The sequence below is a fragment of the Telopea speciosissima genome, chromosome 2 (genome assembly GCF_018873765.1).
Source record: "Telopea speciosissima isolate NSW1024214 ecotype Mountain lineage chromosome 2, Tspe_v1, whole genome shotgun sequence".
Taxonomy (NCBI): Eukaryota; Viridiplantae; Streptophyta; class Magnoliopsida; order Proteales; family Proteaceae; genus Telopea; species Telopea speciosissima.
This window is the reverse complement of record NC_057917.1, coordinates 49,124,527-49,196,615: the sequence shown is the minus strand read 5'-3', so window position 1 is coordinate 49,196,615 and position 72,089 is coordinate 49,124,527. Positions and strand designations below refer to the sequence as shown.

Here is a 72,089-nt window from a genome sequence, read left to right as displayed (position 1 = left end):
TTTAAATAGAAGTGATAATTAAACCTCTCTCATATACAATTAAAAGAGATCTAATAACTTTCTATGAATCATGGGTTCATCATCATGCCAAGGATGTTCCAGATGCCACGCCTTGCCCATCTCCTCCGCCCAATCAAGTCTTCAAAGTTGGTGATTTGCATCTCCATAAGCTTTGAACGCCACACGTAGATCAACATCAACATGCCTTGGGGGACCTAACTCCGGTAAAAATTAGAAACCTAGGAAAAATCTATACATTTTCTTTCCAACAATAAATAAACCCCCATGGAGAGACCAACCCACCATTTGGGCTACCCATGGGGTAGAGTACATTTGTTTATAAGAAAGATAGGGAGAGAAAAAGAGAGAAGTATCACATCCACCCATAATCCTTAAAGAAACCAACGCATCACATGCATAAACTCGACATCCATTTTATTAGGCAGTCGATCCCATAATCAAATAGCCAATGTAACTTTATGTATGGGTCCACAAAAACAAACCATATGGATTCCATAAAAAATTGAACCACCACATCACATGTGATAACATGTACCCAAGCCCATAACAATTAAAAAATCCAATTTTTAATTCCAAGTGGGTGGAGAGAAAAATCTCTTCACCCATCTTCTTCCTCCAACCACAATTTAACTTTTGTTTTGTAATTCCTTTATTTTTTTAATTCTGGAGGAAAAAACGTTGTAGTCAAAAGATCAACGAACCGCACACACATAAGAGTCGTGGCTTGCTACAGTCGTGCGTCATACGACGTGCGTGCCAAGCGTACATGCCACTACTTGCAGCCTGCGCATAGGCCGCGTGTGCAGCTTGTGCGTAGCCTGCAGGACGCACGACAGGCCCGACCGCGTGCTACACGCTGCCTGTGAGCTGTGTGTGCAGTGGGCAGGGGCAGGGACAAGGTGCGTGGTGCGCAGGGATGCTGGGCAGCGTGCATTCCATCCCCGAGTACCATGTTCTCATAATAAAAAATTTTCCCTTCTTCCCTTAATTTGGTACATTTTTTTAATAATTGAAAGAAAAAAAACTTGGTTTTAAAAACCATGGTTAACAATAACCAATTGCATGGGAAAGTTGTTACAAAAATAACAACCTAATCATTAGTATAGTAACCACCTATGTGCAAGCATCCATAATAGGAATCTTGTTTTCAAAAGAAAACAAGAAACCATAACCGTATTCAAAAAAGAATCTTAACAACTTGCATCACATACACAATAACTTTTTTTTTTTGGTTGATCATACACAATAATTACATCTAACAACTAGTTATGTGATATCCATGGGTGAGAAAAGTGGCTCTGATGATAAACTGTAGGAATAGTCATGAGATCATCTTGGGTTCATAACTATTGAAAATCTCTGGGTCACCCCATGGTCGCCCATGGGACCCTAGGACAATCGCATGGTTGCCCATGGGAACCTTAAATAATAATTGGGTCTCCCATGGTTGCCCATGGGAACCCTAGTGAGTCCAATTAGGGTTTGGTATAAAAAATTTACACCAAACCCTCTCTTTTCTTGTCCCATAAAAATTTGGGATACACAAGAATAGAGAAAGTCATCTGCTTTCCATCCCATGGGAAGAGGAATCCATCCCATACCCGAATGTGCAGCAAAAAATAGATTGATTTGGGTTTCTCTCACATCCCATGATTACCAAATAATTAAAACACTTAATGCATAATATAAACATTAAGATCTACTAAACTATTGAGCCTCAATTGTTGCTCCTCCTCCAGATAATGGTTTTTCCCCTAATGAACCGTTCTATAAAGCGCCAACTTGAATCTCCTTAATGCAATAGAAGATCCTCAAGCCAAACCAGAATTTCTTCTCCAAGAACTATATCTAATCCAAAAAACTTAGGGTCTCCAAAACCCTAACCAAACTCACAACTCTAGAGAGTAAGAGAGCAAGGGAGAAGAGAGAGGCAGGGGTGAATTTTCCAAAGTGGGGGGCACGAAAATTCGTCCAAGGCTGCTTGTTATATGCGCCCCCCCCCTTGGTGGTGTGTCTAAATAATAATCACTACCAATGAGAGTCTGACACTTTCTCTCCTATTGGACTTAAAACCCTGATGGGCTTCTGATTAGTGAAGAAGCAGAATCTAAAAGAGAATAATTATAATTAATAAATTTAAACATTAATTGGCCTTAAATAATTAGCATCAACCCATACTAGTTTAAATAAATTAATTATTAATTAGCAAATCCTAGAAATACCCCTGTATAATAAATATACACTAATCCTCCACTAAACAACAGCATCGTCATTGAATCTAGGACATGTACACTCATACTACCAAAACCCATTCCATGGTACATGTTCATATCAAAGTGTCTATGTACGTGATCGAAATCTGCAAAACATGATTAAACAATTTAATCAAAAAACATAATTATAATTTATCATTTTATGTGACAATATGTTTTACAAAACCATTTAACAAAATGGTACAAGATCCTAATTCAAAACTTGACCATCCACAGACTATCTCCCCTTGATGTTCCTCAATCAAGCAGTGGAGACCATGTTGAGTGACTCTTTCTCTCACATAATATTTACGCATTCCCAGAACACCGGCTTTAGTTCTCTTGAACCATAGTCATTGGTGAATTAAAGAATACGTTCACATCATGCAGTGACAAGGCCCTCTCAAATACTGGGTCTTGGTGACACATGTTTATCCCAAACTTACATATGGCAGTAATATATGAGGGAATCAACAAAATAAGATTCTTCGCCACTACACACATCTATGCGTACTCGCATTCGTACCCCAACATCAAACATGTGTAGGCATACCAATGCGACGACCATATGATAAGGGTTGCCCAACCCAAATCGTAGTCATGATTAACAATTTAAAGTAATACTTATGGATATACATTGCTCAAAAGTTTATATCGCATGTGATCATATTAAATAAAAATGTATGAAATATTTAATTCATAATAAATCGGGTTGAACCGATATGAACATGGTTTGATGGACACACATATCTAGCACTTTTAACCTTCAAATCTTGGACCATAATGAGTTCCTTTGTCGGTTTGTATGAGAATCAATAGCAAGTTATGCTACTGCATTTTTAGTGGAAAGAATACTTGGTTTTGTTATTGTGGTGAATAGTTTATTATCATGAGGGTGGTAGGATAGAGGGATGGATAGGATGTATTGGCTAACAGATGGGGGAAAAATAGAACAGATTAAAGGGGTGTTCCAAGATCTATTTATCATGAGTTCATTGACTGACTTATAATTCAGGTTTGGTTGGAAGGATGGTGCTAAGGAATTACCTTGTGGAAGGGGGATCCAAGGGTCAGACCAGACATTGACATTAGTTCCAGTTCCAATACACCGTTGAAGAATTTGTCTGAATATAAGGAGCACATATCTAGTACTGTTCTAGGTCCAGGAGTCAATGGTGAGTTTGGAAAGTAGCTTAAGAAGAAATGTGGATGAGAAATATTTAGTTTTGATAATTCTTGCCCAGAGACTATTTGGATTGTTGATTAGTCTCCAAGTAAGTTTCAAAATTGAAGCTCTATTATGGTCCCAATAAGTTCTAAGGCCAAGACCTCCTTCCCTTTTAGGTTTGCAAATTTTTTCCCAAAAGATTGGAGTATAGCCTTTGTGATTTAAGGGTTGGCCTTTCCAGAAAGACGAACTTAATGAATCTAATTTGGAGCAAAATGGATTTGGGGAAAAGAAAACAAGACATTTGGTATGTGGGGATGGAGTTAAGAATTGATTTGATCAAAACAGTTCTACCTGCTTGTGAGATTTTCAGTCGAAAAGTCATGTTTGGACTCGGTTAAGCAAAGAGGATAAGGTAATTCTCTTCGAACAATGTAGGAAGATGGTTATACCTAGATATTTGGAGTTTTCCCCCATATCTAGTAATTCAAGGGTTTTTCATATATGTGAGGACAATGACATGGTGGGGTTATCGCCACGTGTCGTCCACCTCATCCCTCTTTGGGGGAAAAAAAGAGGTGAAAATGTATGTAGGAGTGGCCACCTAGAGGAGAGTCTAGGACCCAAGATTGTAATGTAATGACTCACATGAAACGCCTTTCTGGGGACGGGTCAAGTTACAGTCCAAGGAAGGTATTAAGCATCCCAGTCCACCCGGATTCGCCGGTCTTTCTATTACTTGACAGAGTAGGGTTATAACATGCTTTTGGGTTATAATGTAAAATACATCAATAATGAAAATAATGGGATAAAATGCAAAAGAAAGTGAAGAGACATACTTGGAGGTTCAGCTACAAAACAAGGGTTAGTATATAAGAAAGTAAAATAAAGCTTATACTATGTGTGACATATTGGTAATGACAATGGAAAAATGAAACTAAACAAGGAGAAACATGAAACATACATGATGGAATGAAAGACGACAAAAGCACTACGGACGCTTAGGCTTAAATCATTAAATATGATGACAGCCACACACAAACAAAACCAAAAGATATATGGAGAATGCTTGGCACATGGAAGCATTCAAATTAATAAACTGAGTGAATGTAAGGGGAGTCTTAGACTACAGGGGATGGGGATAATGGATTGATCCATACATACGAGAGAGATACGAAAAGGAAAAAAAGAAGAGAAGAGGAAAGAAAGGATGTTTGATCACCATCTAAGGATATGGGATACACTCCTATAGGAGATGCAAAATAACAAAAAGTGATAAGAACTTGAAATAAACGAAAGGCAGCGAACTTACCTAGTTGGAGATAGATTCAAAACCAGAGATGTGGAGATTTCCCTTTGGTGACTCAGGGGGTTTGTACGCGGAGCAAGTATTGCCGCTTGTGGTGGCTTCTCTTATCTCTTTGTAAGCGACACTTCGTTGTCAAGCACCGAAATCACTGGGTAGATGACTCTAAGTTGTGATCTTGAAATCTCCAAGTGTGAATACTCAAGAGACTATGAGGGTAATAGGCTAAAGCTAAGTAGAGGATCAAGGGGTGATCAATCGAGTGGTGGACCAAGCATGGGCTAAGGATCCAAAGCCAACTAAGTAGGGACCCTCTTCAACGTGAGAGATGTTGTATCTATAAATGTAGAGGGGTGTGTGCACTCCCGAATTTGTGTATGGACCTTGGTGTAGGTACAACGGACGAAGATCGATCCGCGACCTCTTTCTGGCATGGTGCACCCGAGCATGGGAGCGACGCGGGGATTGTTGTTAATGGTGTAGGGAGTTGCCACCTAGATTAGGGTCTAGGACCCACAAATGGTGCCCATCCTTCGCAGAAAGGTGCTAAATCAACTCCAATGACTCAATGGATGGTCTGCTCTAGATTTCTGGGTAAGTGTCAAATTATGGGCTGGGAAGGTGTTAGGCACCCAGCAACCGCTCGACCGACGGCCGGTCTTCCTAGACCAAACTCTATTATATACTGTTGTGTTATACGTATTATGCACCTAATTAAACTTTTTTTTTTTTTTTTTTTTTTTTTTTGTGTTTTGATTATCTTTGTTGAAATTTATGGACCTAATTAGGCTAATTAAAATTAATGTTTTAATCCTAATTACTACCACTAAGTTAGGTGATAATGTACATTATACGCCCTAATTAATCTAGTTAATTTATTTTACCTAAGTTAGAAAATCTAACTCTATGGTCAAAAACATGGTCAATTGTGCAAATTTATTAAGATCCTAGGGCAATGGTAATATCATGGATAAGTTTGATAAACAAAATGGCTTAAGGATCAAAATGACCAAAATTACAAAAATGCTCCTAGAGGGCAAAATGCATGAAAAACTCATGAAAAAGAAAAATTATGCTTAAAACATGCTTATGAAAGTTAAAACACGCAAATAAAGTTATAGAAACCTTCCAGGCCCTTAAACATGATTTGGTCACAAAAAGGGGAAAATGGTAAAAATGCTAGAACAAGAACTTTTAAGTCATTTCAGGCATTTGATATGTCATTAAACATCCTAAAATCACTAAACATGTCGAGTAAGACTACTGGATGGCACAATGGGCTTGCATTTGGTAAATTACCAAATTGCCCCCGAGGGCAGAAGTGACTTTTTATGCATGGTTATGTTTCATGATGGGCATGTACGCATATGAAAACATTATAAAACAGCTTGATACAGACTTTAATGCTTATATATATATATATATATATATATATATATATATATATATATATATATATATATATATATATATATATATTTTTTGATTTTCTTGGATTTTCACAACAAATAGAAAAATGACATCTACATCCCTAACATGGTAGGGAACACCTATGAAAATGATCAAACATTTATGTCAGTGATTAATGATCCCATAAAATTAATCCTGATGAAATATGTATCCCATAATTTTTTTGTGAATTTTTATGCATTTATACTATTTTTAATATTTTCTGAAATGCTAAAAAGAAGGGAAAACAAAGAAAAATACAAACTCCCCATCACATATCCGAATTGGATCAAACCAGAGCCCATTCCCACTAATCAAAACATGATCTTTAACATGGTCATAATAATTTGGTCCAAATACCCACCCACATGTTCAGATTTTACATAATCCGAAATCCTTCACAGGGGAAAAAATGTCACAAAAACCATGATTTGGAGCTTGAGAAAATTAATGAATATCAAACATAGTGGTAAACATCATCCCTGAAAATTTCAGAATTTTATCACTCTTGTGTTATTTTTGAAGATTTTTTAACTGAATACAGCCTCTTTTAACTAAAGGAAATCAAAAGAAATACATAAAAAATAAATAAAAATATATAAAACTACCCTTGAAGCGTGAAAGTGTTTGGGCTCAGTTTACATATTCTTGGATGGCCGGAATTATCGCTGGAAAGCACCGAAAGCCACTCCAAGTGTGGTTGCCCGAATGGCAAGAGTGGTGGACAAGGGGTATTTGAGGAATTTTATATGTCTATGGGAGCATGATCTAGGGATGTCTCTGGCTGGACGGACAGAGGGGAGAACGAGCTTCACAATGATAATTTTTTCATGAATTTTCTGGATCTTTAAACCCTCCAAATGGCCTGCTATTTATAGGGAAAAATTTGTTCGAGGAAATGACTGAATGAGCCCTGGGGTATTGATGGCAGGGAACCAAAGGCTGATGGGCTGGCTGGGCTTGCGTGTGCCTAGGCCGGTGCAGCCTTATCTTGGGTCAGGCAAGTGGGCATGGGGCCATGTGTGGCTCAGCCTAAATGGTGGGGGTTTGTCCCCTGCCGACTGTTCAGCTGGGCTGGGTCAAACTGGGTTGACCCGGTTCGGGTCAACTCAGTTTGCCCCACTTTTTATTTTTTATATAAACCATTTAAAGATTCCATTTTAAAGGTCCACGTTCAAATGCTAATATCTCCAAAATCGAATGGCTGATTTTGACACGCCACATATCGCCGCGAAGGTCTCAACACGTACTTTCCATCCGTGTGGCAGATATGGCCGGATTTTGCCTAAAAGTAGCACAGATATCGAGGAAAACACATAAATGGTGTTTCACACCGATCAAGGTCCAAATGATACCGGAATTACATGAAATTTTATGTGTAAGTATAATATGACCAAATAAAGTTATCCAAATGGTTTCAAGTCACATCGGGTGGCTCGGGTACCAAGAACCATGCCAGGGGTAAAATAATCATTTTAACAAAATGTGTCAGATTGGAGTGAAATTTCACACGTGGGCTTAAAATGGTTAAATAAGGCTATCCTAGGGATTTGGGCTCTACTTGGGACAGTTTGGTTACAAAAAGTGGGGTAAGGGTAAATTGGTAATTTTCTATCATTTGGTCACCACGCAAGCCAGTCGAGCTTTGATCATCATCGCTGAGTCACACTTCCAAGGTGCCAAAATTCAGTGTCTACACTTGGGTTTGATCTGAATCGTCAGTAAAGCTTGTCTTTGCATCGACAGTGGGTGTTTGGTCAAGGTAATGGCCAATGGGGTGTGAGACATGTGGATTATTGTCAAAATGGAGGTTTATTGGAGCCTAAGGAAGCCAAAAATATGCATCCAAGTTGCCAAAATTGGGCTTAGTCACGCAAAAAATCGAGATCAGAGCTAAACATGACAAGTTTGGGTTTCTCGGATTTGTACAAAGTTGGCATTGAACTAAGGTCGAGTCGACATCGAAGAGGGTTTAGGTCGACATCGGGTGGTTGTCGATGAACAGTTCTTGACATCGATGGAAGGGTTTCGGATGTCGGTGTGAATTTTTTGAATGTTGAAGTGGAATAGACAATAGGAATGCTCTATTCGACATTGGGTGGAGATGGCTCAATGTCGATTGAAGGTTGGGTCGATGTCGACTCGGGGTCTTCAAGTGTCGACCTAGACTTTGGTGTTGACAAGAAGGGTTTGGGCTATTTGGGCCAGATTCTGTGTTGGGCCAGGTTGGTTCCAAGGGGTCTGGGTTAGGGCTAACCTTTCCAGGGGATCTTGGAGGGTTTGGAGCTATGGTTTTGGGCTTTGACAAAGGGGATCGATGATCGGTAAACAGATTCGGGTACTGCACACTGACGCTACATCTACGGATACATCGACTCTATGCCTTGGAGGATGCTCATCATTGTCACGGGAAACCTCCGGGGGAAAAGACAAAATGAGGTGTCTACAGTATCTCACTTTGTAGAGATGCAGAGGTGTTTTCTAAAGAAAATTCCTTTTTTAGACATATTCAATCAGATGTTAACACCATATAAATATGGTCATCCAAAATATGAAATCACAACATATGATGCTACAGAAATACCTTAAATTTTACATCATGAACATTTGTCTAAAACATGTAACATCATCCATATAAAATATAAAAAATCATAATGTAAATAACTTCATCAAGAAATCATCAAAACATCTGAAAATCAGATAAGAATGTTGATATTCTAATTGAACTTTTAAACTAGAGATTCTTCCCTACACTTGAAAACCTCTCAAAAGAATAAATACAACAACAACAACAATAAGCCTTGTCCCTTTAAACTCAAAAAGATAAATGCAACCCTTAATCACACCTGATATCATTCGAAACATCCTTAATTGTCCACCCACCAGGAATCACAATGTCCCTAGTATTCACCTCATTGACGACCATCAACCGTTCATCTGAATTCCCCTTAGCGAACTCCAACCTGAATGTAAGATTGAACCCCAACCCTATACCTTGATGATACAAGACCAAGATCATTTTTGGAGAGAGAGAGAGAGAGGAGGTCTAAGGGAAGATGTTGTGGCTCTCTGATTCGTGAGACCAAAGATTGTAAAAGAGAAGAAATGAGAATGAAAGAGAGGAGAAAATCTTTTTTATTATAACAAATTATTGCTTTGCCTATCAAAGAGCCATTATTTACCACATGCTCACTAAAGAGCAGCGCAAAATATAACGAACGCAATTTCAATTTTGGGCTTGTCACCTATTTCATAATTTCTCTTCCATTTGATTTTATTTCATTGAAATAAGGTGTCAAAATCAAACCAAATAAATTTTGAAATGGAAGTGCCGCTTAATAACCTTATGGGTGTTTTTGTTCTGGTTATGTGCTGAGAAACGGCAGGATAGTTTTTTCATTTTTTGTGCTGAGAAACTGTTTTTGACCCACTTGGTAAACCTATTCTGGAAACGTTTCCAGAAGACAATTGGAACACCATTGGTGCTTGATAAAATCTATTTCTGGGAACATGTAATGTGACCAATTTTAATAATATTTGTCTTGAATAATGTACTTTAGATAATAAAGGTTAAAATAAACATTGTAATTAAAAGTTTTATGTCCAATAAAAGTCTACAACAAAGCAAGATGCCAAATATGCTCAAATGGGGTTCTAATTTTCTCCTTTGTTTAAATCAAGCTTCTGAACAGCATCAAGGATATCTTTAAATATCCTTGACCTTTCCTCTGTGTCTTGAATTTCTTCAGTTAACATTCTTTTTTTTTCCTCATCGCCTTGGATTGCTTTTTGTATATATCCCTTGACATAATCTGATGAAGGGGAAGTGCCAGGCGAAGGAGCAGATGTGGACGGTCCCACAGAATCAGTTGTGAGTGGGTTAACTTTGGTAGTAGAGCAATTGATGTCATCATCCACTCATTTGAAAAATTTACAACCATGGTTTTCAACCTATATTCCAAATACATTATTCCATATTAAGATACCATTATTGGTTTAAAAAGGAAAGAATGGATTGAATTTCAATTGAATGTAGAAGTTGATAGTATCATACCCCTATAGATTGCAGGCAACACCAAAATTGTCGGTCTAGGTTTGCTTGTGATTTTGCTTCTCAAACTTTACCTTGTTCCAACCCACATTCAAATAATCGAAATTCGTCCACCCACATAAAAAATGTATTATGATTTGGACATTAAAACAAAAAAAAAAAGCATAATCCAAAACACAAGTAGCCTATTAAAGGCTATATATTTACAAAAGAGATTTTTAAATAGCAGCACAATCAGATCTAAAAAAAAAAAAAAATGCTCCAATCACTCCTCTCTCTTGCTTACACAACAAGACAATAAAACAAGGTGATACTACTCTATGTCGGATCGTACTGTATCACGGGGTTTTACTGCTCAAATCCCTGCCTCTTATAAAAAAAAAGTGATGCATTCCCTGCCATGCATCTATTGGCTCAAATCTTACCTTCTTCAATGTGCTTAGAACCCAAGCATATAAAAGTTTAAAACTATGCTTGAAGCCTAAAACCTAAGCTGCTTATAAGACTCTTGTTATAAAAGCCGAAAGCAAAGCCCAAATCTCATTTTGTTTGAGGGAGGGAGGGGTTGTGATAAATAAAGGTTTTATTAATGCATGTTGCCACTAACTAGCTAGAGATCCCAAATGTTGTTTATATATTGTGAGGCTTGCACCTATTTTCTGGAGATCTCTGGTTTACGGTAATGAAAGGATGTATTTAGTAAATTGGGGGAAAAACTGCATTTCCTTGAAAGCAACACTACTTTAGGTTTAGTTAAATAAAACTTTCCAAATCATAGATCAGGTAGCATTTGGGTTTGGGTTCCACGAGATCCAAATGGGTCTAGAGCTAGTCCTTGTGGTGAAGGTACTCCAAGCCAAATAATAGAAGTTGTCATTTATTATTATTAATATTGATAGCATTTAATTCAAAAGTTAGGGCTTTCAAGGTGGAGAGGTCATTATCAGGTCTGTAAGGTATTTTAACAGAAACCAGGGCAGAATAGGAGATTGTTAGTATCTCAATAACCAGGGGTAAGCTGGGCTGATTTCAAGGTCGAGCAGCCCTGTGGTTAGGACCAATCAGTGACTGGAATCTGAAAGAAACCTCAGAAGTCATTAGGATGTGATTGGCCTAGAAGAGGGTGTCAGCTAGAATAGGGTATGAGCTTTGGATTGGTATGAAACAATGTCTGGACACAGATTTCAATGGAGTTAAGCAGCAGGATAAATTTACAAGAAATGGTAGAAGAGATCTGAAGTGAATGGAGAAGAATACATATGAACTAAGGTCTAAAACGGAACTTCAAAACATAGCAATCACAGGCAACATAAATTACAATTGAATGACATTTTTAATGACTGGAATAAGATTAAAATAAAATATATGAAAGTAGGAACAGCAGCCAAAACAGGGTATGAGCTCTGGATTGGTATGAGCTCAGAAGTCATAGGGATTTTCTTTTTTTCTTTCCATCCAGCAAACTTTTGCTTGCATATGCCAGGTCTAACAAAAGTAGCTTTTTTTGCAAGAAGTGGAAAATAAAGCTTGTTATGAGAGAAACCTGAAGAAGATTTAGAAGGGTTGTTTCCATAGAAGTAAATTTAGAGCATTAAATATGGAAGCCATTATCAAAAGTAGTAGAGCATAAGGTGTTGGCAACCTTATAAGATAGCCAATGTTTTACCATCATATGTATACCACCCAAGGGCAGTAGTACTTGGATATTATTACTTCCCTTCTTGGCCTACTTCATCAAGGAAAACCTGTATATATCTGCTATAACTAATAAGATCACAGGATACTGTGGGTGGGTTGAAGAAGAAGGTTGAAACCTTGTGTCACTGTTTGCCTTGGAAATAAGGTGGTGTGTATTAAATGCAGAGCATGATCTGTAGAATAACTTTGTTGAATTGAAGGTAGAGAACACTACAATAATACAGATAAGCCCATGAAACATAGTATAGGAATGGGAAGTAGTATAGAATAGACTTGACATGAAGGTTGCACCTAGTTCTGTTGTAAGAGAGTTGTATTGATTGTAGCCAAGTCACAGGTACCATTGTCACCTTCATTTTCTCTACATGCACTCCCATGTGCCTCCCTCACACAACTCTCTCCAACAGGATAGTCCCACCTTTTGGGCTCCGTTTGGTTGCAAGGGAAACTAAAGGGAAGGGAAGGGAAGGGAAAAGAAAAAATTTCAAAACTAAAAAGCCAACTTTTGTAAACATTATTATCCAATATCATTGAATAAATTACTTGCCATATTTAGTAATGTTACATCTTCAGAAAGTTGCAAAATTAAATACAAGAAATGCCATGAAAATGCTCAAATGCAAGTGTCAATACAAGGGTTATGCAAGTGTAAATATGATGGAATGAGATATGCACCCTTACTGAAATGGGAAAAAAATAATTCTTAAATGCATCAGGTTGTGTATTGTGAATAACCAAGCACACACCCCCCTTGCTGCCCATTCTAATTGTTCCTTCTTGAATTAAAGCTTGTCTCAGGGAGAAGTAAGCATTAAAAAGTACAACATTACTTCCTATTGAAACCCTGGAATTGCTTACATACTCCTTGAGCCCTGTTTTATATATATTGTGATAACACTCTACATATAGTTCAGTATGATTTGCAGAGCTCCACTCATTAGACTTTCAGCAGAAGATACAAGTCTTACTACTATACTAGCTTAACAGATACAAGGTTATACATCATAATCTCAGATACATAAAAATAAAAAATCAATTCGAGTTTTAGCTTCAATGAATAACCAAGGGCTAAACAAACAAAACTCATACACAATATCCATTAATACATAGGTACAGAGACATAGATTAAACAAATTTAAAGAAGGAAAAAAACCGAAGCATACCTGCCAAGAGAGTTGAACCACTGGGCCACTGAAAATTGTGGGAAACCAAAGGGCTACTGAGAGATGCTCTCCCTCCTTGCGGTGAAGCTGTTGTATCCTCAATGCAGCGGCCTTCAGAGCTTGTGAACAGGGTATGTTCAATCTTAAAAAAAAACCCAGATCCAGTAAGACACAAAGCCAGAGAGAGCGAGAGAGCGACAGAGAAAGATATAGAGAGCAAGAGAGCGAGAGAGCGAGAGAGAGACAGAGAAAGTCAGGAGAGATAGAGGGTACCTGATAACCTTACGAATCTACCAAGCTTGTCGCTGTTAGGGTTTTTTTCTCAGACCCTGTGAAGAGGACGACCTTGTGAGAGAGTTGGAAGAGTGGTTAGGTATAGATTTCAATTTTATCGGGAACAAGTTTGCAATTTTGTGCTGAGAAACGACAGAACATGTTGGACATGTTCCGTCAAAAGTCTTCTAGGGAGCATAAATTTTGATTTTTGTTTCCAAAAACAGTCACAAAAAACACTTCATTATCAAGCGGTTTTTGGGTGTTTTTTCATTTCTCAGAATGGAAAAACACTAGAAACTGTTTCTCGTAAGGTTATCAAGCAGTCACGAAATTACCCAGAAATAGAAATCATACCAAAGCAGGCCTATGTTTTTACCAAAACACAAAAAAAAAAACCCCTATGTTGAGAGCCTGAACTTCAGTCTAATCGTACATAGGCAGCATAGGAGTTCTGCTCCTGCCACTTTCAAAGCTCCCCCGCAATTGCGTACTTCATATATAGAGTCGGTTCAGTTTTCTTTGTCAAGTTAACCAATGGAGAAGTCGAGCAACAGCAGCAGCAGCTCTAACAAAAAGGGTTTATCAATCCGAAATCTTCCAGGCATCTCGAGCAGCAGAATAGAGGAAGAAGCTGGTATCTCACGCCTCGTCGGAGGAATAGTGGAAAAGGGTTTCTCCTCTACTACCACCAGACCCAGTGACAAGAACCCTCCTGGCCCCTTCTCTCTCCCTCGCCCCACTGTTATTCCTTTCCCTGTTGCTCGCCACCGCTCACATGGTCCCGTAAGCACTCTCTCTCCTTCTTTGTCTCTCTTGCTCTTTTTGCTTCTGTCTTTTGTCTAACAATTCCCAATTAATCTCATTGAAAATTATAGTTCAATCGGAACTTAATTTCACAGTCAAAACATTTGGAATAATCTTTAACATATGATTTAATTACTGTTTTCGCAGCATTGGGCTCCGTTGGGTAGTCAAATGCAATACACTGGTGATGTAGATGGTGACAATGAAGATAAAGATGAGACTGATTTTGATCCTATATCGTCTTTTGCCAATCCAATACATAGGAAGCAAAAGAAAAGCTTGAATTTTAGCAGGTGGAGAGAACTAGTAAGGGAAACCAACGGATCTACTATTACCCAAATGAAGGGAATGGATAAACCTGCCATGGTAGAAGGTGGGAAACCAGATGGAGAAAGAGGAAACACCAAAATTATAGATAAAAGGGATAACTTGCTTCACCAATCTGCCCTTGCAATAGCGAATGGGGAACTTCCTGAAAACTCAAATAGGTCATCGCTTCTACCGGAAGATGATGATTCTACTGTCACCCAAGAAAAGAATATGGAGGGACCAACCCTTGTGGAAGTTGGAAACCAGAATGGGGGAACAGAAGAGACTGAAAGTGGAGAAAAGATTAGTATTGTGCTTGACACATCTACCAATAGAGAAATGGAGGAAGAACAGCACAACAATTCAATGAAGTCTCAGTTTAAAAGTGGGATTGCTATTAAAGCTGATTCTTTTTCAGGTTTTCGAGGATCAATGTCCAAAGTGGAACAAGATAATCTAAAATTTTCACCTAATCCAGAAGACATTCGATGTGAGGGACCCAAGTCCATTGATGGCAATCCTGAGCATGGCCAAGGATATATGTCTCTTGAGAATCAAATTGACGCTGAGAATCGTGTGAGGTTGCAGCAAATGTCAGCTGCTGAGATTGCTGAAGCACAGGCTGAGATAATGGAGAAAATGAAGCCTGGATTAGTAGGGGTCCTAAAAAAGCGTGGGCTGAACAAATTGCAGAAGCAAAAAACCATGACATCAGATCTGGATAGTAGTTGCCAGCTGGGAACTCCCAAAGACGAGAATCACGTGGACAAAGCCCCAAAAGGCGCTTCACAATCTGAAGTTGGTGAAAAGTTCCATATTGCGAAAGAAACAGCTGCCAAAGATAAACAGGAGGGACATGTTAATGGTGGTGTTTTGCAGATGTTAGGCACCCAAAACAGCTTGTGGAATGCGTGGAGTGAGAGAGTTGAATCAGTCAGGACATTGAGGTTTTCCTTGGATGGCACTATTTTGGAAAATGCTTTTATCCAAGTATCTAAGACTGGTAAGAACTAAATGTTTAAAATTTAATTGTGTAAGTCTTTTCTTTTCTTTTGGTACTTTACTGAGCCTGAGTTATAGGGTTGAACTTTAATTACTTTGGGAATGCAAATTTCTTGAATCTCTTCTGTCAGATGTTTCTTTTTTCTTTGTTAGTTCAAATCCTGTCTTGGTTTACATTTATGTTCTTTTATTTTCTCTGTGTTCCCTCTTGTGCTGAGCTCCTTCCTATGTTTTTAGTATTTGAGTTTTTTTTGCTCTCATCTATTCATTGTCCTGATCCATGTAACATTCTTCGATATTATTAATGAAAAAAATATAGATGTCCACAACTCAACTGTATGGGAATTTGCATTTTTTTTGGTGAGTAGGGGATTGTTGTCTTAGCTGATCTAGTGGTGATCGTTACCCTGCAACATTGTTAGGACATTTGAAGAAAATGCCTAGAAGGTTAAATAAACAAATATTAGAATCCCACATGGACAAAAAGGGAGGCCTATAAATTATTAGAATCTCCATGCACAAGATGCTGAAAGTTGAACTTAATTTCTGAACTTGAAAGTATCTGAATGGTGTTGAAATATAGGTTTCTGGGTTACAGTTGTGCCTCGAGTAACTTACATAGTGATTTGGCTATTGATTGTTGAATGCTAAAGCTTGATTGGCCAGAGAATGGTGAAAGGTTGGACCATAAATGTGTACGCACAATTGTTGCTCTGAAACCTGGACTAGACTGGATAGGTTTGGGTCAGGATGCTCTAATTACAAAAAGTGGTTTAAGTAGCAGAATAAGCCATTCAAATGATCAGGGTTGTCAGTTAAAACTGTCTGACTGAAATGATTAAAGCATCCAGCCAAGGTTACTGCATGTTACTTATAAGCTTATGTGATTGATTTCAAATATTTTTAAGGAGAAGGATAATATTGATGACACATTGACTAATAGGTGTTTTAGTTGGCCCCTTGATTGACGAGCTGATTGGTAATGGGCCCAAAACAAACTCGGATGGATCCTATGCTAGGGTTTCAGAGATTTATATTGGAACTCTGAATTCAAATAGATTTGAGATTTACAGAAAAAATTCTCAGAAATGGATTAGAATTTAAATATGGTATGTAAAGAGAACCATGGTGTTGGATTGTATGGGCCAGAATACCGTGGGGGTATTCTGGACAATTTCTTCTTTTATTATGTTGCTTTGTATGTGGGTTTTAGTCCCACATCGCCTATTGTAATTCTGTCCTATGTTTTCAATATTATAAATAGATGAGCTTGGGGTGATTATAATCATCCAAGCATTATTCCTAAAACTGTTTTGTTAACATGGTATCAGAGCCAAAATCTCTCTGATCTAGGTTTTCAAAACCGCCCACCTTCCCATTGTTTTTTCTTCCCTTCTCCTTCTCTCGATTTTTTTCTCTCCTTTTTCTCTTTGCTTCTCCTCCCTTCCTAAGGGCAGCACTATAGAGGTGATCATATGATCTAGCTGCTGCCCTATTCCCACCTCTTTTTTTCCTTTTTATGATATAAATTCTGCTCGATAGCTGCTGGTCCTCTATCTGCGATATTTGGAGTTTCCAGAATTTTTGAAGATCCAGCCACTACCATTGTTGAAGGCTGGTTTTCCCTCTGTTGGAGATTCATCTGCGACCTTGACCAGCTGCTCTCAAGTCTCTACCGGTTGTTGAAGACCCCTCATCCCAATCGATTTCCTCTTTTTAGGGTTTTCCAAAACCCTGATAATTATCAATTTTTGGGATTAGGGCTGCTTGCTGCTGATTTTTCTTTTGGAGCTTTTTTATCTTCACCAAGGACATCATCTGCAGGTTCCTGGACAGATTACATCAAGCTTCTACTGCAGTTTTTTTTTGGATCCAACTCCCTACATCGATTTCAGCCAAAACAGGGTTTTTTTCAAAACCCTGCAAATATCGATCTCAGGGTTCTACTTGTCTGATGTTGCTGATTTTTGGAGACCAATCCTCTCACATTAAAAAGTAATACTCCTCCAATTTTCAGCCCTTAACTTGAAGGATTTTTTGGTTTTCTCGTCAAAACAGCCCCTCTCTGCGATTTGGGCTTCTCTACTGTCTTCATGGGTGACTCAGTGGATTCGATTGCTACTTCTATTGGTGATGAACAAGGCAAATCAGATTATCATACCTTTCCTCCTAATCCAATAAAGTTGGATGGCACTAATTACTTGCTTTGGTCTAGGTCTGCTTCCTTTGCCATTGCTGGCCGTGGCCTTACTGGCCATGTTAATGGCACCAGTGTTATGCCAACTGAGATTGGAGTTGCTCAAGGCAAGTGGCTTGCCAACAATGGGGTTCTCATGTCCTATCTGATTGGTTCTATGACTACGGATCTGCAACATAATTTTCTTCTCCTTGACACCGCCTCTGAAATTTGGGCTGCTTGCAAGGAGACTTACGGGCAGCTTGGCAATGATGCCCAGGTATATGAAATCAGGAAGAAGGTCCTTCATACTACTCAGGGAGAATTGACAGTCTCCAAATACTATGCTACTTTACGCAGCCTTTGGTAGCAATTGGACAATTTTTCTGATTTTCACCCAAGTACAGCTGCTGACATTACTTCATACAAGAAACATGTGGACAAGATCAGGGTTTATGATTTTTTGGCTGGGTTGAATGTGGAGTATGATCAGATTCGGGTTCAGATGTTGGGTCACAAACCTTTTCCCACACTTGAACAATCCTATACATTGGTCTCCTCTGAAGAAAACCGTAGGGCTGCCATGTTGCACCCTCCTATTACTGACAGGTCAGCCCTCCAGACTGCTGCCCTGGCTGCTCTTGCACCTACAGGCACTACTTCTGCTGATTCTACTACTGGTACTATTGTTTGTGAGCACTGTCACAAACCTTACCACACCAAAGAAAAGTGCTGGAAACTTCATGGGAAGCCGGCTGACTTTGAAGCTAAGAGGGCTGCCAAGAAAAAGCCAAAGAACAAAGCAAACCATACTGAGTCTGTTACCACTGCCCTTGTTACTGACATTGGTCTATCCCAGGACGATTTACAGGCATTCCTCCGTGTGCTAAGGATTTCCGTTGCTGCTGCCTCTACTACATCCGCTGCTGATGCAGATTCATCACCGAAATGGGCTTATTTCTTTAGAAATAAGTCTAGGGTTGGGTTATATGTATGTTGGGCCTTTGATCCCATGGGTTTTTTTATGTAATAGGCCACTTTTATGGGCCTAAAATATGGGTAATTAGGTTGCTTACGGGATTAGCTGTTTTAATTCCTTAGTTTTGATTTTTATGTAATTAGTGGTCATGTGATCACTTAAGTGATCATGTGACTTGTTTAAGTGGTCATGTGATGTAAGTTGGGCTGGATTAGGATTCTATAAGTCTAGCCATGTTTTGAGTCTATTTCTTTTAGTATTTTAGTTTCTTAGTAGTTTTTTTTTTTTTTTTTGATGAATAAAAATTTAATTACGAAGAAAGAAGAGGAATATACAAGCCTTAGGGCAAACAACAAAGAAGCTAGAGACTAGCTGGTGTGTAAAATGGAGGTAGGAAGACCCCAGGAGACAACAATAAGCCTGTTCCTTGGGGTATCCTTAACACCAGCAAGGGGGAGGGAACCAGCTTTAGATGAAACATCAAAGAAGATGACTTTCCAAATCTTGTCGAAAGAGCGGGAGTTGGACGTCCATCTTCTAAGGTTTCGCTCCATCCAAATGTGGGAGATAGCGGCAAGCTTCCCAATCGAATCACATATTGAGTTGCCACCAAAAGTCATATCAATCCAAACCCATTCTCTGGAGAGAGGCAGCGGCGATCTCCGGGCTGGCCAACAGTGGCAAAGGACACGGTTCCAGATGGAGGCAGCGAAGGGGCAAGAGAAGAACAGGTGGTCTGCATCTTCGTGCCCATTCCAACAAAGGCAGCAGCTGGAGGAGACTTGCATATTGCGATGCAAGAGGAAGTCTTGGGTTGGGAGGCAATTTGATAAGGCGCACCAACCGGTAAAGCTCTGACGAGGGATGTGCCCTCTAAACCAAACCACTTTATGCCAAGGATAGGGGGTCCCTCTATGTCTAACCATGTCCCAAGCGGAGTAGGAGCTGAAACTGCCAGAGGGGGAGTGAAGCCACAAGATGGTGTCACCTCTACCACGATGACCGGGGGGGATAGGGGGAAGGGAGCTCCAGAGATCTGCCAAGGGAGGATGGGAGGGGGGGGGACCAAGAGCCTCTGGTGATGATGGAAGCCACAAGGGTAGATCTGTCTAAACCAGAAGCATAAATGACACGGGGGCTGACAATGGAAGCAAGGACACCTGAGGGATGCCATTTGTCTAGCCAAGGGTAGGTGTGTAACCCATCATCAATCCTGCAGGATATAGCTCCCATGGCTATGTGCCTTACTTGGAGGATTCTACGCTAGGTCCAGGAGGAGTTTGGAGTAGAGCTAACAGTCCAAATGGAGTGTCTGCGAAGAAGCCCAGCATACACCCAGGTGGTCCAAATGCTGGTTTTGTTGGAGAGGAGCTTCCAAATTAGCTTAAGAGAACCAACAAAGTTAATGTCTTTAATCCTTCTGAGACCAAGACCACCTTCAGATTTGGGGCAGCAGATGGAGGACCATCTTTTGGGATGGAGGAACCTAGCTGAATCCACACATTTCCAAAGGAAAGCACACATAATAGATTCGACAGCCTTGATGGTAGCCTTGGGAAGGCCAAAGACTCCGCACCAATAGATGTAGCACGACTGAAGAACCGACCTGATGAGCTCGAGATGACCCGCATAGGATAAAAGTTTGGCCTTCCAAAGCTGCAGCCTCTTGCGGAGGAGATTAAGGATAGGGTTGCAATGGTGGGCTGAAAGTCTGGCAGGGATGAGGGGAAGGCCAAGGTAGCGGACGGGTAGGGTGCTAAGGGAAAAGCCTGTGATGGCAGTGAGGGTGACTTTGGTGGTATCGGGGACCCCAGTGAGGAAGATTTGGGATTTAAGGAGGTTAATGCGAAGACCAGAAAGCCCCTGGAAGAGGTGGAGGGAAGACATGATGGACTCTAAGGAGAGAGGTTCAGCCTTAGAGAAAATCATGAGGTCATCAGCGAAGGCAAGGTGGGTTAGGTTGGTGGGCTTACATTTGGGAATGGGGGAGATGAGATGGAGATCAGTTTTGGATTGCAGGCTACGAGAGAGAACCTCAAGGGAAAGGCAAAAAAGGAAGGGGGAGAGGGGGCAGCCCTGACGAATACCAACAGAGGAGTTAAAGTAGCCCGCAGGACTGCCATTGAGGAGAGCGGAGAAGCGAGGGGTGGAGATGCAAAAATGGATCCAGTTGACAAAGGTGGGAGGGAAGGACATCTTAAGAAGGGCTTGGGAGATGAAGTCCCAGCGGATGGAGTCAAAAGCTTTGTGGATGTCTATCTTCAGAAGGGCTGAGGGAGAGATGGATTTACGGTGAAAGCCTCGAACAATTTCCTGGCGAAGGATAATGTTGTCCGTGATGCTTCTCCCGAAGATGAAGGCGGGCTGGTTGGAGTTGATAAGGGAATCAATGACAAGCTGGAGCCTGTTGGCTAGAATTTTAGCAATGAACTTGTAGAGGAGATTACAGAGGGAGATGGGTCTGAAATCAGGCATGGAAGAGGCTCCTTGGGATTTTGGGATGAGATAGAGAAACGTGTGATTTATGCTTTGGATCTGATGGGGGTTGAAGAAAAAGCTCTTAATGGTCTTAATAAGGTCAGCTCCGATGATGTCCCAACAAGTGGAGAAGAACCCCATACTGAAACCATCAGGGCCAGGAGCTTTACTAGCCTGGTGAGAGCGAACAGCAGTAACAATCTCAGAGTCAGAGGGAATGGAGCAGAGAGAGTTGAAGAGGTGAGGAGGAACGAATTTGTTGATAAGGTCGGCCAGGATGGGGGCTTGGGTGGTGGAGGGGGGGCAGAAGATGCCAGTGAAGTAGGACAACTTCAGATTTAATTTCTTCAACAGAGGAGAGGACCGAGCCATCGGAGGTGGTGAGGGAGAGAATGGAGTTGGAGTTGGACCTAGCTTTGAGAGAACGGTGGAAGAAAGCTGTGTTCGAGTCGCCAAGCTCGAGCCATTTAATCCTGGATTTCTGTTTGAGGAAACTTTCCTCAAGGGAGAGAGAGGAGGACAACTCAGAGGCAGCGAGGCTCTCTTCTGTAGCAAGGGAGGAGTTGAGGGGGTCGGACTGGAGGCGGGACTGGACAGGGGAGAGGGTGTCGCTGCAAGAGGAGACACGGGAGGAGATGTTTCCAAAGGTGATAGAATTCCAGGACTTAAGTGCAGATTTGACAATTTTGAACTTTAAAGAGAAGGCAAGGAGAGGGGAGGAGAAGGACTGTACCGGAGTGTCCCAAGCTGCTTGGACAGTGGGGAGAAAACCAATGTGGGAGGACCACATGTCAAAAAACTTAAAGGGTTTGGGACCAAAGGATAAGTACGGGAGGACAAAGAGAGAGATGGGGGTATGGTCAGAGAGGCCGGGAAGGTCGAAGACTGCATAAGAAGAAGGAAGGGGTGAGAGCCAGGTGTCATTTACGAGGACTCGGTCAAGCTTACACGCTACTCTGTCAGGGCCAGAGCGCTTATTGTGCCAAGAGAGCTCAGCACCCGACCATCTAAGGTCGTTTAGCCCCGTATCCTCGAGACAAGAATTGAAGGCATCAACAGCTTGGTGGTCAATGGGGGACCCTCCCAATTTTTCATGGCTATAGCGGACAACATTAAAGTCGCTACCCATGCCCCAAGGGGCGGAACCAACAGACAGAGTAATGGAGCGGATGTGATTGTGAAGGTGATCAGAGACGCTAAGATGAAGGAATTAGGGGGAGGCGGAGGAGACCGAGATATGGAATTTGGAAGGATCCTAGAGGACCCAGATGCGGCCATTTGGAGAGTGGGTGTAGTTGGAGAGGAAAGACCAAGAGGGAGCAAGAGAGTAAGCGATGCGGGAAGAGTTGGGTTCAAGAACTTTTGTTTCAAGGAGGCAGCAAAGGGAGGATTTGATACGGTCACGAATCTCAGCTTGTTTGGCCGGGGCATTGAGGCCACAGACATTCCAAATGGTCCAAGGGATCATGGTCAAAGGGGGGGAGGGGGCAACCAACCTTCGGTGGGGCTGACTCTAGACCCCGGGGGGATACTTCGGGGCCTAAGGCGGTACTCTCCCAAGGGGGGAAAGCGAACCAGAGGGGAAGAGGGGGAGGGAGGGAATAGAGATGAAGGGTAGTGGGCCATAGTGGAACCGGGTGGTGGGTCAAGGGCTGGTTTGGAGTGGTTCGGCCAAGGGAGGAAAGGGGTTAAGGCATTTGTTAGATGGGTTGGGTGGGTTAAGAGGGCGGGGTGGGTCGGGTCAGTCAAAGAGTTGACATAAGATGGGACAAAAGGGGGTGAGTGGTTAGGTGGGACACGTGAAGGGAGGAGATGCTTTGAAAAGGGAGAGGAAGGCCTCGAGAAAGGTGTGGTTGGGTTAAAAGGGGTTAAGCTGTGTTTTGGATTTCCAAAAGTGGAAGAGGAGCAGGACAAAGGCAAAAGGGGTCTGCAGATCGTCGTCGCAGATCAGGCTGTTCTCGAGAGTATCATTCGAGGGTGCTACATCACTGTCATCGCCAGGATCGAGAGACTGAAGCACCACGAATCTGTTGTGGTCAGCGTCAAAGGATCCGAGAGGTAGGTGGGTATCGAGAGGGCCGCCAAGGCAGGGAACCTCACCGGAGCCACGCAAGCTTTTTAGATGATGGTTCCGTTGTTTTTTCCGGCCACGTGAAGGTTTCAAGGGACCTTCGGGCAGATGAGAGTTGCCTTCCATCGAAGCAGTAATCGCCTGGCCATGAGTAGCAGCGTCATCTTCAACCAAGTTATCGATCGTAGCAGCAGCTTTATCTTCCACAAGGGCTTCAACCTCCTCCACAGTAAGTAGCGCTGTTTTGGTGTCATCGAAAATTGTCTCAACTACATCCGAAGGAACTGTAGTATTGATTGAAGGAGACGGCTGAGCAGTAGAGACATCAACAGCGGCATCTACTGCCGGAAGACACTGCTTCGAGGGATGACCGAAGGTTTTGCAGATGGAACAGTAGTGGGGAAGCTACTCGTAGGTCACCCTTTGAGAGAAAGAATGGCCACCTTCCTGGATGATGACATAGTCAGGGGGAGGGTCATCTGCCGAGATTTCCACAGATGCGTGCGAAGGATAGGCGATCCATTTTCTTGGTGAGCTCGTCGGAGGAGAGAGGATTGCCGATGTTCGATCCGACGAGACTGAGTCCAGAGGCACACCAATAGTGAAGTGGGAGACCAGGCAGATTGACCCAGACAGGGATGGATTTGAGGTCGATTTTGTTGAGGGAGGAGCGATGGTCCCATTGCCGGAGGAAGATCGGTTTCTTGCCAACCAACCATGGACCACCCTCTTAAGGCTCGAGACTTGTCGGAGAATTTGAAAATGAAGATGCCGCTGGATAGAAGGTAGGTGAAGACAGCCCCTGCCACGCGCCATTGCTTCTGCAGTGAGGATTTGACGATGTGGAAGGGTGGACGGGCTCCAAGAAAATGTCCCACGAGGCAGTAGTGCCATTTGGAAATCTCATCATCGAGCAGGCCCTTGGGACAGAAGCCTACCCTGGAATCATCAACGATGGTGGGAGGGACAAAGTGTAGGGAATGTCTGTCAGAGGTGACAGAGGGACTGCCGGAGAAGAGGGAACTCCAAGTGTTGGGAGGGGGGGTGCAATGGGGTTGTACAGGGCTGGGTGGAGAGGTTAATGCAGGGTGTGGGGGAGGAGAGGTTAATGCATGGTGTGTGGGTGATGCGGGGGGTGAAGCAGAGGGGGAGGCAGCAATGTTAGGTGGTTTATGGATAGCGAGTGCAGGGTTGGAAGAAGGGGAAGAGGATGTTGCAAGAGAGGGGGTTGGGGTAGCGATTGCAGCGTCGGGGTAGGTAGCAAACAGGGCTACCGGAGGGGGCGGAGTCATCTCTTCCGGCTACTCATTCGTGAATGCCCAATTGCCATTGTTGATTTCTTAGTCAGTTTAAGTTACCTAATAGGTTAAGGATTGGGTTAGGCCTTTCTGTTTTTAGAGTAGAAGTCTATTTTTGAGTCTTTTATATAAGGTTGTAAGGGGGCAAAGCCTTGAATACGAATTTCATTAATGAAAAAAGCTTTTGCATGTTGGCTGTCATTGTTGCTGCTCCTATGCTCCTTGTGAGTGTGCATCCTTGTGGTTCTATCAAGGTGGAAACGGTTTGGTGGAATCCAATCGACTCCTTGCGCCGTGACGGCCAGGAGGATCCCAATTGAAGGTGGTTCTATCCTTCACTTCTGTCCAAGTTGCTGCTAGTGGATTTTTGCTGTAACTTGTTCATTAATTTCTTCTTCGAATCCTCTACTCCCTTCCTCAATTGATCCCCCTTTATTTTTGCTTGAATTCCATTAAAACCTAATTTCATTAAACTCTAGATTTTGCTGCTCAGCCATATTTGTCCATCAAAACCCTAATCCCCTTATCCTTCATTAATTTCCCCAAAACCCATAGTCGATCCTGACTTACTGCCCAGTTTTACAGAATTTTCAAAACACTTAAAACTTTATGATTCCTACATTATTAGAGTCCTATAAACCTGCCTAGCCATACCCCCCTAAGCCCCCCTTCCATTATCCTAACCTAAGCCCTAGATTTGACCTAAAACTACAATTCTGTCCTACTAAAACTGCATAACCAACAGCCCCTTAGTTCCTTGTTATTGGTCCTGGTTTAATTGGCTTCTAGTAGGGCTTTACCCTATCTAAAACTACATTAGCTGTTCCTGCCAACTCTTCTGCCCCTTCAGGTTTACACTTTGCCCGGTCAGGTATTCCATTTGGTGGTCACTGTGCTTCTATAGCTTCCCATCCTTGGATCATAGATTCTGGAGCTACAAACCACATGACCGGTTCCTCTAGCCTGTTTCATCGTTATTCTCCCGCTTCTGGGAAAGATAAGGTCAAAGTAGCTGATGGTTCCCTTTTTTCTATATCGGGAAAAGGAATCATCAACTGCACTTCCTCTCTTCCGTTGTCCTCTGTGTTACATATTCCTAATTTTACTACTAACCTTCTTTCTATTAGTAGTACTACTCGTGATCTTAATTGCAAAGTAACCTTTTTCCCTTCTCCTTATGTCTTCAGGATCTGGGCTCTGGGAAGACGATTGGCTTGGGTAAAGTACATGGTGGATTGTACCTGCTTGATGATGGTCGTTTCACTCCACCACCATTATCTTCTCCGTTCCACCAGAACTCCTTGGCATCTTCTGAACCTTACCAATGGTACTCTAGATTAGGTTACCCCTTATTAGGAATTTTAGCACATTTGTTTCCTAGTTTGGTCACTCAACATACTAAGGATGACTTTTTTTGTGAGGCTTGTGTTCTGGCCAAACAGACACGTTCAAATGATCAATTTTCAAATAAAAGGTGTTCTTCTTGTTTTCAATTGGTGCATTCTGATGTTTGGGGCCCTAGTCGTAGAACATCTATTTCTGGTCATCGTTGGTTTGTCTCTTTCATTGATTTTCATTCTAGGAACACATGGGTGTATCTATTGCACACAAAAAATCAGGTTTTTTCATGTTTTCAGCACTTTCATATAATGGTCCAAATTCAGTTCCAGGCTACTCTCAAAATATTGAGAAGTGATAATGGAACCGAGTATAAAGAATCTCAATTTCAAAAATATTTGTCTGATCATGGCATTATTCACCAGGCTAGTTGTGTTGATACCCCTTCCCAGAATGGTGTGGTAGAATGGAAAAACCGCCACTTGTTAGAGATGGCCAGGGCTTTGATGTTTGCTAGGCATGTCCCAACTCCATATTGGGGAGATGCCGTTCTCACTGCTGCCTATCTCATTAATAGATTACCTTCTCGGGTTCTTGACTCCCGTAGCCCATTTGATATTTTACTGGGGAGCTCCTCTTTTATTGTACCTCCCAAGGTGTTTGGTTGTGTGTGTTATGCTAGAGATACAAGATCTCCAGGCAAACTTGAACCTAGGGGGTTATATTGCATTTTCTTGGGTTATTCTCCAACCCAGAAAGGTTATAAGTGTTACCATCCCCCTTCCCGCCGTACTTTGGTTAGTATGGAGGATTTTCAACTCCAATATACTCACCTATAAAAGGGGTGGGACCAACAGAGGGCATCTTTAAGCCACTACAGCACCAATACCCATCCAGTTGTCGGCTCAAGATCCAGATCCTTCCTCTCCTGGTGAGCCCTCTTCTTCCGACCTACCTATTGCTCCTCGCAAAGGTACTAGGACTTGTACTCTGCATCCCATATCTCGTTTTGTTTCTTATGGTTCTCTTTCTCCTTCTTTTCGTGCATTTGTATCTTCTCTTTCTTTTATTTCGATTCCTAAAAATTGGCAGGAAGCATTTACAGATGGAAAGTGGAAGGCAGCAATGTTGGAAGAAATGAGAGCACTACACAAAAATAATACGTGGGATCTTGTGGCTTTCCCTCCAGGGGAAAAAGCAGTTGGATGTAAATGGGTCTCTGTGGTCAAACAGAAGGCTAATGGTTCAATGGATCGATATAAGGCACGTTTGGTTGCAAAGGGGTTCACTCAAACTTATGGAGTTGACTATTAGGAGACCTTTGCACCAGTGGCAAAACTCAACACTGTCAGGGTGTTATTATCTTGTGTTGCAAATTTTGGCTGGGATCTTCAGCAGTTGGATGTAAAGAATGCCTTCCTCCATGGGGAGCTTGAGGAGGAGGTATATATGGACATTCCACCAGGCTTCTCCGATGACAGGACCAAGGGCAGGGTCTGTAAACTGAAGCGTGCCTTGTATGGGTTGAAGCAGTCACCTAGAGCCTGGTTTGGCAGATTTCACAAGGTTATGATTTCAGCAAGCTACAAGCAAAGCAATGCTGATCACACTTTGTTTTTCAGACGAGTTGGTGACAAGGCAACCCTTTTCATAGTCTATGTGGATGATATTGTGGTTTTTGGTAATGATGGTGATGCTATCAAGAATTTGAAGCGCTTCCTTGGCCGTGAATATGAGGTAAAGGATCTTGGACCTCTAAAAGACTTTCTAGGGATAGAAATTGCTCGATCTTCGAAGGGCATCTTTCTTTCTCAAAGAAAATATATCCTTGATCTATTGTCTGAGACTGGGCTGCTAGGTTGTCATCCTTCCGATACTCCTATGGAAGCTACCACAAGACTTAAGGAGGAAGAGGGTGTACCTGTTGACAAAGGTTGTTATCAGCAATTAGTTGGCAAACTAATCTATCTCTCTCACACACGACTTGACATAGCCATTGCTGTAAGTTTGGTGAGCCAATTTATGCATGATCCCTAATCCTCTCATGGAGGTAGTTCGTCGTATTTTGCGGTATTTGAATTCTGCACCAGGAAAAGGAATCCTTCTCTCTCCCAATGGTCACTTGAAGATTGAAGTTTATACTGATGCCGAGTGGGCTGGCTTCACTGACAGAAAATCAATTTTTGGCTATTGTTCCTCTGTGGGTGGGAACCTTGTCACATGGCGCAGCAAGAAGCAGAATGTTGTGGCAACGTCTAGTGCTGAAGCAGAATTTTGTGCGATGGCTCAAGGAATTTGTGAACTCTTATGGCTTAGAGGATTGTTGCAGGATATCGGTGTTACTATCCACCTTCCCATGATGCTTTATTGTGACAATAAAGCAGCCAGTAGCATTGCTCATAACCCTGTCCAGCATGATCGTAATAAGCATGTGGAGGCTGACCGACATTTCATCAAGGAGAAGCTCGAAGCTGGACTCATCTGTGTTCCCTTTATGAAGTCTGCTGATCAGTTAGCTGATGTGTTCACTAAGGGACTAAGTGGCGAAGTGTTTCTTCCTTTCTTAGTCAAGTTGGGCATGCCGCATGCATGACATATATGCTCCAACTTGAGGGGGAGTGTTGGATTGTATGGGCCAGAATACCGCGGGGGTATTCTGGACATTTTCTTCTTTTATTATGTTGCTTTGTATGTGGATTTTAGTCCCACATCGCCTATTGTAATTCTGTCCTATGTTTTCAATATTATAAATAGATGAGCTTGGGGTGATTATAATCATCCAAGCATTATTCCTAAAACTGTTTTGTTAACACATGGACCAACCCAGCTTCTACTCAGAAGTTCAGAACTTATTCTAGGATCATCAATTTCGTTATCTGTCCTAGGGTTTCAGTTGATTTATAAACCCTGAACTGGATTCAGAATTCAAAGAGTAGTTCTGGATCCCAAGCACATCAAAACTTAATTTCAAATTACAAAACACAGAGTGGATTGAGATTTTTAGCTGATAATATATAGTTGATTAGAAAGAAACATGCAGAACTGGGAAAGAAAAGCAAGTTAACAATCTGACCTTATTGTTTTGATAGACGCAACCCTATAAATTCAGCCCTATAAATTGAAATAGCAGATTTGATTAATTGAAGAAAGGAAAGAAAAGCAAGAAAATAAGAAAACAAACTATTCACATTAACAGTTTCAGTCTGATCATCGAATCTGATGAAAAGAGACCCATTCTTTTATCTAAATAGAAATATTCATACCAAAAGCCATGCAATAAACTAATTATATCACTATGAATAAACCATGGTAAACTCCTAACTGACTTGGCAAATGATTCATAAAGAGACCTAACTAAGTAGACAATTGGCTCTCTTGAAACCTGCTGAGATAAGAGTACCTAACCTAGTCATAGTTGTTATGGTGACAACTGCCAAGGCAGTGGTCAGCCCATGATGTCTTGGTTGGGACCAAGGCACCAAAGTGGGTGTGGTATATTACATTCCAGACCACATTTTATGCTAATTATATGCCTTTCTTCTTTCTCTATATTTTATAGCTTCATGTCCTGTTTCCTTGAGATTCAATGCAACCAGAAGCCCTGAGCATCAAGGAGTGCCACACGTTGACAAATATGAACTTAGTAATCTCTAACCTTGGAAACAGGTGGAAAGAAGTCCAGCCTAAGTAGACTTTAAAACCATCTAATAATCATGGTACAAAATTTCGCGAAATATCGCCGAAATTTTGGTAATTTCGACACTACCGAGACGAGATGGGCTTCCGAAATGAAAAAAGTTCAAATTTCGGCGAAATTTCAGTATATCTCGGTATATTTCGTAGAAATACTGTGTATTGAGCAGTATATTTCGGTAAATTTCGGTATATTTCGGTAAATTTCGTAGAAATACTTTGTGTAAGTATTGAACTATTGACTATTATGAAGTTTATGAGTTATGACTTATGCACTTATGACTTTATGAGTTTAAATTTTAAAGTTTAAACTAAAGGCTACATTTGACTTTATTTTTGTTTCATTACTTTGTTTAAATTTCTTATTATGTCTTTTAGTACTTAAACAATATGTATTTAACTATTTTATACAACAGGGTCCGACCGTATACAGTCAATCAAGGGTGCAAACCCAAAACACCACTTTGAGTTCATTTTTTTTGCAATATGAAGGTTTAAATGTGTTTATTTAGCTTAAATAAGGGTATTCATGAAGTAGCAGGCCTAGATATGGCCAAATACCCACCTAGATGGACTCCCGAAATATTGCAGAAAAAATGCAATATTTCGGCGAAATTTCGCCAAATTTCGGATATCTCGGTAGGCCCAAGATACCGATATATCGCGAGATATAGTACTATGCTTATAATCCGAACTCATTAATGGAAGAGAAGTACATATAAGCCCTTTCACTTGAAAGCTATCCTATTCAATCATGACAAACACTCTAAAGTGGAGGCTTTTGATAAATCAAAGGCTAGGAATCTTTGCTCGGCATGGTCCTGCAATCACGGGCTTAATGGTCGGCCCTATATTTAATGGGCGATTGCATATTCGAAGTCTTGAAAACTACTTGAATGAATATTTTTTGGTAGATTAAAGAAATTGAAAACCGTCCCTTTTATTGCGTAAAAACATATATTTAATGAGTTGCCCTGTGGGGGGTTGATGGAAGGGAACATTCGTATATAACAGCTTATCAGCTGCAAGAAAACATGCATATGTAGCCAATTATTAATTTGCTAATACCATCAGGTTGGCTTGACCTAGTAGCCTCTTGGGTCTGCCTCCTGGTCTCGTTTTAAACATTACTGCCAATTTTTGTAGGTTGAGAATATCTTTTTGATAGGTCTACATCTAGCCCTTATTAAGCTGGATACTTTGGTTTTAGCCTGGCTTATAGGAAGGATTATGTTACATGGGAACGGCTCTATGATTGGGTACATGTATGTGTCGAATACTCAGAACATCTCTCCCTCCAAAACTTAGACTGCTAGGCTAAAATGTATCAAAAAGGGGGTTAATGCGTTAAAGGAAATGGGTTAATCTTCTTGTTTTTCTTCTTTTTCATAGCCATGTTTAAGTGTTTGAATTATGGTGGATGTTGAACACATACTCATACCCTTGTGGTGTCATGTACTCCTAGGGGAGTAGGAGTACATGAAGTGTCCCTGTAACAGATGAAGAATCTAGCCCGCACATCGACCTGAACTTACTGAAAGAGCTTGGATTCAGATTAGGTTAATGAATTCACCCCATCATTATGTGCTTCGTGCTAATTTTCTTGGATATGTTGGCCCATCATTTTTTGCCAACTTCCTTTATATGCCATTTTAGTTCTCACGGTATTGTGAAAAGGTTTCATGCTTTGACTGGGTTTGGTTAAAGCTAGAGGTTCATTTCATACATGTCTGCAGTGTAGCAAGCAAATTGGGTTGATTTGATTCATTTATTCAGCATCAGTTATCACTGAAAATGTGACAGATGGGTTTTGTACCCCATACCCTCTTTTTCATTCTATAGGTGATATCCCCAATCATGGTCAATTAAGTGTTGATAATGTCACTGAACGTGATTTCCTGCGAACTGAGGGGGATCCTGGTGCTTTAGGGTACACAGTTAAAGAGGCAATAGCAATGACAAGAAGCATGGTGAGTTTACATACATCTTTTGCTCATATTACAATTATGCTCTTTAGCAACTAGGAAATGTTTTACATATTACAGTCACTTTACCAGCTTATAGGTGGGAGGCGACAGATGATAATATCCAAATGCTAGTATCCTTATTCCTTAGAATCATATTTCTACATTCCATTGTCACATGGTGGCTTCTAGTGGATGTATAATATGCCTTCCAATTGTAGTCTAGGCATTTATGATGGTTGCTGCAAAGTCATTGTTGAAGAGATTGGAGCTAATTTCTTTGGTTGAGCAGAGATCTGAGATCGTCTTGGAACTCAGTGAGGTGATATAGAAAATTGGAAAATGTGAGCTTCAAAGATTGAAAAGTGTTATTGGTGGGAGAGGATATTGTTGAGAACTGTGGGATTAGTATTTTAGCATCTTACATTAGGTTAAATTAGGGTTTCACTTTGTTTCCCTCATTTACCTTTTTACCCCTTTTGGGTTGTAACTCTATTATAAATAAAGAGGACCTCTGTCATTAATAACAATTAACAAGCCATATTATTCTCCCAAACTCTGATTCTGAACTGATATATATTTCCAAAATTGGGCTTTGTTTGGGGGCAGGGGTATCTGTTAACAGAAGAGAATTAGAGCTCAATGCTTGGATGATTTAATCAGCATCCAAGCCTCTTTATTTATAATAGAAGAATAGAATGACAAAACAGAATTACCCCATATAGAGTCGGTTGTAGTGGGAAACATATAAAAAACCCTAAATACCCTCACGGTTTACATAATGCATTATTCTAACACTCCCCCTCAAGTTGGAGCATAAATATCAAGCATGCCCAACTTGACTAAAATAAGATGAAAGACTTTCCCACTTAACCCCTTAGGCCCCGTTTGTTTAGCGGAATAGTTTGCAAAGGGTGGGAAAGTTGTGGTAAAATGCTGACATGTCATTGCAACAATCCCACCCCAGGCTGTTTGTTTGCAAGGGGGTGAGAATGTTGAGATAATGGAGGGAACATAATCATTACCATTGTCTGCTGACATGGCATTGCAAATCCCATAATTTTCCCACCCCTTGGCTTTACAAAGTCCCACGAAATACGTGGGATTTTGCAACTTTCCTATGGAATGCTACAGTAATCCATCAACTCTTTATTTTTTCAAACACATGGGACCCACCTGTCAGTAATCCCACAACTCTCCCACCCCATAAACCCCTCTAAACAATGAATACATTAGCTAATTGATCAACATAATTCACAAAGGGAACACAGATCAGCCCTTCTTTGAGCTTCTCCTTGATAAAGTGCCTATCCACCTCCACATGTTTGGTACGGTGATTTTCCGTCAAAAATTGAGAAGAAAGATGAAGTTTTTTGACACACTAGAGGAATTCTCACCGAGACCAGGCGAGATCTCAACTGGTCTCCGTCGAGTTCTGTACATATTTATATTGGGTTTTGGTTCAATCTCGGTCGAACCGAGATCTCGGCCGAGATAATGGACTGGTTCTATTTCGCCTATCATCTTGTTTCGGTAATCCAAAATAGCGAGATATTACCAAGATCTCGGCGAGTTCTTGTTCCATGCATGTAACCGTATCAAGCAAATAACCACCACTATATAAAAGAAGAAGATGATGAAGATGAAACTAAGGAAGAGGAAGAAGAGCCACGAGAGAGAAAGTTAAGGAGAGAAGAAAACTGTTGATAGTTTATGTTGTGTTACTATCGACAGTGGCAATGTATTGTAATATACTAACCAATAAAGAAAGAAAGTTACATACCTGCACCTCACTTATCAATACAACATAGGCCATAAAATAAGAAAAGAAAAAGGAAAGACTATATTGCCCCTTCAGCTCTGCGGTAGACATAATAGCTATTATTTAAAACTTGCCATGGTTGTCACGGCATCTAGGCGACCCTTGCGTTGGAAGAGGGAAAAAAACAAGGCGACACCAATAAGGTGCCTAGGCAACCAAGGCTTCCAGCAAAGGGCACCTGGACACCTAGGTGACGCCTTGACAACTACGATTCTTTACTTTTGCATATCTTCTTCTTATTTCTGTCTCTTTTCTTTAGTTTTTGTTTACAGAAGTTAATAATAATCTGTCTACTTTATTCTTGTTAATTTAAATTCTGCTTACTGGTTAAAGTCCTGGTTTGCATTCTGATTTCTGAAATCAGAACTTGCCATCGAATACTAAAGTCCTATTGCTAGTCTGATTGCTAAAAACTCTAGTTTCTGGTTTTGATTTCATATTCTGATTTCTGGTTCTTGTTTTCTGATTATTTTATCTTATTAGTTCAGTTTAAAAACTCAAACTTGATGTTTTAATCTCTATATAGAAGTACTTTTCTTCCTCGATTTTCAGTTTCCTTATTCAAGTAGGATTTTTACATAGTTCAGAATCTGGATGTCAGAATTTGTTCTAATTTTGCAGAAGTGTTTTCCACCCCATAATAAGTCTCCGACCAATCTTCTAGGCCAATTAGATATATTTTAAAGTTGTTTCTGAAATTTCTCCTCAAAACTGGTTGTGTTCTATTCCTGGATTCTGGTTTTTGCTCTGATTTCTAAACCCTATTCTTTAGGTGATTAGGATCTATATGGCAACCATTCTGTTTCAAAAAATTGATTCTGAGTCAGAATCGATTTTTTCTGTTTCTGGATTTTTGGAGTAATTCTGTACCAACAAATGTTGTATGGTAATGTAAAAAATTGTTTCTGCCATCTGGCCTCATCAATGCCAGTTTGGTCACAGCCAATGCCTTAAACCTCAGCCTTGTCTCCTTCCCTGTCCCCATCCCCATTTTCATCTTCTCCTTCTTGGCAGTGGCAGCCTCCAACTCCTCCAACCCAATCTTCCTCATCTCAGCATCCATCCCTTCCAGTGCCTTCTCCCCCTCCTTAAAGGGCTTCTTCTTAGGGCACGCCCCTGCCTTATTCCACTCCCCTTCAAAATGCAAAGGCGAGAATGTGGTCACTATCACGTCCATGGCATCCCCACCACGCCTGTCTATTACGGCCTTGAGGGTCGGTCGTGTTGAAGGGTTTCCTGTAAAAATCGTAGAAACCCATCTCGCTATGGTTGAGACCAGGGCAGTAATGGCAGCCCTGCACCGATCCCTTCTTGTTGTATAGTGCTGGGTGGAGAAACCAATGTCTCACCGACAGCACCAGCATGTCCATCTCACCCATTTCCGATGCCCACCTCTTGTCCACTGAATCCAAGGAGAGCCTATTGTAATTGAAGCCAGTGTTGGATTTCTCGATCCCATTGACGAGGAATGGAGACCAATACGAGTACACTTTGATGTTGTGAGAAGGGAAATGCCAGCTGCGGAACTTGTTGTCACTGCTGCGGTAGACAAGAACAGGGGAGGAGGTGGTCGATAAAGAGAACGAGAGAGAGCTAGGGTTTCCATTGTTCTTCGCTTCCTAGGATACTAATGGGGCTCGACGGGTTATGTTTTATGAGGGAGCTAGGGTGTCTATTGTTCTTCGCTTCCTAGGAGACGAATGGGGCTCGATGGGTTATGTTTTTTGTTTGGTGGTAAATTCCATCAATGCCCCTAATTCACTCAAGTCCACCGTTTTTCACTGAAAATTTGGAAGAATCAATTCTAAAATGTGAGAAACACCATTTTGGTGTTTCTCAAAAGCTTGCCAGAATCTATTATATCACCCGGTCCGTTTCAAAAAATCACAGAAACGGACCGGACAACCCATACATAATCTGTTTCAATTCTGCCCCCAGAATAAAAAAAAACACCAGAATCCATTTTTTGGAAGGTTACCATACAGATCCTTAGAAACCCATCAAGTTCCCACTTTTTATTCTTTTTTACTATGTTCTTTCTTCCAGTAGCCTATCAATATGTACAATTTGCATCAAAATTTTACTATGGTGCTGCAATGAGCCATCATAGGACTCCGTGCATCTTTTAATGGGTTGGTATGCTGCATTCAGCTAAATTCCAATCTGGAAACAGCCTCTCTGCGAAAGCAGGGGTAAGGCTGCGTACATTATGACCCTCCCCAGATCCTGCAGGCGGGAGCCTCGTGCACTGGGTACGCCCTTTACTATGCCCTTCACAGGGATGTGAAAATCTTTGGTGTTTATATTTTTTGAGGGGGAGAGGGGAGGAGGGGGGCTGCTTAGGAAACAGATTCAGAAAATTTTGTAGTTCGTAAATTCTGGTTTTAATCTTTCTTTTAACATGATTTGCAGGTGGAAAACTATGCAATAGCTTAGTGCTATTTTCTTTGGCTGTAGAAGTAAAAGAACTGAAAGATTTTGCTACACAATTTGTGAATTCAATTTTCTTGACCCTTTAAGGATGTGGTTTTCAGGTTCCAGCACAGAGAGCTATTGCATTACAGGTCCTTGGTACAGTGCTTGATAAGGCTCTGTGCAACTTGCAACAGAGTCAAGTTGGGTGTAACATGAGTACTGACAATAATATTGAGAAGAATGTTGACTGGAAGGCTGTTTTGGCTTTTGTTCTTGGCCCAGAACCTGAGCTTGTTTTATCACTGAGGTAAATCATAACTGAAAGCTTCTTTTCCTGATGATAGCTTGTTGATCCGATCAGCTGATTGTTCCAAAACCATTGAATCTCCACTGATTGCAATTAATGGAAGAGATAATGTGACTGAGTAGAATCCCCTTCAGATTGGTGTTTTGTATAGTACCTAAGAAAAAAAATATTGATCTTTATCCTGTCCTTCCTGTTGTAGTCCTTTGTTTGGGGAAATAATTATCTATTTTTTCATTTGCTTACAAAGGTTGAAGAGTGAAAATGCTAGTTAGTGCAGTCTATACACAAGTTTACACACAAGAGAATTAAAGCCAACAGAAGAAAATATGGTGGGGAAAAGGATAGAACTGATTAGGGTTTGAAGATATTGAAAAGGAAAGAGAGAGTACAAAATATGACACTGTTCTGAACAGTAACCCAGAATAGTAGATTAGAAGAAAAGAAATAGAAATAGAGGAGGAAGACGAAATGATAGAGAGAAAGAAGAAGAAAATGGATAATGTAGGGTGTGGGGGGGGGGGGGAGGGGAGAGAGAGAGAGAGAGATATCACAACCTTCTAGTTGGCCTAATGTAAGACTTGAATACCAGTCCCAAAAAACCCACAAAAGCTCAAATTGGAACAGAACCAGGATTAGAAACTTTAAGGTTCAGGCCAAACCAATCAACTGATGGACACCTCCTTTAGATCGAAGGTAGATAATGACAAGGAGAGGCTATCTTCAAAATTCGGGTCACTTCTGATGGCTTGATGTGAAGTTATCAAGGTTTCACCAAAATAGAGGTTAGAGGAAAACCTTCCAAAACAGGCTGATGGTGCTCTCTGTAGTAGCCGAGTGTAAGACTTGGTGTAGGGAGCTTGATCTGCAGGTTTGGATCAATTCTGAGGGTGGGATATAGAGATGGATGGCTAGGAATGAAATAGAAAGTATTGAGGCTATGGGGGTTGCAGGCAGTGGAAGAGGATGGGAATGGAGATCGAGTGGAGGTGATGAGGGGATGGATGTGTCCTCCAAAAATCAGCCTAAGTTGATGGCTGGTTGGAGAGTTATGGCCTCCTCAAGTGCAGCTTCAAATCTGGAAACACAGGCAGCAAGGAGAACTTGAAATCTGCAGCAGAGACTCAGCAGCAGGTCCACTCGATAGAACAGCAAGCATAAACAACAGCAGTGATTGAGGGTGTCTTCAATCTCGAACAATGAACTCCAGCAACAGCAGCAGCAGTCTGGGAATCGAGCAGGGTAGGGAGAAGAGGGAAAAGAAGATAGAAGAAGAAAGAGGGTAGGGGGAATGGGCCTCTCACCCTGGTTCTCTCACCCACAGCTATCTCTGCTGTTGCAGCATAGGAGGAGCTCCCATACACGATGGCTAAAGTGGCTTCAATATTCTTTTTTCTCTAATTTGACTTTTCATTAAAAACTGATGCCTTTTAATAGGCAGAATTACAATAGAGTTTCCAAAAATAAATTAAACTAAAATAGAAACTTAATAAGATAGAAACTACTAAATCCAATCTAAAGAGAAGTTGACTAAAATAAAATTATTTGGCTTTATACTTCAGCCACAAATTAGAAACTAAAAATTATGGAAACTTCTAAATTAGAAACTACTTAATTGCACCAATCCTAGTTGACTGGTCAAAGGAGAATCTTCTCAAAATCCTGGGACATATTTGACTTTGACACTGTTCACGTGAACAGTGATGTGAACAATGTTTTAGTCTTCAACTTGGATCTTCTAGCCCGGGAAGGGGCCTGGCCTGGTCCATCTCTGGCCCATAAAGGGACCCATAAAGGGGCCTGGTCCGATGGACCTTCTTGTGTCTCTTTCTCTGGCCAGATTCTACTTCATGGCCACACTTAAAGCTCTCCAATTCTATTCCATTCAATCTTGTATATCTGGAGGGCTGAACACATGTGATGTAGATCAAAACATGAAGAAGAAAAGACCAAAACACTGTTCACGTGAGCAGTGTCACAGTCCATATTTGCCTTGTGTGGGAATGCCTTTTAGAAGATCTTATGGGCCCATTGGAGATATCAAGTGGAGAAAGCTTCTATCCTTAAGCTGCCATAGTTTAGGTTCTATTTTCAGTTTTAGAAAGTGTACATTATTTCATTGCAATAGAATCAGAGAATCTTAGGTAGTTTCTAATTTCAGTTTGTTACAATTTTGTTTTGTTCTCTACAATAGGAGTTTCTATTTTTGATGTATGGCAACTGGATTTTATAGGAAGTTTCTATTTTGGTTGTAAGCTACTTGGTTGCAACCCGTTCTATTTTGTATCCCATATTATAAATAAAGGGAAGAGGGCAGCCTAGCCCATGATTTTGGAGTTTAAAAACAAAAAAGAAGAAAGCTTTGGTTTGGAAGCTGTGAGATGCAGTTACGGTGAGAGACACTAGAGGGAGATAGTCTATATCCTTTCCTATTTCTTCTTCTTCTTCTTTTCTTTTGTTCTTCAAGTGTTATTCTGTCCAGTGATATTTCAGTGGTTCCCCATCACTGTCACAAGTTATTAACAGGTATAGTCTGTGTAGCAAAGTACACTACACAGAACCAGAACCGAGAATGAGAGAAGAGATGAAAAGAAGAAGATGGGAAGAGAAGAGAACTGTCGAACTTGACAGTCTCCCTCACCTTGTTTATATTTATACTAAAGGATTACATTAAGAGAGGGAATTCCTAATCATGTTAGGATTCTAAATTACAATAGGAAAAGAGAAATAAAATAAGAAACAGAACTAGGTCTAGACGTAGTAACTCAAACTAGGACTAGGAAACTAAGACATAAACCTAAACTAAGAGAGACACATGGGGAGGAGAGGAATCTTGACAATCGCGATATCCTTTTGTCCTCATTGACTCGGTATACTTCAACAGTTTATCCTTATTTTTGATGAATGGATGGCTAAATATTACTGTTCTTTAATCTCCAGTTCAAATAGTACTTGCGATAGGTCTGTTTTGACAGTATTGTCACTTAAAATTTCAGTCTTTGATTCCAGACCAATCCAAGTTTTAAGTATGTTATTCCCCTCCCTTGTTGTTACCTTCGATCCAGGTCTGGAATCCATCAGACTGCTGGATTGAAGGCTGCAATAGTTTTCCTTCACTTTTTAATTCTGTTCCAATCTGTTTCTCTTAATCCATCCAGTAGGTGTTTCTGAAGTTTTGGCTCACAAAAAACCCTTAAGGACCTCCCTTCGATTGTGTTAACAAGCCCATCTATTGGTCAGTTCTTTGTAGGAGACACCAATGCGATGTGGCACGAGATGATGATCTGTATTAAGAGGGTTGCCAAAGATGTGCTGGGGGTAGCGAAGGGTAGTTGTCAGGCCCCTCGGGAGATTTGGTGGTGGAACGAGGAGGTCCAAGCAGTTATTAAGAGTTTCAGACAAAGAAAGTGTGTTTTAAGACTTGGCAAAGGACTAAGGAAACAGAGGATAAAAAGAAGTATAATGATGCCATAAACGAAGCTAGGAAGATCGTGGGGGTTGCTAGGGCTAAGAAATATGAGGATCTCTATATCAACCTAAACACAAAGAGGGGGGAAAGCTATTTATAAGATAGCTAAGACGAGAGAAAGGAAGTGTAGAGATTTTGACCAAGTGAGGTGTATCAAGGGTGATGATGGAAGAGTATTGGTAAGAGATGAAGACATTGTGAAGAGGTAGGATGAGTATATTTGTGAACTACTAAATGGAGATAGGTCGAACAGATATCACCCAGATAATTACACTTTTCAACAAGACACCACATGACATAGATATGTACGAAAGGTTAGTGTGGTGGAAGTTAAAGAAGCCTTAAGAAAGATGAAAAAAGGTCAAGACACCAGGCCCAAATGAGATCCCAATAGAAGCTTGGAAATCCCTAGGAAGTTGTGGGGTTTTTTGGTTAACCAGTCTGTTTAACAAGATTATGAGCACAAAGAAGATGCCAGATGAATGGAGGAGAAGCATTGTAGTCCCGGTCTACAAAAATAAAGGTGATATCCAAAGTTGCAATAACTATAGAAGCATAATAAAGCTAATGAGTCACACTATGAAACTTTGGGAGAAGGTTATTGGAGTCCGTTTGAGAAGAGAGACTCATATCTCGATTAACCAATTTGGCTTTATGCCAGGTAGATCCACAACAGAAGCTATCTACTAATTGAGGAGGCTCATGGAAAGATATAGAGATAGCAAGAAGGATCTCCATATGGTCTTTATCAACCTGGAAAACGCCAATGATCGAGTCCCTAGAGATATAATCCAACATGTTCTAGTAAAGAGAGGGGTGTCAAGTAAAAATGTGGATGTCATTAAAGATATGTATGAGGGTGTGGTAACTAGTGTGAAATCTGTGGGAAGTCAAGGCAAGGAATTCTCAATTACGATTGGATTACATCAAGGTTCAGCCTTAAGTCCTTACCTCTTTGCACTTATCATGGACGATATAACCAAGAACATTCAAGACGAGGTCCCATGGTGTATGCTCTTTATCAGTGATATTATTTTGGTGGATGAGACAAAAGAAGGGATTAACTCTAAGTTAGAGCCTTGGAGGTCAACCTTGGAAACAAGAGGCTTTAAGATTAGTAGAACGAAGTCGGAATATATGAGGTGTAATTTTAGTCACACTATGATGGATACTGATATGGTGCGAATTGAGGAAAGAGAAATACCACAAAGTGATTATTTTAGATATCTGGGGTCAATCATAAATAAAGAAGGTGACATAGAGGATGATGTTTCACAGAGAATTGAAGTGGGATGGATGAAGTGGAGATGTGCGTCCGGAGTGTTGTGTGACTGACATATCCCTTTAAAGTGTAAAGGAAATTCTATAGGACTGTTGTTCGACCGCCATGATGTATGGGGCAGAATGTTGGGCAGTTAAGAAGTGTCATATTGATAAGCTTTGTGTAGTAGAGATGAGGATGTTAAGATGGATGTGTGGAAAAACAAGGAAGGATCAAGTAAGGAATGAACATATAAGGGGAGACTTGGGAGTTGCGCAGATCAATGACAAGCTCCGTGAGAGTCGTTTAAGGTGGTATGGTCATATTCTACAGAGGCTTACGGACGCCCTTGTAAGGAGTGATATGATTCCAGTTAAAGGAGCTAAAAGAGCTAGGGGCAGATCTAAAATGACCATAGGAAAGGTGGTGAGGAAGGACATGCATAGTCTAGGTCTTGTTCCAAGTATGACCTCAAACAGAGCCAATTGGAGGACAAGGATCGATGTCGCAGACCCTATTTAGCTGAGATTCTTCCGATGTGCTGGGCTGTGCCTCTTTACTCTTACCATCTTTCATTTTTTTTTATTTTTTTTGGATCCATGTAGCTGACCTCATTAAGTTGGGATGAGGCTGTTTGTTGTTGTTTGGTCACTGCATAGGGCATGTGTTCCCCTTGCTTTAGATGTTGTGTTACAAGAATAACAAGTCTTGGCTACTAAGTAGTTTACAAAATAGCAACTCTAAAAAAAAATGCAATATTCTAGAAAGAAGATCTAGTCGCTAAAACACAAAAAGGAAAGAAACAGGAATAGTAACTATTAGGTTGCTATTGACTAACAACTAAAACCCATTTCAAAAAATAGAAACGAAACTAGTCATAGATTTATTAGCATATTCAGCAACCTTCTAGATGAAGCAATCTTTTAGATAATCTCCTCTCCACACAAATCACACTTGGTCCAAGCAAATCTTCATTCAATCTTCTAGAATATCCTCCCTGAAATTCTACTCCAAATTTCTAGAACAAACAATAAACACCAAAATAGAAACCAACTACTGTATTCGTATAGGACTCAAATCCCTAATATTTGGGCCTATAGGATTGTCCCATTACAATAGTAAACCCAAAAATATTAAGCCCATAGCCCATATAACCAATTTGGCACTGAAATTAAACCTAACTTGAACAAAATTTGAACCATAGGTTCAGTTGGACCCAATAAACTAAACCAAACCGAATACAACAGGCCTCTTCTTGCTGGAATTCTGCATCACACCTCCAGAAACACCTCGCCGCTGCTCTGTTGCATGCTGCTGCCCCTTCCCCTTGCCATTTCCTCTCTTTGCTTCCCTCACTGGCCACAACTCTTGTACCCCCACCCTCTGCTCCGTCCCTTCCCCATGTTCTCTCTGTCCTCTTCCCCGCAACTCCCATACCCCCACTCTTTGTTCCGTCCCCCACCGCCGCCTCTTCTCCCCTCTCCCTCACCATTCTGCTTCTCCCTCCCTGCCCCTCTACATCCCCTTTCCTCTGCCCACCTCTTCATTCCCGCCCCTCCCCATCCTCTCCATATGTCTCTCACCCTCCCCGCCTCTGCATATCCTCCTTTCTCTCTCCTCCCTCCTTGCCTCCCTGCTTCTCCCTCCCTCACCTGTCTCTCTCTCTCTCCAGCTGCTCCCACCCTGACTTTCACCTCAGCCGCTACCTCTGCCCCCACCCTCCTCCCCACCCCCGCTCTCTGCTCCCTCCAGCACCTCCTCCCCCACTCTATCTTTCTCTCCCCACCGCTACTCCTGCAGCCCCTTCCTGCCACTTTGTTTCTTACTCTTCCCCTGCTCTGTCTGCTCCTCTTCTCTCTCCCGTCTTACTCTCTACATTTCTCTCCCCCTCTATGTGAGTACTTTGGCATTCTCCCTTGGCTTCTTCGTGAATGGACGAACAAATCCCTCAACAGCGATAGAGTGCACTTCCTTAAATAAACAAAGAATGAACCTAGTACCAGACCAAGATATCAGTGATCAAGTTTACTACCACAAACTCGATCTCAATTCAGGCGATGAAGCGGTCTGAGTCACGCTCCCTCGAGAACCAACCCATGTAACCTGAACTTGTTCTTTGAATGGTTTGTTCAGTACTTCTGCATGGCATCAGTAGGGGTGACATAGAACACCAGTTGGTCGTGGAAATTGGTCAAGATGATTACAATTAATCTGGCAATGCAATTGAAGGTGAGTGCATAAGTCCAGAGGTCACGGTTCTGTACTGATGAGCTCTGACACCGATGTTGACAATTCATTTGCGAACTGGTTGGCAACCAGGGTCAATAGATAATGGAGTCCCGCTAAAACACACCAGAGAATCAAATAGGAGGTATCCCAAGCATAATATTTATGAAATATGATGTACCTCAAACATAACATTGAAACATAAGGTACCCTAAACATAATTTTTGAAATGTGAGGTACCCCAAGTATATTTTCTCAAAACGTTAGGTACCCCAGATGTAATTTACCCTAATAAAAATATGTTATGTGAGAAATTGAACAGCGAAGGGATGGACTGGATGTCAAATGTAAACCATGAAAGTAATAATCAGGCTAAGAAAACAAACCTGAAACAGCCTGTCTATTGACTGGGCATGGTTTGAATGTGTTGGAGAGGATACGTGCAGGAAGCCGCATTCTGGGTTCAGAATTGCCATCTCTGCTGCTAAGATGTCTCCAAGCATAGCTGATCTCTCTCTCGCTAACAAATTTGTGTGGTGCAACACACATGGTCTTTGCTTGTAGATTTATGAAGTCCATTTTTTAAAGAAAGTTTCCAAGTGGGAAAGTTAAAATTTATTTGTTTCTTTGCATCTTAAGTTGTAAGTAAATAATTTTCTTGCTTGTATCATCAAGTCCAAGCGTTTTTAGGCAACAAAGCTATATTTTTTGATACACATTCTAACTTTGTATCAGTATTTATGTAAAGCTGCTATTCTACTGGTGACAAACCTCACACATTTTACCACCTTTTTGCCATGTTACAACGATACTGTGAACTGTATAATCAAAGCAACCATGTAGCCTTCTTTGTAAAAGGATAGGTACTTTGGCGCTATGTTTTCTTGGTGGGTATTTGGAATGTTTATGAGGGAAGGAATACAATGTTTAGAGGTTGGGTGGGAGTGAAAAGTGATTCAGACAAGACGTTCATATGACCTTAGAGGATTTCATGGGATTCCTGTTGACTATATTGTTAGTCTTTGGTTTGATAATGCTTTGTGATCGTGTCGTTAACCGGTCAAAAATAAATCCCTAAATTAATCTAGCAAGTAGCAAGTAAGGGGTCGATCTACGGGGAACTGGAAGGCTAAATTACTAAGATTATTAGTTGAAAGTGATGAAAATTAAATTACAATAAATCTGATTTTAAACTACAAACGAAATGAACAAATCTAAGCTAACAACGATATGCAAATACGGGAGAAGACTATCTTTAGGGTTCGAATCCCCAATGGGTTACTATTCAATTCGGTTGCATGCTTTGGTTTATTATAACCACAGGCCTAATAATACCACAGAATGTAGGGTTCCTCTTAGGTATGGACTATCAGTTAGATTTTAGGTTGAGAAGGTAAGAAGAGAGAAGGAAGAAGTTGGAGGAGGAAGAAGATGGCAAGAGAAGAGAGAAGAGAGAAGAGAGAAGAGAGAAGAGAATATTTTAGGTTGTAATCATCGATTGTGTTGGAGAGGCTTCTCCATACACCTATATTAATTCAATCATAACAAATAGAGAATTACATCCACCTCCCTAGGGAGGTACAAGGGAAATAAAGAAGAAAAAACAGTATTAAATAATAAGGTAACTAGTAATGGGACTAGTTCCTAAACTACCCCTATTACACGACTTCGAACACTATCTTGACCAGTACTATCGTCCTTCGCTTATAGGGCTTGGCACGCTTAGTTCGTTTAGCTATAATCCATCATCGGTACAACCACATAAGAACAAAATACCATTGCTTGAATGAAAAATAATGAATCACAGAAACAAAATTTTCCAAGTAAATACATCTATTAAAATTATCCAAATAGGGATGGGGTCTCAACATCAAGCAATCAAGAATGCAAACCAGAATTTCCAATAGCAAACTCCATTAGTTCATCTACACCTAAAGATAGAGGGAACTTAGCCAATCATGATGCTAAAAGACAAAGGGTAGCAATGGTGACGACGATTTATGGAGATGAAGCTGCTAGAACGGTGATCCTCCTCCCCTTGCCGAACCCAAGATCCAAAAACAAAAAAACAAAAGAAGAAAGAGGAAAAATAGAGAGAAGAAGAAGAGAAATAGAGCACGGTTTTTTTTTGCTTTTGAATGAATCTGTCCGTGTTTTATATTTGCTGTTTAAAAAAAAGAAATTAATAATAAAAAAAGAAAAAGAGAACGTGAGAGATGGAAGAATGTAGTGTTTGTGAGGGAGTGAGAGAAGTTAGGAACGTTAGGAGATGGGAGATTAGGTGGGAGATAGAAATAAAATAAATAAAGATATGGGGAGAGGTTAAGCACGTAGAAGGGAATTAGGGATATGGGAGTTAGTTAGGTATTAGATGTGGGAAGGTGAGGTGGCGTGAGAGAAAAGAAAGGAATGAGAGAGAGAGAGAGTGTGGCCGATTGGGATATGGAGAGAAGAGAGAGGGCAACAAGGCTGGCGTGTGGAGGAGAGCTCTCCTTCTTGGTAGCTTGCTAGAAAAGAGGAAAGAAAATAAAATAAAATAAAAATCCAACCAATCCCTAACAAATTAGAGTCCTAACTAAGGAATTAGGAGGATAAAATAGGTTTTAGGAAAGTGGAAACCGTGGAAGAATTTGAGAAAAGATGGGAGAGAAGTAGGGATTGAGAACCTTGTGGGGTTTAAATAAAATAAAATAATAAAAAAAAGGAAAGTGAATGGGAGAAAGAAGAAAAAGAAAAATAAATAAATAAATAAAATACATGGAAGAGAGAAAATAGGAGAGGAAATAAAATAAGAGAATAAAATAGAAGAGAGAAAATAGGGGAGGAAATTCGTCCAACAATGAAGGAGGGGCCCACTTGTATTATGCCAGTGAATCTTCCTTGGTTCTGGGCTTGGGCTTGCATTTCAAATCATTTTCTGGCCCATTATTCTTTTCTGACCCAAAAGAACAATCGCATGAATAGAATCCGAAACCGATGCGTACTTTTAATGCAACACGTCCATCTTGCTCAGAATTCAGCCCTCTTTGTAACCATGAAAAGAAACTGGACCATTTTACGTGTAAATTAGAAGATATGATGCCTGATAGTCTAGAATAGCATGAAATCGCATAAAATACCCCTGTACCCTGAAAAAGACAGAAAATACCCAAGGTAGCTCTATTCTAAGCAGATAAAAATGCAGAATTAAATGGAATAATTTCACACATAAATGTGCTCATCAAATACCACACTTAGATTTTGCTAGTCCTCGAGCAAAAAGAAAATAAAGAAAACAAAAAAAACCTAACTCACTTTCGTAGGAATCACGGTTGCACTTAGCATGTGCAACAAGCCTTTAAACCCCTAGGTTACCCCTTAGTGGACGAGTTTTGTCTCGTGAGTGTTTGCAGGGAATATACATACAAAATTCATGATTGCAAGTTTAAATTTTGACAATGGGTAAGAAGCACACACCAACTCCGAAACTAAGATGCCCTACTTAAGATCAAGAAGACAAAGGTACCCCCACACTTGAGCTCTTATTACCCAGTATTGATTCTAGCAACAGGTACACATCTTAATTAGGGAATCTCCCCATATCTTCCAAACACTTTCTTTCTTAAGGTAAGACCACTTATGACGTCGAGGCACCAAGGACTTTAGGCTTCGGAGCATTTTTGACCATACAATTGTACAAAGGCAATGACATTTCTTTTTCTTTTTTTTCTTTTTTTTATTATTTTTTTATTTTTTAATCAAGCAATGAACTCCATTTGTTACTCCACTACTGTTCCTCAAATGTCATGCAGGGTCACTACACAAGACACCTGAGCTACTTGGTAGCTTTGTTTCTTACATATATCCACAAGGATAGTGATGTTAGAGTTCTTTTTCAGAGGTTTCACCCCAAGGAATGTTGATCAAGTCACCTCGGTTCCTGAGGCAGAGTGCTTTGTCTAGCTCCAAGGAATTCAACTCTTACTTTTATTTATTTCGTTTTTTTTTTTTTATTTTTTTATTTTTATGTCACGCCAAAACTAAACTTGTTCTCAGCTTCTAACCAAAAGCTCAAAGAAACACAAGACAACTAAGTGGTCTGTCCCTTCGACAATATGGGGCTCTTATTGTCTGAGTCAAAACCCACCTTAGGATACATACTAGCTACTGTCCTCTCAACAGGGTTTTCATTACTTCAGATTAAGGTTACTAAGTCTCTCTCTCCCGTGTTTCGCATCAAAGTAACAGAGAGACATGTAAAACTTACCAAAGGCTAAAAAATAAAAATCTGTCAATCGGTCTCAGAGACCCCCCCCCCACACTTAAAGTATGCAGTGTCCTCAATGCATGCAGAAGAATAAAAACAGGGATAAGGGAAGGAGTGTACTAGAAATCAGCAATATACGGCAGAACAGTGCATCCAACAATCAGTGGGTTGCCTCCCATAGAGCGCTAAGTTTAGAGTCTTCAGCCAGACTCAGATTGACTCATGGAGGGTCAAGGATCAAATCATACCAAGGAGCCGGTTTAGAAGAAGGTTGGGGAGATGTAGCCAAAGGGGGGAGCGGCTCAAACCTAACTGTCCAAGGTGGCCGTCCTAAAGAGGGTGAGGAATCTAGCAAAGTATGCACCTGTTTAGTGTATGCCTCAGACTCATCTCCAAGCATCACATAGTGCTGTAAAGGGTCATCAATAAGCATGTGAGAGGTGTGATCAGCCACAACTTCGTCTAATAAATCCAACGCAAAACACTCTTCCTCTCGAATGGAACCTAAGGATGCATTGAAGATGTTAAGCCTAAGCTTCTTATTCCCAAAAGAGATGTCCATGGCACCTTCACGATCTACAATTTATGCAAGCATTCGCAGTAGCTAAGAAGGGGCGCCCTAAAATGATAGGGGGAAGCTTGACTGTGGTGGCTGTATCCATATCCAGAATAAGGAAGTCCACAGGAAAGTACAATTCTTCCACCTTCACTAAAACATCTTCTAACAACCCACGAGGTGTTTTGATTGAACGATCAGCCAACTGAAGGATAACCTTAGTGGGTTTCAAATCTCCTAAACCAAATCTGTCATAGACTGAACTAGGCAAAATATTCACACTAGCCCCTAAATCAAGTAGTGCCCTACTTATGGAAAGATCTCCAATGATGCAAGAAATAAGAGGCGCACCTGGGTCCTTAAGCTTAGGGGGTAGGTGGCTGGAAATTACCGAACTAACCTGTTCAGTTAAATGGACGGTCTTAGGGATTTGAGTTCTCAACTTACGCTTTTGGGTGCAGAGGTCTTTCAAAAACTTAGGGTAAGTAGGAACTTGCTTGATAGCATCCAAGAGGGGGAGATTGATGCGAACTTGTTGGAACAAGTTGATCATTTCTTGCATCTTTTCACCCTGTTTACCCTAAAGGGGGTAAGATGGTGTTTGAAGGGCTTGGGGAAAAGGGACCTTTGGAATGTAAGAATCAGGTGATGGTCCCTCCACAATAGGAATGTGCAGTCCCTTCCTTGGGAACTGATGAATGGGTTTCACAGGTGGTGTTTCAGTAATGGAATCATGTGTGTCTACATCACCACCGGATTTCTCTCGGGTTGACTCAGCCTCTCCCTGACCTTGAGAACTAGTGGGCAGCGTCCCATTAGTGGCTAAGGGTGCATCAGGTTTTTCCACCCTTGTGCCGCTCCGTAGGACTGTGACCGACTGGACTAGCTCTTTCCCTCGACCCGTTTGACTATTTGGGTTACCTATTGGCTGACTTGGCAATTGGCCAGCCTCCCTCCTACTTATAGCATCGGTTAACTTACCCAGTTGGTTCTCTAGCTTATTAATGGACTGAGTATGTGAGTGAAGCAGTTGTGTGTTCTACTCGAGTCCACTTAATGCTTTTAGCACCTTTTCCTCAAAGGATTCATTCTGTTGGGGTTGAGGATATGGTGGCTGTCCACCCATATAGGCATTGGTTTGAACATTAAATGGTGGCCTATATGGTGGGTTTGGAGGGTTATTAGGTACTGAGTTTCTCCATGAAAAGTTTGGGTGGTTTCGCCATCCCGGGTTATAAGTATTGGAAAAGGGATCATTACCCAGTGTAGGGAAACTTTGAGCCGTTTGCACCTGTTCCTGAACAAACTCAGGGTACTGTGCAGCCGAAGGGCAGTTCGTCACATAGTGACTAGGGCTAGCACATAGGGCACAGGCTTCAATCTGATTGGGTGGAGGGAAACTCATTGGGAAAGGGGACATAGGATGTTGTCCTACAGACATCAGATAGTCCAATTTTTTAGACAGCATGTCAACCTTAGTAGTCATCTTTACAGTTGGGTTGATCTCATAGAGACCACCCTTCTTTGGTTGCGCTGTGTGTGGAATCTCAGTCCGAGAGGCCGAAGCATGATGTTGGGAATTCTCACTAAGGGTTTCAAACAGATACCATGCTTCCGTCTCATTCTTGTGCATAAATGTTCCACCACAAGAGGAGTCTACCATCTGCCTATATCGGTCATGGAGGCCATCATAAAAGCACTGGACTAATTGCCATTTTGGGACAGTGTGGTGGGGGCACTTCCTAAGTAATTCCTTGAGTCTCTCCCACGCTTCATGAAATTGTTTGCCCTCTAATTGGGAGAAACTAGTAATGGCTCTTCTAAGGCTATTAGTCCGGCCAATGGGGAAGAATTTTTCCAGAAATTCCTGCTGCATTCCCGCCCATGTAAAAATCCTAACCGAATCTAGGGAATGAAGCCAGTGTTTGGCTTTGTCCTTTAAGGAAAATGGGAACAGAAGCAACTTTAGGGCATCTTCAGGGAGGTTTTGGAATTTGACTGTAGAGCACACCTCTAAGAACTCATCAAGATGCTTGTAAGGCTCCTCATTAGCAAGTCCATAATAGGATGGTAACATCTGTATGATGGTTGACTTGATCTCATATTGAGCAGCCTGAATGGCAGGCAACTGAATACAAGATGCAGGGGTATAGGCAGTTGGAGTGAAGTGCCCACTCAGCGGCCTTCCTGGCTGGTTTTCGTCACCCATTTTATTATTATTATCCTTAGGTCTAGCCACAGATCGCTCTATTTCTAAGTCAAGGGCAGTCAGGTTGGGGTGCAAAGAACGCCGACCATGCATAAAACAAAACACAGGTTGAACGTGCTAATTAAACAGAAATTAAAACTAAAAATTAAAATGTGATAACTAATAAAAACAATTAATAAAAATAAAAATCAGAACTAAAAAGTAGAAAAAAAAAAAACTAATTTAAAACTAACGAAAATACGTACCTGGTGTTGGCGGTTGCGCAATTCCACGTGCTACCCCCGATGAACGGTTATACATATGATCTTAAGGGGTTGGGGGAATTAAAATTAAACCTAAACACCCAATTTAATGCTGAAATAAAAAAAAAATTTACATAGAATAACCCTAATTACATAAAGTCTAGGAATTGAAAGTAAACCAAACGGACAGCTTGTCCTTACTCGATCTACTCGGCTTCCTGCACAAACAAAGAGAATGTTAGGTATACTAAAATTGACCTAATAAAGAGATTAAAAATAAAAATAAAAATTCTGGAATTATAAAATTAAATCTAAAACAAAGTAACACAAAACAACTCAATCAATCTTAGCAACCGTGCTTCGGTGCCCTGGCAACAACGCCAAAATTTGATCGTGTCGTTAACCGGTCAAAAATAAAATCCTAAATTAATCTAGCAAGTAGCAAGTAAGGGGTCGATCTACGGGGAACTAGAAGGCTAAATTACTAAGATTATTAGTTGAAAGTGATGAAAATTAAATTGCAATAAATCTGATTTTAAACTACGAACGAAAAAAACAAATCTAAGCTAACAACGATATGCAAATACGGGAGAAGACTATCTTTAGGGTTCGAATCCCCAATGGGTTGCACTTCAATTCGGTTGCATGCTTCGGTTTATTATAACCATAGGCCTAATAATACCACAGAATGTAGGGTTCCTCCTAGGTATAGACTATCTTGACGAGTACTATCGTCCTTCGCTTATAGGGTTTGGCACGCTTAGTTCGTTCATCTATAATTCATCATCGGTACAACCACATAAGAACAAAATACCATTGCTTGAATGAAAAATAATAAATCACAGAAACAGAATTTTTCTACTAAATACATCTATTAAAATTATCCAAACAGGGATGGGGTCTCAACATTAAGCAATCAAGAATGCAAACCAGAATTTCCAATAGCAAACACCATTAGTTCATCTACACCTAAAGATAGAGGGAACTTAGCCAATCATGGTGCTAAGAGACAAAGGGCAGCAATGGTGACGACGATCTATGGAGATGAAGTTGAAGTTGCTGGAACGGTGATCCTCCTCCCCTTGCCGAACCCAAGATCCAAAAACAAAAAAACAAAAGAAGAAAGAGGAAAAATAGAGAGAAGAAGAAGAGAAAGAGAGCACGGTTTTTTTTTCTTTTGAATGAATCTGTTTGTGTTTTATATTTGCTGTTTAAAAAAAAGAAATTAATAATAAAAAAAGAAAAAGAGAACGTGAGAGATGGAAGAATGTAGTGTTTGTGAGGGAGTGAGAGAAGTTAGGAACGTTAGGAGATGGGAGATTAGGTGGGAGATAGAAATAAATTAAATAAAGATATGGGAGAGGTTAAGCACGTAGAAGGGAATTAGGGATATGGGAGTTAGTTAGGTATTAGATGTGGGAAGGTGAGGTGGCGTGAGAGAAAAGAAAGGAATGAGAGAGATAGAGTGTGGCCGATTGGGATATGGAGAGAAGAGAGAGGGCAGCAAGGCTGGCGTGTGGAGGAGAGCTCTCCTTCTTGGTAGCTTGCTAGAAAGAGGAAAGAAAATAAAATAAAATAAAAATCCAACCAATCCCTAACAAACTAGAGTCCTAACTAAGGAATTAGGAGGATAAAATAGGTTTTAGGAAAGTGGAAACCGTGGAAGAATTTGAGAAAAGATGGGAGAGTAGGGATTGAGAACCATGTGGGGTTTGAATAAAATAAAATAATAAAAAAAAGGAAGGTGAATGGGAGAAAGAAGAAAAAGAAAAATAAATAAATAAATAAAATACATGGAAGAGAGAAAATAAGAGAGGAAATAAAACAAGAGAATAAAATAGAAGAGAGAAAATAGGGGAGGAAATTCGTCTAACAATGAAGGAGGGGCCCACTTGTATTATGCCAGTGAATCTTCCTTGGTTCTGAGCTCGGGCTTGCATTTCAACTCATTTTCTGGCCCATTATTCTTTTCTGGCCCAAAAAGAATAATCGCATGAATGGACTCCAAAACCGATGCGTACTTTTAATGCAACACATCCATCTTGCTCAGAATTCAGCTCTCTTTGTAACCATGAAAAGAAACTGGACCACTTTACGTGTAAATTAGAAGATATGATGCCTGATAGTCCAGAATAGCATGAAATCGCATAAATTACCCCTGTACCCTGAAAAAGACAGAAAATACCCAAAGTAGCTCCATTCTAAGCAGATAAAAATGCAGAATTAAATGGAATAATTTCACACATAAATGTGCTCATCACTTTGTCTTCAAGTCATTTCCATGTTTATCATACGTGGATTCCTCCTCCCATCAATGGTCTCGAGCTACATTTTGATGGTGGTTGTAGTTCCTCCAATAACCTGTGGCCTGCTGGTAGGAAAGGCTCTCACGGACCCATGATAGCAATGTGCTGATGATCTTCTCTTGGCTAATTGTTGTATATCATTCGATTGGATCCCATGGATGAAGGTTAACAATACCAATAAGGACCCCCTAAACTCTCAGTTGCAACAGATAAGCAGAACTGTGATTACAGATTAGTTCCCAAAATAATAACCAAGGGAGAACAGCAGTAAAGCCCAAGGCCACTATTGATAGGCCTCAAATTTCTGTCGAGGGTACCTTGAACCCTTCAAAAGCTTAGCCACAGTTGATGGCTAGATTACGAGTATTGAATTTGAATCAAAATTATGAACTCAAACTCAGATTTAGCAACTTACTGACGCAGATTTTTAGCCATTGGATGGTCAAGGACGTGGTTAACATGATACTAGGAGGGTGTCTTCAGTTGATGGATGGATGAAGAGATACATCAACTTGAAGTTTCTGCCAGAAATCTCCAGAACGGGGGCGGGGGGGAGAGGAAACACATCCACACACTCACGTAGAGCAACCCAATCAACTTCTATTTCAAATCTGTCTTCCAACGTTGAGTACATGCAATTATATATAGAAAAACAACAAGACTCCTAAGTCCTAACTATACTCTAAGACTCAAAATAACTTGCAATCCAACTCTATCTCCTATTCCTACGTATCCAACTCAAAACATGAATAAAAGACAGAGAGACTAACTAAAGACTAACTAAACTACTTCCAACCCGTAGCGGATCAAAAACCCGGGTTGGACCAATTCCATCTGGGTTTGGGCTTCCAAACCCAGTCATGCTGTTTCAACTATCGAGTGCTACTGCATCACGCAGGGTATGATTTGGTCTCCAAGACCTCTGATGGAACTCAATGGGACTCGATGGAACAAGTTATGGATCATCAACAGCACATCAGATAGCTTTCAAATAGAGTCTCAGTAGTCTCCAGCAGAAGCACAGTTGCAGGTTATAAAAATAGAAACTGAGAAGAAGGGGGGATATGACCAAGCCCTTCTCGCAATTAATGTGGAATCCTAGGTCACATTAGGGTGAAATAGATATTCCAGCAATGAACAGAATCACAGGGCTTAAGAAACCAGAACTGGAGAATTCTAATATCTTTCAATAGGTCAGTCAGTTTGGTCCAGAGCTCTAGTCTGAGTACCCTCCTTGGTTCAAGGAACAATCCTTCAAAACTGGAACAAAATTCAACGGCTGGATCAGGAGATCTGGCCTTGGACAGAAAATAAAAGTTGTCAAATCAGTTTTAAAAACTGAGAAATAACAGTAACTGACAGCAGAAATAGAAAGGGTGAAAGTCGTATCAATCCATCTTTGCTAGATGGTACTTATCCCTCAATCATTTTTGCCATTGTTTCCGAGGAATTCAACCAACCAGATGTTATGCCAACAAATCCGATTTGGGAATAGCAAATCAAAACAGAATAGTAAGTGACAGAAAATTGAAATTGGATAGAAATAGAAAGTGGAGGATGAAACTAGTAACAACTTTATTAAACCAGAATTAGAAAGTTAGGTACAGTAGCTATTATTAGGTTTAGAAACAGAGATAAACAGAAGTTACTACTTAGGAACAAGAACCAGAATTATAACAAGACAGATCAATTGAGACAATTTTCCAGCCTATAGAACCAGAAATCGGTGGGCTGGATGTTGTCGAAAAAGAACCTGAGCCACAGGAAAGGGGTCAGAAGTGATGCATGAAAAGGGATTCTGCCACAGGCTACACTAGAAGATACCATTCTGTTCCAGATGGGAATCAATGGAAGCTTGAAGGATGTCCTACAATATAGGATGAGATCTGGAACTTGTAGAAAAAGGTTTGAATTTAAGGATGAGAGATGAACCCAAAACACAGCAGACCAGTAAAGAAGAAACTTAAACAAAAGCAACAGTAAAGAACAGACCTTAAAGAAGAAGGGAGAAGGATGTGTAGGTATCTCACCTATTGCAGAGAAGCCATCCCACCAACTCCAGCTTTGGCATCCAGCAAAGTTTCCCTACTGCATCCCACTGTAGAGTAATTTTGAATCCCATAAAACAATGCTGTCTCTCACAGAACTCTCAAGCTCAAGGCTAAATTATTTTTTAAACCAATGGTAGTGGGTATGATCCCCTACTCTTTATTTATAACTTAATGGAAACAATCATGTTGGCAAAACAGAAAAATAAGAATGGCTTCAGTGAGTAATGTGGTCAGTCAGCCCCTTTACTTATAGCTTTCAATAAGAGGGCAGAATTACAAATATGTCCCTGCATAGCCAACTATGCTGGCTATGGGGCTAATAGAGAAAATACCCAAAGTACCCTTATTGGGTTACATAACTCAACACTCCCCCTCAAGTTGGTGCATAGATATTGTACATGCCCAACTTGACTAAACTAGGATGAAACAACTTTCCACTTAGCCCTTTGGCGAAGACATCAGCAAGTTGATCACCGGACTTCATAAAAGGTATACAAATCTGCCCACTCTCTAACTTCTCCCTGATGAAGTGTTTGTCAATCTCCACATGCTTGGTACGGTCATGCTGCACTAGATTGTGGGCAATTCTGATTGTTGCTTTGTTGTCACTCTACTACATCATTGGAAGATAAACAAAACCACTAATATCTTGGAGTAAACCTTGGAGCCACAAAAGTTCACATATGCCCTGGGCCATAGCACGAAACTCAGCTTCAGCGTTGGATCTTGCCCATAGTTGTCATGGCGTCGCCATGGCGACGCCATGGCGTCCTGGCGCTGGAGAGGGCTGCATGGCGACCCTCTTTGATTTCTTCTTCCTGACTCTCTTTCCCTCTTCGATTTCTTCTTCCTGTCTTCGATTTCTTCTTCCCTCTTCGATTTCTTCTTTCCCTCTTCAATTTCTTTCGATTTCTTCTTCGATTTCTTCTTCCTGTCTTCTTTCCCTCTTCGATTTCTTTCGATTTCTTCTTTCCCTCTTCGATTTCTTCTTCGATTTCTGAATTTTCTTCTTAAAACTTGAGAAACAATAGAGAAAAAATAAAACATGGCTTGAGTATACATCTATTAACACATTAAAAATAGAGAAAATAAAAAATAAAACATGGTCGACATGCTCGCCATGGCGGGCGACATGTCGATATATCGACGTGACACCCCTCCACCGACTTGGATCGCCGTGACGCCGTGACAACTATGATCTTGCCACAACATTTTGTTTTTTGCTTCGCCACATGATAAAGTTGCCTCCTACAAAAGTACAATAACCTGAAGTGGATTTCCTATCAGGATTACCACCCTAGTCAGCATCTGTGTAAGCCTCAATGCAAAGATGATCATGCGGAGACAGGAGAATCCCTTTTCCTGGAGTTGACTTCAAGTAATGGAGAATACGAAGAACAACAACCATATGAGTGGAGTAGGGATCATGCATGAACTGACTGATCAAGCTTACTGCAAATGCAATGTCCGGTCTAGTGTAGGAGAGATAAATTAATTTTCCACCAACCGTTGATATCAACCCTTATCAACTGGATCACCATCTTTTTCTTGCAGACGAGTAGTAGCTTCCAAAGGGGTGTCACATGGATGACATCCTAACAAACCAGTCTCTGAGAGTAGGTCTAGAACATACTTCCTTTGGGAGAAAAAAATGCCTTTGGGAGAATGGGCAACTTCAATCCCAAGAAAGTACCTGAACTGTCCTAGATATTTTATTTCAAATTCTCATCCCAAGAAAGTCTTCAGGTGAGAAACTTCATCTGCATCATTGCCAGTCACAACTATGTTATCGACATAGACTATAAGAAGAGTGACCTTATCTCCATTTTGCTTGATGAACAAGGTCTGATCAGCATTACTTTATTTGTATCCTACAGAGATCATTGCTTTATGGAACCTGCCAAACCGAGCCCGAGGAGATTGCTTCAGCCCATATAATGCCCGCTTCAGCCTACAAATCTTCCCATGAGTCTTGTCACAAGAAAAGCCTGGAGGAACCTCCATATAAACCTCCTCTTCCAGCTCTCCATGAAGGAATGCATTTTTTATATCCAATTGTTGCAAATCCCAGCCTAGATTAACAGTATATGATAGCAAAACCCGAACAGTATTCAACTTTGCAACTAGGGCAAATGTCTCCTGAAAGTCCATCCCATAAGTCTGGGTAAAGCCCTTGGCCACAAGTCCGGCCTTGTATCTATCTACTGTCCCATTCATCTTCTGCTTGATAACAAATACCCACTTACAGCCTACTGGTTTCTTGCCTGGAGGAAGAACCACTATCTCCCAAGTCTCATTTTTGGATAAGGCATTCATCTCTTCCATCGTGGCTGCTTACCACTTTGGATCTGCAATCGCCTCCTGCCATTTCTGAGGAATAGAAACAGAGGAAAGAGAGGACACAAATGCATGATAGGAAGAAGACAAAGAATCATACGAAACAACATTGGAGATGGGATGTTGGGTACCAGACCTAACGCCTTTACAAACAACAATCGGTAAGTCAAGAGAAGGATCCTTACCAGGTAATGAAGCGGAGTTTGGATCTGGATTAGGATCTGATGATTGGAGAAGAGGTACAGTAGTGGTAGTCTCAACTTGCTCTTTGTGCTTCCGGGTATAGACTTTATCAACAGGAATCTGACTCACAGGTCTACGCTTCTGAATAGGAATCAAACTAGAGACTAGTTGGAGGCTCTGGAGAAGAAGGCTCCCCCTGAATAGGAGCCGGAAGGATAGAAGACACATCTTCAAAACCTGGATCATGCTCCCCCTGAAGAGGTAGCTGAGAATAATATGCCAAGGATTCATGGAAGACAATATCCATAGTAACAAAGGTACGCCGAGTCGCCGAGTAGGCTAGTGATAACACTTGAATCCTTTCTGGGTGGCGGAGTAACCCAAAAAAATACACTGAATGCTCCTAGGATCCAGCTTTCCATGAGGGTAATGGTTGCGAGCATAACAGACACAACCAAATATTTTGGGAGGCACCACAAAAGTGGAAGAACTCTGGAGAAGGTCAATAGGTGCACGACCATCAAGTACACGGGTAGGCAGTGGTGTGGATAACATCACTCCAATATTGGGGAGGAACTAGCTGTGCAAACATAATGGCCTGAGCCACTTCAAGAAGATGTCGGTTTTTTCTCTCAGCCACGCCATTCTAGGTAGGAGTATCGACACAGCTGGTCTGATGAATGATTCCCTTTTCAGCAAAATAATTCTGGAATTGCCCCTCCATGTATTCTCTGCCATTTTCACTCAGAATTGTTAATGTGGCACCGAACTGGGTCTGAACCATACGATGAAACTGCTGAAAACAGCAAAAAACCTCACTTTTGTGTTGCATCATGTACACCCAAGTGGTCCTAGTAAAACAGTCAATAAAGGAAACAAACCATCTATGGCCAGAAATTAAAACACGACGGGCGGGGCCCCACACATCAGTATGAACTAAAGCAAATGGAAAAACACTTCTTTTATTTAATGGAGAATAAGTTGAACGAGCCTGCTTGGCCAAAACACAGGCCTCGCATAATAACTCATCTGGTTTACAATCCTTGACAAGATGAGGAAACAAAAAAGCTAAAGTTCAAAGTGGAGGGTGACCAAGCCGACAGTGCCATAGATGAAGATCTAGAGAAGTGACTGAATGTAACTAATGAAGCGGAGGTGAAGCGGACAAAAGAGAAGTCGAACCCGTGTCGAGTAGGTAGAGATCACCATGTACCTTACCAACCCCAATCGTGTTGCATGTCACCAGATCCTGTATGACACAGTGAGAGGGAAAGAAGGTTATTTTGCAGTTTAAATCTTTGGTCAGACTACTAATAGAAAGAAGATTAGTAGAAAAAGAGGGAAGATGCAAAACAGAATTTAATGTAAGGGTAGGAGAGCAGTGAATGGAACCCTTTCCATGAATAAGAGAAAGGGAACCATTGGCCACTTGAACAGTATCTTTTCCAAAAGAACGAGAATAATGGTGAAATATATGGGAGGAACCAGTCATGTGGTCAGTAGCATCGGAGTCTATTATCCAAGGACTGGAGACAGCCGATGCACAATGACTACCCGCCAGAATACCTGAGGCAAAGTAAGAACCAGAAGGGGCAGCAGGTGCAGATGTCGTAGAAGGTGCAACAGAAGATGTCTGAAGCATGCAACAAAAAGCCAGTAGTTCATCCTGAGTAAGACCAGTGTCAGTAGAAGGGGCTGCAGCAGATTCAGTAAGATTAGCCTTCGGTTTGGGCTTCCCTCGGCCTCGTTTTGCCTCAAAATCAGCAGGCTTCCCATGTAATTTCCAGTATTGGGCCTTGGTGTGATAGGGTTTGTGGCAGTATTCACACTTGACAGGCTCTTTGGAGGCAGCATTACCACCATCAATAATGGTAATGGAAGTGGGGCTGGAAGTGGTATGTAGGGCAAAGCGATCAACAGTAGGAGTATGCAACATAGCAGCCCGACGAGTCTCCTCTGTATGAACCAAAGCAAATGACTGCTCTAGTGTAGGAAAGGGAGAGCGGCTAAGCATTTGCACTCGAATAGGGTCATACTCCACATTCAGACCTGCCAAGAAGTCATATACACAGATTTTGTCGGCGTGTTTACGATAGGCAGCAATATTAGTAGCCGTAGAGGCCTGATAGTCGGAGTAATAATCCAATTGCTGCCACAAACTTTTGAGGGCAGCATAGTACGCAGATACGAACAGCTCCTTTTGAGTGGTGTCATGGGCCTTCTTGCGAATCTCATACACCTGAGCATCATTCCCAACGCGTTCATAAGTCTCCTTGGCAGCACTTCAAATTTGATGGGCTGTTTCCAGAAGTAAAAAAATTGTCGGACAACTGGCTGCATAGAGTGGATCAAATAGGACGTCACTATAGCATCATGAGACATCCACTTCTCTTGTAGAGAACCAGGATAAGTGGGCATGGTGATTGTCCCAAGGATATGGCCAGTAAGCCCACGACCAGCAATGGTCAAATAGGTGGTCTGAGACCACTTGAGGTAGTTGGTACCATCAAGCTTGATAGGAGCAGCAATGAGAAGGAAATCTGTCCATGGCTGTCCATCATCCCCAGAAGTTGCAGAAGAAGTGTCAGAGGCAGTCATACTTGCAGCCAACTAAACTTGAAGAAGTAATGAAAGGTGCAGCCAGCCAAGAAGAACAAATATGGAATCAATAGGAAACTCCAGAGGATGAAATCGATCCAAATAGGGAAGGAAACCTGTTGGGGCCAAAAAAAAAACTCAGAACCTGAGGCTGAGAGCAAGGTCGAGTGGCCTCCTTGAAGGTTGAAAACAGTTTTGAAAATAAAAGTAGCAGCAAGCAGCCCTAATCCCAGAAATCAATATAGGTCAGGGTTTTTGAAAAAACCTGAAGGGGAAAATCTATTTGGGGTTAGGGTTCTTCAAAGAAAGGCTGTAGAGATGGATAGATGCGGGTGATGGTTGCAGATGAAGCTCCAACAGAGGGAAAATCAACCCAGAAACATAGTTGTCAAGGCGTCGCCTAGGGGTTCAAGCGGTTTTGTTGGGGCCTAGGCGACCTCCGTCTTATTGCAAGGCGCCTTGCACTGGTTTTTATTGGTATCAAACCAGATATTGGCCCTTATTTATTCCAAATATCATTTAAGTAAATTGGTATTTCATTTACTTAAGATATTATTCATAAATAAGCAAATACCCCCTATTTAAATCCAATAAAAATAGTTAAAAAATCAAATTCCAAAAGGATAAACAATCAACCCCCCAATTCAAGAACAAAAACTGGATTTTCGACGATAGGTAAAATTTTCAACTTTCTAATGCTGGGTTTTTTCTCGAATCTAAAAATTCTATAAATCTAAATATGGTAAAACATCTCGCTAAAAACCAAAAGTGCGGTAAAATATTCATTTGTTTTGATATCTAAAAAAATATTTTCATTTAGAGCGATTTTGACAGCATTTGCGTATACCAAATAAGATTCGATCGGAACATAACTTCTTCAATATAAATCAGATTTAAGTAATTTTGGATTTGTTGGAAAGCTGGTTTTGTGCTCTACCTAATACTAAAAGTCTCATGTAAAAATAAAATCATCTGACTAGTCAAACTTCTTAGAGAACAAAAACATTTCTCGAAATCGAGAACAATTTAATTACTAATCGATAAGATCATATTTTCTAAGAACAATATAAACCAAATGTGAGACTAGTATAAACCAAATGTATATTTGATTGTTTCAAACTTCCAATAGTTTGCGTCTTCAGTTCTGTGTTCTTCTAGTTCTATGTTGACTTTTGATGACTTGATGCGGCTTAATATTGATTTTTGATGACTTGATGTGGCATGTGGCTTATTGTTGATTTTTGATGATATAAGGTATATATTGTAGCATACTAAATAATGTTAGAAAAGGGGGAAATAAAAAATAACACCTGGGGGCGCCTTGGTCGCCTAGGCAATGCATGCGCCTTTTCGCCTAAGCGCTTAGACACCCCTCCAATGCCTTGGGTCGCTTTGCTGCCTTGACAACTATGCCCAGAAAGGAGTAGAGGCTGAATCTTCAAAAGCTTGGAGAACTTCAATATCGCAAGGAAAGAGGCAGCACATATGGGGTAGAAGAAGGGTTTATAACATGGGGAAAAAGGAGGTAGGTTTGAGGGCAGCAACTAGATCATAAGATCACCTCATTAGTGCTGCCCTAAGGTGAAGGAGAAGAACCAAGAGGAAGAGGAGAGAAGCTATCGAAGAAAAGAGAAGAGAAGGAAAAAACGATGGAAGGAGGTGGGTTTTGGTAGGGTTTAGCTCTGATACCATGTTGACAAAACAGAAAAATAAGAATGGCTTGAGTGAGTAATGTAGTCACTCAGCCCCTTTACTTATAGCTTTCAATAAGAGAGCAGAATTACAAATATGTGCCTGCATAGCCGACTATGCTGGCTATGGGGAAAATAGAGAAAATACCCAAAGTACCCTTATCGGGTTACATAACTCAACAAATCAAAATAGGAAACTCCTATGTATGGTAGAGAGAATTTCTTACAACTTAAGCCTCCTTTCAAAATAGAAGCTATTCTAGAACATTACAAAATAGAAACTAACTACTTAATCCCGTATAGGACTCCTAATATTTGGGCTTATAGAATTGGCTCATTACAATAGTAAACCCCAAAATATGAAGCCCATGCCCATATAACCCATTGGACACTCCAAGTTAAGCATTTTAGTCTATTCTTAATCCAATTTGATGGCCTTGTTTGATGCTGAATTTCTAGTTCTTTTGAATTATATCATTAGCGTGGATTCTACTATATAAATGTGTATGTGTGTGCATGCATGCGCCCATGTGTGTGTGTGCATGCATGCACGCACGAGTGTGCGTGATTTACTTTTGCGACCCTCAATATGAAATGACATCCTGGATTTTCAGAATATGAGTGCTCTGCAATCGACAAGTTAATGACAAGTGTTTTCTTGTGATGCATCTCCTTTTCATTATGTGTTGCGGTTGCAGATAATTGGTGTACGTAGATTTTTGCTGTTTAATTTAATCTGTTGTAATGGCTTTGGGTGACAGGATGGCTTTAGATGACAACCACACCTCTGTAGTTTTGGCTTGTGCGAAAGTCATTCTGTGTGCACTGAGCTGCGACATAAATGAAAATGTTTTTGACATTTCAGAGGTGCAGTTGATTTGTGGGGTCCTACTCTGCTTCTGTGATATGTATCATGTTCCTTCAACTGAATTCTACTTTTATTTGTAAAACAAGTTATCATTTGGACTTAGTAAGTTTCGTTTGTAATTTTGTTTTCAGAAAATGACAACATTTGAGAGGGCTATCTGTACTGCTCCTATATTTCGTAGTAAACCAGGGATAGATGTTGGTTTTCTTTGTGGTGGATTTTGGAAATACAGTACAAAGCCTTCCAATATCCTCCCATCAGGCAGTGACATTGTGGATGATGAGAATGAGGAAGAACATACCATTCAGGATGACATTGTTGTGGCTGGACAAGATTTTGCTGCAGGTCTTGTTAGGATGGGAGTCCTTCCAAGGATACGGTATCTTCTAGAGGTAAGCAACTAAGTATGATCTGGCCAGAGCTCTGATGCATGCACAATTACATGTTAATGTAGATGCACTCGTTTTCATATATTCTTGCTTTATTAATTTTCTCAAGAGTTTAATTCAAGGAAAAGGTGTGTCCTCACCTAGAACAATATTCAGCATAAGTAAGAGAAATTACAGATGACCACCATATGTCATGGCTGAACTGCCGAAATCTCTCAGTGATATCTGGATGTTTGCTGATTGAAAATAATCCTTTTTTAACAACAATTCATATGTTACTCATGCTGGACCAGCCTTCTTGACCTCTGCTCAGCCGAATGGGTTGGGACTTAACTATGAATAATGCATATACCAGATAAATAAAAGATGGTTCAATACATATTATATTCAACTATGACATGTCCTAGATGTATAACTGTACTTAAAATGAAATCTTAATATTCAGCTCAGTAGGTAAAGTTTAAGAATTCATCGAAGTTTCAAAACTTGCCATTGGCAGACATGGATATTCATGCGCAGGTCCATGTGATGGAGGACCACCACACCGATCTCACTGGTCGATTTTTCATTCCCGAAATAAACCAGGGAAGTGGCTTAAAACTATCCAAAGTTCCATAAAATTATAAAACCACCATGGTGCTTTAACGGAATCTTGTGCCATTTGTGTAAATCTAATGTCAATTTGCACCAACTTTTGATGTACTTCCCCTACTTGTTTCGGTTGAAATTTTACCAGGAGATGGGTGTGAGGTCCTGTTATCCCATGGACCCACTCCCTTCGGCCCATGTGGCAGAGTTGAATTTCAATAAAGTTCTCCTTAATGGTCAATCCTAACAAGTCAATACTTATATATATATATATATTATAAATTTTAGTATATCCATTTAAAATGCTGAAGCATTACAACTTTACTTAGTATGTATAATGCCATAAGCGGGACATAACAGAGGCCAGCTTCAGCCTTCCCATAGACTGAAAACTTTTGGGCTGGGCTGGCCCAACCTCTGCCTTGCCAGACCTCAACATGCTTACATTCCTATGCTAACAAACAAATGATATTTATTTCATGAAGCACTTAATCTTCCTTCAATAAAAGGTCTCTAACCCAGTGCAACTCCATCTTTCACAGGGTCTGATAAGGGTGGTTTGGGGTTGGTCTTTACCATAATATACATAAACTCCTTGCACATTTTTCTGGCTAAACTGGGGAACCTTTTCATTTCATTTTGCTCTCAAGAACATCAGTTCAACTCGAAGTTGATGCATTGAATCTGTGTTTTGAACCAAAAGCAATAAAGAAAAAGGGCGTTTAATATAACTTTGTCAAACACACGTTATGCAACACAGCTAAAGTGGTAGTTTAAAATACTATTTTATGTTCCCTTGACTGAATGTCATGCCTTTTTCTTCTTCTGTGGATCTCCTTGTGCTAAGATATTAATCAGGCTTGGAGACAGCTTAAAGATCATTATATCATTAACATACTGAGACTATCATTCGTGTTATATTTATTGCAAAGATTAGGCAAGTTTCACTGCTCCATCCAAACTCCCTGTCTCAACTGTTGGTCTTTTCAACCTCTCAAAATGATGTGTTAGGGGGGGAGGGGGGGGGGGGAAGCTCTGTTCCATTTATCGTCTTCCTCAACTTTCTCAACAACAGAATCTTGGTTCTTTATGCCTCTTGAAGATTTTGATGAATTTTTCATATAGCCTCAAATAATGACGTTGATGGCACAGGAAGATGACAATGTGTGTTGACTTCACATTAACCTTTTGAACAGGCCATGATGCTTGATAATACCCAAAAGCCTTTGGTAATGGGCCCACTTATATAGAGCGTAGAGGCCTAAAATATCTGATATTACACTGGTTAATAGAACTATATAAGATCTTCAAGATACTGGAATGTTGATCTGTTGGCTCTCCATAGAGCAATCAGACCATTGATTGGATGGAAGATAATAGCACTTAACAACTAAATACTCTCCTAGATTCCACATTGACAAATTATATTGCTTGCTAGAATTGGTTCTATTGGAATCTCAAATGCTGATCCTTGTTTCTGCAGACCCACCCTTCTGCAGCATTGGAAGAATGCCTTATTTCTATACTGGTTGGAATAGCGAGACATTCCCTGACTTGTGTAAATGCTATTATGAAATGCGAAAGGCTTGTCCAAGTGATTGTTGACAGGTTTAGCAAGAAAGACTCTATGGAAATTCACCTTTCAAGGATAAAATTTGTGACCCTCTTAAAGGTAAGCATGAAAATTTAAGTTGATCTGAGATGTTATATATCCTTGTCCTGTATGCTCCTTTTGATGGTTTGGCGCATAAGAAATTTTATATGGTGTTCTGTTTCTGCAAATAGGTGCTAGCTCAATCTGACAAGAAGATTTGCATAGGTTTCGTAGAAAGAGGGGTTTTCCAAGATGCTACTTGGCAATTGTATCGTCCTGCATTTTCACTTGACCACTGGATAAAATCAGGAAAGGAATATTGTAAACTAACATCTGCATTGATGGTTGAGCAACTTCGCTTCTGGAGAGTTTGTATTCAATATGGGTGTTGCGTATCATATTTTGCAGATTTTTTCCAGGCCTTGTGCCTATGGTTGAGTCCCCCTACTTTTGATAAACTAATTGAGATGAATGTTCTTAGTGAATTTGCTTCCATCAGCCAGGAAGCATACCTTGTTCTAGGTGCCTTGGCCAAAACACTCCCAAAACTTCATTCCCAGGAGCAGCTTCGAAAGCAAAATCCAGAGTTCGCCATTGTTAATATGGGGAATTGGTGTTGGAGTTATGTTGGTCCAACGGTTGAGTTAGCTATGAACTGGATATCATTGACAAGTAATCCTTACTTATCTAAAATCTTTGATTTGCACAAAGGATTTCATACTAACTTTGTTGCCCGTGATTCTTCTTTGAGCTGTATTCTGTGGGTGATTTCATCTGTCATGCACATGCTATCTAGCATACTCGAACGAGTTGCACCAGATGACACCTATATCCAGCAAGGAAGTGGTAACGTGCCATGGCTGCCTGACTTTGTCCCTAAGGTTGGGCTCCAAATTGTGAAAAGTAGATTTTTGAACTTCTCAGATGTTACAGGATATGAAACTGTTCCTAGTGAAGAAAGTTTTTTTGTCAACAATCTATGTCATTTGAGACATGAAAGTGACAATGAAACATCTTTATCTTCTACAAGTTGCCTTAATGCATTAGTCCGGCTTATAGTTTCCATTGACAAAACCATCCTGGTAGCTAAGAATGAGAGTAGTAATCAGTACTCGCAAGAAAACAGTTTCTCAAGGGATGGTAAAATTCTGGAGGATGGAATAATTATGTGGTCTCAGGGTCAACTGCGAAACTTACTGATCACTTTCATGGAGTTAGTTGCTTTAGACTGGAACAATGTGCAGTCAATTGAGACCTTTGGTAGAGGAGGACCTGCTCCAGGGATTGGTTTTGGCTGGGGTGCCTCTGGTGGAGGGTTTTGGTCTACATCTGTTTTGCTGGCGCAAGAAGATTCACAATTGCTCGTGAACTTGCTTGAAATCTTCCAGATGGTGCTTGAGAAAGACCTCTCTGCAGCTGAAGACATGGCTTTTACTCTTCAAAGGATTAATTCTGCCCTTGGAGTGTGCTTAACTGTAGTGCCAAGGGGTAAAGTCATCATGGAAAAGGCACTGGATATCTTACTTGGAGCCCCTGTCCTGAAGTCCCTTGGTGTCTGTGTTGATCAATTTCTTCGGCTTAACAGGAGGATCAAATCATTTGACTGGGAGTATAAAGAAGAGGATTACCTCTACTTCGGTAAGATTTTGACTAATCATTTCAGAAACAGATGGCTTTGCGTAAAGAAGTCCAAAGCAGTGGATAGCAATAGTGACTCCACCCTTGGGAAATCTAAGAAAAACACTGATGCTCTGGATACCATTCACGAAGACTTAGATGAATCTGATGTGACTGGTCATGATTCTAACCGTAATTCTTTGGTAGTAGAGTGGGCTCACCAGAGATTGCCACTTCCCATGCATTGGTTTCTCAGTCCAATTTCAACGATTTCTGACCGTAAAGCTGCCCATGACCTTCCAAATGTTTCCAGTGTACAGAGTAGCATCTGCTCTTCAACTGATGAAATCCTAGAGGTTGCAAAAGGTGGAATTTTCCTTCTTTTTGGTCTTGAAGCAATGGCCTTGTGCACGGATATCCAACACTCACCAGTTTCAGCTGTGTCATTGGTTTGGAAATTACATTCTTTGTCCATGGTATTACTTGTCAGAATGGATGTCATTGAAGATGAGAGAAGCAGGGATGTGTACAGAACCTTGCAAGAGCTGTATGGGCAGTATCTTGATGAATCAAGAAGCAACAGAAGCATTAATCCTTGTTTGGACAAGATTGATAATTTATTAACGGAAACAGGAAATAATTATGGAGTAGAATATCTGAAGTTTCAGTCCGATGTTCATGAGAGTTACCCAACATTTATCGAAACTTTTGTTGAGCAGTTCGCTTCAGTATCGTATGGTGATGTGATTTATGGCCGGCAAGTGGCAATGTATCTACATTGTGCTGTTGAAGCACCAGTTCGACTTGCTACCTGGAATGCACTATCTAGTTCACATGTCCTTGAACTCTTGCCTCCTCTTGATAATTGCCTGGCTAAGCCGGAAGGATACCTAGAACCTATTGAGGTAGTGCAGAAAACTTATTTGCTTTTAACTTTCTGAGGCATATTGTTAACATGCATTGCAAAATATCTTCAGTTTATACTTAGCCACTTGTGCTGCACTCAATCAAAGGAAAATATTTAATTTTAAAATTAAGTTGGCATAACCTTGAAAGTTCATGTTAAAAAATACCTACAGGATAAACTTCCAAAGACCATATGAACAACTAATTGTCTTGTTACAAGGGACGAACTACTTATTTTCTGCAGATTTTTCTATTGATATTTCATTATAGTGAATGCCCGAAGGGATTTCCATCAGTTTGGTATTCAATTTTGTGCAACATAAATTGAACATTGGCTAAGTGTTTATTTTTGAAAGTGAGGAAGTTACCTTTTTGGTCTGCTTTCATTTTAATCAGTGAGAGGGTGAGTTCATGATATTGAACAGGTTTCTTTTGCTAAGATGAGAGGATAAATTTCTTTGTCCGACTCCTTTACAGAATAATGAAGGGATTCTGGAGGCTTATGTAAAGTCATGGATTTCTGGGGCCCTCGACAGAGCTGCTACTCGAGGATCAATGGCAGTTACATTGGCATTGCACCACCTTTCATCTTTCATTTTCCACAGTTGTACTGATGACAAGTTGCTTCTTAGGAATAAGCTGGTGAAGTCTCTCCTGCGTGACTACTCTCGTAAGCAGCAACATGAGGTCTGTAAAGTCTCTTGCTGATTGTTAAAAAGCAGAGATTCCTCAACATTTTAAGTTTTTGGTGTATGCATTATCAGATAGCAACTGATATGCTTACATCTCCATAAGTTTTACATGTTAGTTATGGTAAAAGATTTGAAATACCGTTGCTTATTAGTGTAAGATATCTAAACTTAGAAAGGTACAGTATCCTGCCGACGTCATATTCTGTGGCGATGTTGTGTCATCTTTGGACCGTCTAGAACTGGTTTTGGATCTCTATATTGTCTAGTGAGCCATTTATTTCCATGACTTTCCATTTGATTATAAATATAAAGGCCACATTTGTTGCTTATACATTAACACAAATCTTCTAAACATGGCTTTTTATATTTCGTTTTGGATCACGAAGTTAAGCACTTACTCTTAAACGTGGGAAATTGAATTCTCAGTTTCCATGCTTGGCTAAATAGAAAATTCAAGGGCTTGGAAAGTGCAATGCACAATGGTGGATGGGGTTAATGTGAACAAATGACCCTGAAATGTTTTATCTAGAGGATGCCAATCAGGGTGTAGCAGCCTTTGTCAGCTACAGTGCAAGGTGGTTGGGGGTGGGGGAGAAAACTAGCTATTCCATTATTGATTTTTAGGAATAATCCATAAAACTTCTTGGCCAGCACAAGTTCTTACGCACTAATCCACGTGAATCTCCCCTTAGAGGTCACTGAAACAACATATGCGGTTAGTCGAGGATCCTTTTTTTGTTTTTTTCTCTCTTCTCACTTTCTCATTAAATGAATTAGTGTTTTTACAGAGAATCTGACTAAAATTCTGTTCTGAAATGGAATTGCAGGGCTTGATGCTGGATTTTATTCAATATACTAAGTCAGCAAAATCTCAAGGTGGTGCTTTACTTCCAACTGATGAATTAGAAAGAAGGTTCAAGTTGTTGACTGTAGCTTGTGAAGGAAATTCTTCTCTTTTGACTGAACTTGAGAAACTGAAATCCTCTAGTGAAAGAAGATAGTATCCAAGGCTTGAAAATTTTCTGTATATTCTACACTTGGCAGTGGAGATGAGTACTGGTAGCCATACTTATTTTCTCACTTTCCAATGATCTTTCCAAGAATGCGGCTGTAATTTGAGTTTCATATGACATCCTATCGTTTTACAGCAAGCCCCTCCACGAAAGATTTAAAGGATTCAAAACCATTTGCCTGCCCCAGCTGGGGTCTTCTTTGCCAACAGATGGACTGCACCATTAGCTACCCAAGGAAAGGTGCAAGATTCAGGATCTGCAACTGCAGTTTTGAATACCAAAGTTTTGGCACTGGTAGAGTATAAGAGTAGTAGTTATAAGTTACCTTTGTAAATTTGTAGTATAAGAGTAATTATAAGTTACCTTTGTAAATTGGTCTTTCTATTACATGTAATGGTGAGCAAACATTTTTGAATTTATGTTTTATTAACCTAAAACTATAACAAGCTTCTGACTGGTTTTATAAAATTTGTAACCCCTTTTTTATCAAATTTGATTCCAGTTCCAATTTGATCTTTTTGCAGTTCCTATTTGTATTAATTTAGCTTTCTTGGACCTTCTGCTGAACCCATTGGTAACCAGTTCATCTAAGATGACTGGAATGGGATTGTACTCTGCAAAAGACTAGTGAGGTTGTTATGAGATTTAACCACAGGTGAAGGCATCTCTACGGAGCTCACCTGTACAAAAAGGAGTCTCCATAGGGCAATTTTGATAGCGGGCTAACCAATTGGCAGCCGTTAGCTTCCTCTGTATTTAAATGCAGACTTAATGTCCAAAAATTGGGTCAAAGTAGTTCCTTTGTAGTTTGATCTAACAAATTTGCCTCATTTCCCTAATAGGATCTATCAGTCTTGAAGTCTGCCACCACCTTCAATCTGATCACCCCTCTTGATGGATTCCTGCCCAAGAAGTATGGCAAAGACTTAATAAAAGAAATCCTCTCCAGTGTGCCAGCCCCTCCAGTATGCATCCGATGGCTGGAGGCACGTGTACGTACCCATATGCTCCCAGCCGTTGAATGCGCGCTGGAGAGGATTCAGATCCAAGACTTGCTGCATATGTTATGGAAAATACAAGCCATGTTGATGCTCCTTCCAACCATTGTATTTTCTACCGTTTGTAGTTCTCCTTTTTAATGAAATCTGATTTTCCTATTAAAAAACAAGGGGCGCTGTTCTCTGTGCCGCAGCGCAGCCTATGCCCAGGCACATGGGGGCAGGTGCAATGACCACCCTGTCCCCCTGCACAGGCTGCCCATGTGCCTGGGTGCAGGCTGTGTTGCGGCACAGAGAACATTCTCAATGATAAAGAGAAAAATGAAATGAGAGTCCTTAAGACATGTGGTAATGACAAGTGAAGAACCAAGCCACAGATTTTCAATTGGTTCTGCTGGTTTCAGTCTGGAGCCCGAACTGAAAAGACCAGTCAAAACCAACTAACAACCAACACTGAGAAGGGAACGAACCGATTGACAAGCCTAAATAATTCCTCAGACTTGCAGTAATGCAAAGTAAGGTGATACGATATCTATCCCATGGCCCAAGTAAATTAGAGCAGACCCAATCACAACACCCTGCAACTATCGCAGATGCGGAAGGAGAGCATAAATGTTAAGTGCCTGACTTGGCCCCATGGAACGTGTGGAGGCATGAGTAGTGTAAGTGCATGTGTAGTGCAAGGTCTAAGTAGTCATGTCAAGTTAGTAGTCAGGTGGATCCGCAATGCCATCGGTGTGGATTTTTATCGCCTCCATTGTACTATCCACCATTGCACTCCATTGCATATCTAGGACGATAACACGTGGACTATTTAGAATCTAATGATTCAAAACAATTTACCCTTCCCAAGCCCTTACCCGATCCAACCCGATCAAACCCGATCGTGTCTCACGCCTCTCTCTGACTCTCTAGCAGAGGCGCACCCTCCCCTCTCCTCTCCTCTCTCTCTCTCACTGCCGGAGTCTTCCAGCAGCGACGGTGGGAGCCTCTCTCAACCTTTCTTGTTGGAGTGTTCTAGCGACGACGAAAAGAGCCTCCCTCGCTCCCTCACCTTCAAGCTTCACTTCGGATTTGTATATAAAACCTTCTCTACCATTCTTACTTCCCTGCTATGCAATGGTGGATCGTGCAATGGAGACGATAAAAACCCCAACATGTACCCAAGCATCTGCATCACCTGCAAGCATACATAGCTCGATTGCGATGTTGCGTAGAAGAACTTCAATGGCTCCAACCCATTATCAGAGAAGACAGTGATAGAATCGTGAAATAGATCGATAAGTAGACCTGAATGAAGATCAGTAACTTCTGGAGAGAGAAATAAGCTTTGATTCGGTTGAAGATAAGTGAAACGAGAAGGAGAGGGACTATCATGAAGATACAGGAAGACAGTGATAGAATCGTAAAATAGATCGATAAGTAGACCTGAATGAAGATCAATAACTTCTGGAGAGAGAAATTAGCTTTGATTCGGTTGAAGATAAGTGAAACGAGAAGGAAAGGGACTATCATGAAGATACAGGACAGTATGGAAGCAATTGTGGGTGTGTATTTGTTGCCCGCCAAAGGTTTAAACCCTTATGTGATTTTCTTGTTTGCTTTGGCAAGATAGGCTTTGGAATTTGTTGACATCCTCTGCAGACCTGGTATCAATGACTGATGGAATTTTGAGGGAAGGTCTCTGCATTCTGAGACTAAATCCTCTGTTGGGTTTTGGCTCGCATTTATTGCGTTGCGACTCACATGAGTTGTTAGTTTTTTAACTTGTATTGGAACTCTCTTTGTCACATGAGTAGCTTGAAGGTCAAGCTAGGAGGAGTGGCGTGCAAGAAAAGAAATCTTGTATTTCAAGTGTTCTTTGTTCTCTATATATCCTGAGAGGGCTCAAGTGAGTAAAGAGAGTGACAAGAGAGACTTGTAATTGGGTCAAGAACTGTACATGCAAGTGGGTGGAGTTGGAGAGAGTGGATTGTTCTTGAGTTTTCTGAGATAGGGTGTACAAGGGATTT

At 40.8% G+C, this 72,089-nt stretch overlaps 1 protein-coding gene and 1 non-coding gene across 2 annotated transcripts; both read left to right on the top strand.

Annotated features, from left to right (window-relative positions):
• The first annotated feature begins 13,878 nt into the window (after positions 1 to 13,878).
• LOC122652370 (transcriptional elongation regulator MINIYO) lies at positions 13,879 to 69,413 on the top strand. Its single transcript, XM_043846083.1, has 12 exons — positions 13,879 to 14,167; positions 14,336 to 15,005; positions 15,045 to 15,500; positions 31,375 to 31,502; positions 35,853 to 36,040; positions 62,174 to 62,279; positions 62,412 to 62,672; positions 64,741 to 64,929; positions 65,043 to 67,373; positions 67,852 to 68,061; positions 68,894 to 69,103; positions 69,198 to 69,413. The coding sequence occupies exons 1-11, from the start codon at positions 13,919 to 13,921 to the stop codon at positions 69,065 to 69,067; spliced, it is 4,962 nt and encodes a 1,653-aa protein (XP_043702018.1). The 5' UTR covers positions 13,879 to 13,918; the 3' UTR covers positions 69,068 to 69,103; positions 69,198 to 69,413.
• LOC122653371 lies at positions 49,517 to 49,623 on the top strand. The gene has a single exon (XR_006331802.1). It is a non-coding gene; the product is annotated as a small nucleolar RNA R71 (small nucleolar RNA).
• Positions 69,414 to 72,089: the final 2,676 nt, after the last annotated feature.

Bases quoted from the DNA above. Each gene is read 5' to 3' on its own strand.
- LOC122652370 (XM_043846083.1), top strand. From the start codon at position 13,919: ATGGAGAAGTCGAGCAACAGCAGCAGCAGCTCTAACAAAAAGGGTTTA. The intron at 62,673-64,740 runs GTAAGCAACTAA...TTGTTTCTGCAG, and splicing joins GGATACGGTATCTTCTAGAG to ACCCACCCTTCTGCAGCATT. The intron at 67,374-67,851 runs GTAGTGCAGAAA...ACTCCTTTACAG, and splicing joins GATACCTAGAACCTATTGAG to AATAATGAAGGGATTCTGGA.